This window comes from Urocitellus parryii, chromosome 5 (genome assembly GCF_045843805.1).
Source record: "Urocitellus parryii isolate mUroPar1 chromosome 5, mUroPar1.hap1, whole genome shotgun sequence".
Classification (NCBI taxonomy): Eukaryota; Metazoa; Chordata; class Mammalia; order Rodentia; family Sciuridae; genus Urocitellus; species Urocitellus parryii.
In genome coordinates this window covers 198,170,031-198,227,660 of record NC_135535.1, presented here as the reverse complement: position 1 = coordinate 198,227,660, position 57,630 = coordinate 198,170,031, and the positions used below count along the sequence as shown (strand labels likewise).

General features: G+C 45.7%; 2 protein-coding genes across 4 annotated transcripts; both read right to left on the bottom strand.

The window, feature by feature from the left end:
• Positions 1–12,415: 12,415 nt before the first annotated feature.
• LOC113183005 (pancreatic lipase-related protein 2-like) lies at positions 12,416–28,945 on the bottom strand. 3 transcript variants are annotated; one of them, XM_026389192.2, is made up of 13 exons: positions 28,897–28,945; positions 28,303–28,457; positions 26,937–27,059; positions 25,990–26,124; positions 25,123–25,234; positions 23,388–23,507; positions 22,211–22,330; positions 19,809–19,927; positions 17,768–17,897; positions 16,078–16,189; positions 15,070–15,221; positions 14,691–14,703; position 12,479 (listed from the first exon to the last, which is right to left on the bottom strand). In XM_026389192.2, coding segments are annotated over exons 1-13 (1,341 nt in total). The 3 variants fall into 3 exon arrangements, with proteins under 3 accessions (XP_026244974.2, XP_026244976.2, XP_026244977.2); XM_026389189.2 differs by lacking the exon at positions 14,691–14,703 and having other exon boundaries at positions 12,416–12,479; positions 15,054–15,221; positions 28,297–28,457; XM_026389191.2 differs by lacking the exon at positions 14,691–14,703 and having other exon boundaries at positions 12,416–12,479; positions 15,054–15,221.
• A 10,360-nt stretch (positions 28,946–39,305) lies between these two features.
• Pnliprp1 (pancreatic lipase related protein 1) lies at positions 39,306–53,749 on the bottom strand. The gene is made up of 12 exons (XM_026389181.2): positions 53,701–53,749; positions 53,020–53,174; positions 52,431–52,556; positions 50,477–50,611; positions 49,094–49,202; positions 47,613–47,732; positions 47,394–47,513; positions 45,891–46,009; positions 44,889–45,018; positions 43,000–43,108; positions 42,186–42,353; positions 39,306–39,387 (listed from the first exon to the last, which is right to left on the bottom strand). The coding sequence occupies exons 1-12, from the start codon at positions 53,747–53,749 to the stop codon at positions 39,306–39,308; spliced, it is 1,422 nt and encodes a 473-aa protein (XP_026244966.1).
• Between the last annotated feature and the right edge of the window lie 3,881 nt (positions 53,750–57,630).

Sequence of the window (57,630 nt, the reverse complement as noted above, 5' to 3'; positions counted from 1 at the left end):
GGGAAAATCCTGTTGTGGAAATATCCGATACAGCTCTTGAAAAAGGAAGGTCAAGATGTGCAGTAGCTGTGAACCTACGTCACACACACACACACACACACACACACACAAACACACACACACCCCATGTCTTTTATTTAATAAAGGGGGGAGCTAACCCATAATATTCACAATGGTCATTTAGTAGATGATGCTACTGATTGCTTTTATTTTCTTCTTTGTGTTTTCTCTGATTTTCCACAGCCTCCAGATATTGCATTCATAACTAAGAAATAATATCATCTTTAAAATCCTTATTTGAACTGTTGAAAAAGATACTTAAATACTTTGGAAATTAAATTTTAAAAATCACATTTCAATAGAAGACAGCTAGCACTTTCTTCAAAAGGCTGGGGCAAATCTATGTGAATAGTTGAGATTTTTCCCAGTTTTCCTAAACCCTGAAGGAGAGACCTCAAAGCCCCAGAGAGGACACCAGGAGACAGATCCCTTCCTATGCAGGCTGCATCTCTGCCCACCTCAGAAATGAGCCACATGGGAGGTGTGTCTGTCTGTCTCCTTTTCCCAAATCCAGTTTGCAGATGGCCACTTGGGGCTCAAGTCTGTTGCAGTATTTTCAAGGAAAGTAAGGAGGTGGCAGGACTGATGTGGCTCTTAAACTGTCCCAAGTGTTCTCATCCATGGATCATATTACATACCAATATTTAAGTGACGAATTCATTTGGCACAACTTTTAAAAAAATGGCTTTAGCTGTAAAACCAAAACAGAACCCCAAACGACCCAGTAACAGAGGTAACAGAAGTGAATAAAGGCAATTCAAAAATTCTGCACGTCTCCCTTCCACAAGTTCACGATTCAGATCACCCAGTTCAGTGTGCAGAACTGTGAGCCCTTTTGTTGAAGCAGCTCCCCATCGCAATTCTTTCCCTTAGACTTTCTCCTTTCTGTTCCTCCCTAGCCTATAATTTCTAGAGCATCGACTGTCTGCTGGGGAGATGCACAGAGGTGATTTTAATGCTCAGCAAATTATCATTATTAGCACAAGCTGCATCTGTAATGAGCTCATTCTTGCCACTAAAAACAATTCCATTACCTGGGAAGACGAAACTCCCTGGGCAAACTGGGTCTTTTGTCAGGACAGTTTAACCTCCGTGTCTTCTTTAGGGGGTAGCTTCTTTTTCTTTCTGGGCAAGAATTGACAGGTCCCCCAGAGGCCAGTGGGAGGAGACACCAAGTTTCTCGGTCCTTGCTCCTCATCCCACCATGGTGATCCGCTGGCTCTAATGAACAGGATCTTGATCTGAGCTTCAACGTTGTTGAAAGGTATGGGCAGGTGGTAGACTCTCAATGTTCATATCTCTTCTTGAATTTTTCAGACTATATGACTCTGATAGTTCCCTTAATCTCTCTGAGCATCAAATTCCTATTTTGTAAAATAAGATAACAAAACAGCCTACCCAACAGTTCAGGTTAAAAGGATTAAGAAAATAGGCAGCCACTGGGCTGGGTTTGTAGCTCAGTGGTAGACAACTTGGCTAGCATGCATGAGGCCCTGGGTCCATTCCCGCAGCACTGTCAAAAAAAAAAAAAAAAGCAGATGATGAAAAAAGATGCTCAGGGTCATGGAATCACACAGACCTGGCAGTCTGAGGCCAGGTCTGCACACCTAACCTTCATGCCATACTGCCTCGGCCTGTGGATCCTTGGCTCGTGGTCACAGTAAAATGAGCTATTCCTAAATGAGTCATGCTTCCACACGGAATCAATTCAGAAAGAAAACAGATGAGAGTCTAGGCAAGAAGAAGGTGAAAATGTAATGTGAGGGAGATAGCCCCTCAAGGTTGAGGGTGTTGGAGAACTGAGCTTTAGGGGTCCACATGCCTGTTGGTGCCATATACCTGCTGGGTGATGTGAGGCAGGAAACTTAGCTGCTCTTAGCCTCAGTTTTCTGCTAGAAATTTGGAGAATTAAGTGAAATAACCTGCACAAAGGACTTAGCATGGTATTTTGCAGGTAGAACACTTGCAGGCCTATGTCGGTTAACCACAGCTAAAAGCACTAAGAAGGATAACAACAGCAAGGTCCAGTTCAGCATGAGACTGGACTCCCTCATCTCTCTCCCCTGCTCTTACACCTGTCCCTCAGCCCTTGGCCCATCCAAAGAGTTGCAAGAGTTGAGGTCTTGATTCCTTCCTTCCCAGAAGGCCTCTGGCTTCCATAAACAAATTACCTCTTCTGAAAATGTCCTGAGTTTTCCCAGGTGTCTGACCTAAGGTGAGCACTGGGCAAGTGTGAGCTGTCGTGGGGTGACGACATCTGTCCACCTGTCTGTCCTCTCAGCCTCTTCAGCTGACCTGGCAGGTAGGAGAGAGTCAGGCACAGCAGCCTCCAGCATAGTTCCCAAAGCAGGCCTTCTTGACAGAAAAAAAATAGAGGAGCAGCCTCACCCTCCATGCAAGTGGGCAGCTGTGTTTCCAACAAAGCCAGATGTGCACATTTAGATTCGAATCAGATTTGCCTGATTCTCCAAAGGCTGACAGGGAGTGAGTACCTTGCCTCTCTTGACCAGTGTGGGCACCATCTGGAGGGGGCACCAGGCACTCCATGGCCTGGGGGTCATCCTTCAGCTCTTGTTTCTGATAGGCACAATCCTGAAGGTCACATAAGAAAACTCTCCATGGGTCCCTCAGTGCCCCCTACAGCCATATCCTGGTTTCAGAACCTGGTGTCCCCTGTAGCAGACTCTGTCCAATGTCAGTTGTCCTGAAACCACTTCTACTGGTGAAACTCACCCCAGTTTTTGTGAGCATTTTAAGTACTTGTCAACCTATCTAAGGGTATTTATGGTAATTTTACAATTCTCATGCACATTTGCCACATCTGCAGTTTTGTGAAGATGGGGTTGACTTGTTTCCTTTCATTCTTTTCTCCTCATTTTTTTCCTACTTATTCACACTTTGAGAAATTTTTAGCCAGTGTGTCCAAAAAACGCTTTTATGAGATTGATTTTCACAAATGCCATGTTTTATCTGAATGCTTCCCCCATCTTTCCCTCTTGAAGGTGCCACTCCCTCCCCCACATTAATAGGACATAGGTCACGAAGACCTTTCTTCTAAGGCAGGATTGAAAACGTTTTCTATAAAGCACCAGGTAGTAAATATTTTAGGCTTTATGGGGACACCCGAACTCTGTCACAACTACAAAAAGTCTGCCATTTCAGCAGGAAAACAGCCATAGACAATATGTTAACAAATGAGTGCTGTGTTCCAATAAAATTTTATTCATATACACTGAAATTTTTCATTTATCATATGTCATAAAACATTACTTCTCTTTTGCATTTTTAAGGAACCATTAAATACATCAAGGAAAGAACACTACAGCATCCCTGATTAACATAGATGCCAAAATTCTTAATAAAATATCAGCAAATTATATACAACATAGTAAGATATACATCATGGCCAAGTTGATTGCATTGCAATGTTGCAGGAATGGTTCAACATATGCAAATCAATAAATGTAGTCCACCACATTAATAGAATTAAGGGCAAAAATCACATAGTTATCCCAATAGATACAGAGGAAACCTTTGACAAAATTTAGCACCCATTCATTATAAAAACACTGAAGAAACTAGGCTATGTATGACAACCCAAAGCCAACATCATAGTAAATAGAGAAAAGCTGAAAGTATTTCCTCTAAAATCAAGAAGAAGACAAGGATTTCCACTTTCCATACTCTTATTCAATATAATACTTGAAATTCTAGCCAAAGCAAATAGTCAAGAGAAGAAAATTAAAGGGATTAAATGAGAAAAGTAAGAAGTCAGATTACTACTGTTTGCAGATAATATGATGTTCCATCAGAAGATTTTTAGAACTAATATAAAAATTCAGAAAAGTAACAGGATACAAAATCCACATAAAAAATAAATAGCTTTCCTGTACACCAATAATGAATTCGCTGGAAATAAGCCCATTCACAATATCCTCAAACACACACACACACACACACACACACACACGGAAAAAAAAAAAAAACTATAAAAACTCTAGGACTTCCTAGCTAAGGAAGGCAGATCCTAGCCTGACATGGTGAAGATTTGAGCCTACTTTTTCTTCTAGTAGGTGCAGGGTTTCTGTTCTAGTGCCTAAGTCTTTGATCTACTTTGAGTTTTGTGTAGGGTGAGAGATAGAGGTTTAATTTCATTTTGTTACTTCCTTAACCATACCCCTAAAGCACAAGAAGTAAAATCAAGAATCAATAAATGGATGGATTTAAACTAAAAAGCTTCTTCTCAGCAAAAGAAAAAAATAATGTGAAGACAAAGCCTACAGATTGGGAGAAAAGCTTTACCACATATGCCTTGGATAAATCATTAGTCTCTTAGCTATATAAAGAACTCAAAAAACTTAACACCAAAACAAAACAACAACAAATAACCCAATCAATAAATGGGCTAAGGAACTGAACAGACTCCACAGAAGAAGAAACACAATTGATCAACAAATATATGAAAAAATGTTCAACATCTTTAAGAGAAATGTAAATTAAAACTACTCTAAAATTTCATCTCACTCTAGTCAGAATGGCAATTGTCAAGAATATAGGCGAAAATAAATGTTGGCAAGGATGTGGGGTAAAAGGTACACTCATAAATTGCTGATGGGACTGCAAATTGGTGCAACCACTCTGGAAAGCAGTATGGAGACTCCTTAGAAAACTCAGAAAGGAACCACCATTTGACCTAGATATCCCACTCCTTAGTTTATACCCAAAGATCTTAAAATCAGCATACCACAGTGATGTGGCCATGTCAATATTTATTGCAGCTCAATTCACAATAGCTAAACTATGGAACCAACCTAGGTGTCCTTCAATAGATGAATGGGTAAAGAAAATGTGGTACATATATTCAATAGAATATGATTCAACTTTAAAGAAGAATTAAATAATGGCATTATCAAAGTGCATAAATGCATTCTACTGGCATGCATAACTAATTAAAACAAATTTTAAAAAATTTAAAAAACACTAGGACTAAATTTAACCAAGGAGGTGAAAGATCTCTACAATGAAAATTATAGAACTCTGAAGAAAGAAATGGAAGAAGATACTAGAAGAGGGAAAGATCTCCCATGTTTATGGATAGACAGAATTAACATTGTTAAAATGGCTATATTGCTGAAAATGATCTAAAGATTCAATGAAACCCCCATCAAAATACCAATGGCATTCTTAACAGAACTAGGAAAAACAGTACTAAAATTCATTTGAAAGAATAAAAGACCTCGAATAGCTAAAGCAATTCTGAGCCAAAAGAGCAATGGGGGAGGCATCACAATACCTGACTTCAAACTGTATTGCAGATCTGTAGTAACCCAAACTGCATGGTCCTCGCAGAAAAACGACTAGACTAGTGGAAGAGAACTGAAGTCACAGAGATCAATCTGCACAGACACAGTCATTTGATTCTTGATAAAGTCGCCAAACACAACCATTGGAGAAAAGACAGTCTTTTAAACAATGGTGCTGGGAGACCTGGTTATCCCTATGTAGTAAAATGAAATTAATCCCTATCTGTCACCCTGCACAAAAATCAACTCAAAATGGATCAAAGACCTAGGAATTAGACTTTGCAACTGGTAGAAATGTAGGGTTAATACTCCAACATATAGGCTCAGGCAATGACTTCCTTAATAGAATTCCTAAAGCTCAGAAAATAATACCAAGAATTAATCAATAGGACAACATCAAATTAAAAAGCTTCTGCACAGCAAAGGAAACAAGGGTGTGAAGGGAGAACCTATAGAATCGAAGAAAATATTGCTAGCTACTCCTCTGACAGAAGATTAAGTTCCAAAATATATGAAGAATTCAAAACATACCTCCCCCCCTGCCAAAAAAAAAAAAAAACACAACCTAATCAACAAATGAGCAAATGAGCTAAACAGACACTTCTCCAAAGAAGAAATAAGAAATACAATGGCCAATAGCTATATGAGAAAGTTCAATGTCCTTAGCAATTAGAGAAATGCAAATCAAAAGTCCACTGCAATTACATCTCATTCCAATCAGAAATGGCAACCATAGAGAATACAAATAATACATACCCTGCTGGAAAGGACACGGAGAAAAGGAACATTTTTATACTATGGGTGGAATTGTGGAGTTAGTTCAGCCAATGTGGAAGTCAGTATGGCAGTTCCTCCAAGGACTAGAAACAGAACCACCGCATGACCCAGCTATGCCACTCCTCGGTATTTATCCTGAAGAATGAGTCTAGTCGGCACACTGTAGTGACACAGGCATGCCTGGGTTTACAGCAGCACAATTCACAATAGCCAAGTTATGGAACTCGCCTAGGTGTCCATCAATGGATGAATGGGAAAAGAAAATATGGTATTCAGAGCCATTAGGAATGCAATTATGTCATTTGCAGGAAAATGAATGAAACTTGAGCGATATGTTAAGTGACATAAGTCAAATGTGCAGAAAGTCAATGGTCATCATATGTTTTCTCTCATATGTGGAAGCTAGAGAGAAAACAAGGAAAATAAAGGTGGAGACAGAGTCCTTATGAAAATAGAAGGGAGGCCAGTAAGAAGAGAGGAGAGGGGTCAGGGGAGAGAGAGGAAGGGAAAGGGGAGATCCTGGGGAACCATATTGACCAAATTGTATTGTGGCATGGTGTGTAGGTACAGATATACAACAACAAATCCATATTTTGTATAATGATCATGCACCAACAAAAATATGGGGAAAAAAAGAAACTATTAAAAAATGTGAAATCCATTCTAGCTGGGCTGGGGGTGCATCAAAAGTAGTGGCCACTGGCCTAATTCACCAGCCCCTGCTCTAAACCACAATTTGAGCCGAGAGCATGGTGCTGGCCAGAATCTAGTTGTGATTTATCTGTTTGGCAATCTCAGTGGAGCAGGCCCCCTCCCTGGAGAGGCCCACTTGGAGGGTCCCAGAAACAGAATCTTCTGCAGCCAGAACTCTGAGAAGGCTGCCCAAACCCCCTGCTAAGAGGGAGGGGGACAAAGCAGGATGTGGAGCTATTAGCTGGGAGAAAGCCTGCAAGGGCTGGAGAGAGGAGGCAGAAACAAAGGCCCGAGAGAGGCTTTTCATACCCTGCATTAAAGTTAAAATCTAATTTAGATGAAAATGGATGCATAGAAATTAAACGCGTGTGCGTGCCTTTCGTTGCCAAGCCACATCCCCCGTAACGATAGTTTTACCAAATTTATTCCCTTGGCTTGAAAATAAAGATGCTTTTTGAAATTTGATTTTGTTGTTTCGTAAATTGTGTTAGCTTTGTGAATAGTACAAACTCCATCTCTGATCTGCTTCAAACAAAAATAGAGCATTAAAGTGTTTAAGATTCAATCAAAGGCTTGCTGCGAGCGGCACAATATTAAAATAACAGAAAAATCAATACAATTTTTATTTTGAACATGATTTGTCACAAATAGCATTCTAATAGATAACACTGATTATATGGTAGCGAATGTAATTTATATATCCCGAGCACCATGCCTTTGTCAGAGTTATCATTAAGGAATTTGACACGTATGCAGGAGAACAATAAATGTCAGCTGAAATATATACCAGTTAGATATAAATGGAATGCTAAAATGAGTGATGCCGGCCCACACTATACTTATAAGTAATAATATGCAGTCTAAAGTAGCTTGGGTTTTCAAACAAGAACTCTTTTTATGTTGTCATTTAAAACATCTCATATTTCTGAAGGTCAGGGGGAAAATGGCACGATTAGCATTAAAAGCTAGTAAAAGAGAAAGTAATTTGTTATTCATTTTAACATCACATTTTATGAAATGGCTTTGTAAAGTATTCACTTTCCCTCCCGGACGGAAGCCGAAAAGACGGGATTGGTGACTTTTTATCTCACCTTTGTTCTTGTTCACGTCTTGACTCAGGAAAATCTTATGGAATTATGTAGCTTGGGCCTGGGAAGGTGAGTGCTATGAAATAAAGCTGTCTACACAACTGCGGTCTCGGCTGGTCCAGTGGGGTGCTGTCCAGGTCCTCATCAGGAGCGGCACTTGGCTCAGGGATGACCGTGTGACACCAGGGACAAGCGGCAAGACTGTAGGGAAGTGAAGAGGAGGATTGCTGTGACAGACACGTGTCTTTGAGAGAGGAGAGAGGTGCCTGCCGTGGGTCTTGGAATGGAGGCAGATGAATCAGTACTTGAATCAGCACCGCCCTGGGGCAGCCAGCCAAGCTGTCCCCGTCCCATCACCTTCCTCCTGCCACACGTCCTGAACTCCCCCGTACTGTACTCCTTGTGCTGTGGGCTCCTGGCAGCCCTCCCAGTTTCCCTGGAATCAATCAATTTCTCTCTTCTTCCCTTTTCTCTTAAATTTACATAAAAAAATAAAACTACAATATTGACAATCTAACCACCTAGAATTAGAAAGGATGGATCTTTCATCGTATTGACTTCAAATTCTTTTGTAAAGAAAAAGAAATACGACATGGTGGTCACCTAGAAGGTGTCCCAATGAACTTCTGGACCACATTTTGCTATTTGAACCACCCGTGTGGTGAGTCGTAGATTTTTGGTGAATGAAAACACACAGCATCATCATTTCTGTGTCCTGGGGTACCTTCCTGACACTCCACTTCCTCCTCAGAGGACTTTTGGGGCCCTGCCCATGTTAGCGTGAATGGATCCCACTTTGTTCTTTTTCTCTGCTACAGTTATATTTTGGATGGTCCCATGTCTGTGAATGTTATTTTCTTGGATTTCGTTTGTATTCCTCTGGTGAGGCTGAGTCTCAAACATTTGTAATTTAGCTTTCTCCTGCTATGATTTGGGTGTGGTTTGTGCCCCAAGGTTCTCATGCTACAAGCCTGGCCCCCACTGTGTTGGTACTGAGAGGTGATGGGTCTCTAAGAGGTGGAGCCTCGGGGCTGGGGTTGGGGCTCAGTGTAGAGCGCTTGTCTCACATGTGTGAGGCACTGGGTTCAATTCTCAGCACCACATATAAATAAATGAATAAAATAAAGGTCCATCAACACTAAAAAAATATTTAAAAGAGGTGAGGCCTACTGGAAGGTGAGCAGGCTCTGGGGCACCACCCTTAGAAGAGATTAATGTCATCTCCTGGGAGTGGGTCAGGTGTCCTGGGACCAGATCAGTGTTCATGAGAATGAGTTGTTATAAAGTGAGTTTGGCTTTCTGGTTCTCTCTCTCTCTCTCTTTTGCTCTCACACCTGTGCTTCTTCATGTATTCCCTTACCTGTCATGTTGTGACACAGCCAAGGGGCCATTGCCAGATGTCAGCACAATACCATTTGTACTTTCTGGCCACCATAATGGTGAGCCATGTAAATCTCCATTTTTTTTTTTTTTTTGGACATTACCCAGCATTAGGTATTTTCTTATAGTAACATGAAAGGACTAAGACATCATCTGCGTAGATTACCTGCTCTTGCCCTTTGTCCATTTTTCTACTGGGTCACTCTTTTCTTTATGTATTCTGAGTGCTTGTCTTTCATTGTATTCACCTCAAATACTTCTCTGAGTCCTCACTTATCCTATAATTTTGTCTTTGGTGTCTTTGTTAATAACAACGTATGCCGCCCAGCCCTCCCTGCTTCATTGATTAGTCACTCTTTATGTGCCGGGTGCTGTGGTAAGGCTTTGCATGGCTTATCTATTGAATCCTAACAGTCTCCCTGTGTGCAGGGCTACTGTTACTCTTGAGTAAGTGTTGAGGTCAGAGGAGTTAATTAGCCAGCCCAGGTAGTGTAGGTAGAACGAGACACAGCTGCCACCCAAGGCCAGCTGGGCCCTACTGCAGAGCTGAGTGTTTAAGCCCCATGCACACCCTGGGACTTTGCAGGAATAGGGAAAGAAAGTGCCATTATAAACCCTTAGAAGAAAATGTACCAGTAGTTCTCACTCTTGGCTTTACGTCTCCCAGGAACTTTAAAAACGCTGGTGCTGCACCCCAAACATAATGATTAGCCCAGGATGGAGCCTGCACATGGGGTTTTCTTTTAAAGCTCCACAATGATTCTAATATATAGCCATGGCTGAGAGCTTCTGTCTTGTACTTTGTGGTTGTTTTAAGATCTAGAACTTTTAGCAGTTCTCAGACAAGGGCCTCTTTCACGCATAAGATTTTAAATGCTATATAGGGCTTCAAAAGAAATAAGTTGGAAAATACCAAGAAAAGAAAAAGGAAAGAGAAGAATTAGCTGAAAACCCCAAGATACTGAGCTTCATGAAGCACTTTCATTTCGATTTGGATTGGTGGCCTCCCTGTAAGGGGACTGCAAACTCCTTTTATCCTCATTCTCTGAATCTCAGGGGATTAGTCACCTACAGTTCTCTTCATGTGCCAGCCATTGCTGTTATGATGACATTCTTGGAATCTGCTAAATGAGGCCTTTTCTGGATTCCAAGAATTTAACAGTGACTACTCCAACCTGGGCCCACCAGGAATCCTCCGTACACTATGCCCAAAGGCCCACAGGCCTGAGAATGACACTCTGTAGCTGGTACCAGCTCATTTATCCATCTGGGGTCCCCAAAGGAATGGGAAGTTCTGCTGGAGTCAGGAAGGAAGCAGTGCATGGGCAGGAGGCCAGGCTGGGATGGCTGCACTCTGCCTGGGACCCAGCAGCTCTGCACTGAGGAGGTGACAAGTCTCCAGGAAATGGGCACAGCCTTGGAGAAAGACCAGACAGGCTGGAGGCTGGCATATAGCTCAAGAAAGCAAGCTGGGCACTGGATCTGGCTGTCTTGCTTGACCTGACCAGGTAGTCAGATCCCTGTGGACAGCCACTGGGGTTATAGGTACCTGTAGAACCTTCCAAATACCAGCTAAGGGCTCAGGCCAGCCAGGGATCGACCTTGAAAGTACCAGTCTCAGACCCTTCCATTGTCTTCCCATTTCCTCCCAGGCTGAGGGATACATTGGGGGAAATATCTGCATATGCCAGAGTTTTCCAATTTTCTTAATATGAAAGGGGATCTTTAAAGTAAAAATAATGTTAAAAAAATATGCCGAAGATTGGCAAAGAATTTGGCCAATTCACAGAGAAATAAGTATTTAAGAGTCATAAAACACTAAAAAGATGTTTACCCTTATTCACAATAAATAAAAATTGCAATTTAAGGCAAAGCACTTTACCCATCAAGTTGGCTAAAGATTTGACAACATTCCACATTATTGAGGGCATGAAGCACTCCCAGGTTAGAATGAATCACATGGCATTGTCAATGCTTGATTTATATATATATATATATTTTATTTTTTTTTCCCTCCCCCGCCGCAAAGTTGGCAACTTCACATAGTTCAACCTCCCACATTGTTGGAGTGTCAATTGATAAAACTGTCATAGAGGGCATTTTGGCTAAATTTTTTTAATATATTGTGGTTGGGCACAGTACCTTTATTTATTTATTTTTATGTGGTGCTGAGGATTGAGGGTCTCTGCATGTGCTAGGTGAGCACTCTACAATTGAGCCACAGCCTCAGCCCATTTTGGCAATATTGATCAAAATATGTATATCCTAAATATTTATTGGATAAATAGGATAAAGTAGAAAATATCATAAAAAGTTATTAACTGCATGAATATTTGTAATAAGGAAATTTGGAAAACACTTAGGTGTCCATCAGTGGGTTCCACTGTGTACCCTGTGTGTGTCTCTCAGTGGAATCTACAAAGCTCTGGAAATAAAGGAGGCTGTTTCTGTACTAGGAGGAGGATGCCCAGTTTATTGTTAGTGGAACACTCAAGCAGTGTGACAGCATGTATGGTAGTATGCTGCCACTTGTGCTTGGACAAAAAGGGTGGGTGATGACAAAGACATGTGATGTAGATGGAGAATATTTCTGGAAAAAAAACCCTTTAAGTTGTCTCTGGGAAGAACTGAGATACTTGAAGGGAAGGGTGGTCAAAGATATCTTTCATGAGAATACTCTTCTGCATCGTGAATGATGTGTGGATATTAACTTTTTTTAAGGCCTTCTTCCTTCATGTCACAGGTGGAGTTTAACCTGAATCATTACAGTTTGGAGTTACACAGGCCACAGGGTCTATACCCCACCCTCAGGTTGTTAAACACTAGATGGGTAACTTGGGAACAACAATGTCCTTTCCAAACAGGAACATTTCACAGTTTAAGGGAATAAAATGCATTAGCACAGGCTGCACCCGTGTCCTGGAAGACAGATAACAAGGTGGGTGGGTAGGAAGTTCCAGACCCTTGTTGCCTATGGTGAGCTTGGTTCCAGTCCTAGTAATTGTGTCCAAACTGTGACCCCAGAACGTGGAGAATGTCAAACCAATACTCAGCCATAGACGATGTGCATTAGAGAATTTATTATCACAAAGGGACCCGAGCCATATTGTGCTTTTAGCAAGGGTAAAGAGATTGTAAGACGTCTTCTCCCACAGTGTCGCTGCTGCAGAAATTATACCTGTGGAGGGAAACGGTTACAGCATGAGGCTGTCTGGCTGGTGGAGACGTGACGCTGCACTTAGCTGGCCCCAGATGCAGCTCCCTCTGGCTGGACAGCCTTGCAGCACCAGGCAGGATCCAAGTGATTCTGACAACAAAAACCTGCTCGATGAACATTTTCCTCTCCTGTGGGTTTTTAACACGCCGGAAGTGAACCAGTCATATCAAACCAATGTCTGTCACTGAGCCTGCTGCTTTGGCCTGGCAACAAGTTCCAGGGGCCAGCAGTGACCTGCCACCAGCCTGGAGGAGACTTTCCCTGTCAAGCTCATAGAGCGTCCTCTGTACACTGCTGCTGAGGATGTAAAACATGGCAGTCTGGCCATCCCTTTTGGACCCCCACACAGCACATCTAGGTCTATCCCCAAGAGAACGAAAATACAGCTCCACAAGAACTCCTATGTGAATATTCATGGCAGATTATCCATGATCCTTTCAAAGTAGAAACAATCCAAATGTCTACCAGCTGATAAATGGACAAATAAAATGTTCCATATCCATACACTAGAATATTATTTGGTGCTAAAAAAGAATGAGGTGCTTGATACATGTACCTAGATGAACCCTGAACACAGCATGCTAAGTGACAGAAGTCGATCACAAAGGCATTTAAACATAATGTCCAGAATAGGAAAATCCACAGGGACAGAAAGCAGCTTATTGGAAATCTAGGGCCGGGAAGAAGGATGTTGGCTCAGGGCATGGGTTTCTTTGAGGGGGTGTGGAAATGTCCTAAAATTGATGGTGGTAATGAGTGTATAACTCTGACTATTCTAAAAGTCACTGACTAGTGCACTTCGAATGGATGAATTTTATGGTATGGAAATCATATCTCAGTGATATTGGTTTTAAAAAATATTAGGGAAGGGCTGGGATTGTGGCTCAGCGGTAGAGCGCTTGCCTAGCACGGGCTGGACCTAGGTTCAATTCTCAGCACCACATTAAAAAAAAAAAAAAGGCATTGTGTTGTGTCCATCTACAAAAAAGGATCTCTCTCTCTCAAAAAAAAAAAAAATGTTTGGGCTGGGGATGTGGCTCAAGCGGTAGCGTACTCGAGGCCCGGGTTCGATCCTCAGCACCACATACAAACAAAGATGTTGTGTCCGCCGAGAACTAAAAAATAAATATTAAAAAAATTCTCTCTCTCTCTCTCAAAAAAAAATATTAAGGAAGATTCTCAGGTTTGGAGCAATGGAATATGGTCAGGATGGAGATCACCAAAAGCCACAAAGAGCAGGGCACTTTCAACCTACTCGTTCCCTGGTAGGAGTCTTTGGCTAAAGGAGAATGATGTGGCCGAGCCAGCCCTCCCTCAGGGCTCAGCCTCAGGGTGTCTCTGGGGCGAGGGAGCCTCCTGTGAAGTGAGGGCTGGGGTGTTGGGGAGGCCCAGTGTGTGGTCATACTGTACTTGGTGATGCCACCCCACCTAACACAGTGACCTCTAGGTCTCTTCCCAGTGCATGACAAGGCCAGGCATCAGGAACTCCTCAGCGCCCCTCTGGCTGTGTGAGCCGACGGGCCCAGTGGAAAGAGCACTGATGGCATCAGAAGACCCATGTCCTGGTCCTTGTCATGAATCAAACTTACGTTCTGCACTTAAGGACACGAGGTAGTGACACACCAAAGTAACACACCAACTGCCACGTGTGAGCTTCCCAACAACACACCCAGGGACGGGGACTATTGCCAGTTCTGCAGTCAGCAAAGTTAAGCCACGCTGCTGAGCCAGGTCTTGATGTGTTTGGGGAAATATGTTGAAGTCCAATATTTAGCCTCTAGCTTTTCTGTTGTGACCTTGGATAAGCTACTTCACTCTCCAAATCTCTCTTTCTTCATCTTAAAAGGAAAGCAATTGAGGAGTGACATTGACATGTCCCTCAGACTCAGCAGCCCATTGTTTCTGGATTATCCCCTTTTGAGGTGCCCTTCTTTCTATATTTTCCAAGCAGTTATGCCCTCTCCCAACTCCTGCCAAGTACGATTCTATTCCTTCAGAATGACAGAGCTCGCCTCTGTGAGCCAGATTGCCAGCACAGTTCACATCCCTCCCACGCCATCGTCTCCAAACAAATAAACGTACATTAACAACTGGACCAACTGAAAATAACCAGAGACTCCCTCCAAGTACTTCCAGGATGTTCTCCTTATTGTTTAAGAAGAATCAGTCTACTATTTGCCTATTTCTTGAAACTATGCCCTAACACCAGTGTCTCGCTCCTGCCAAATTGAATATTGCCTAAGCAAAGTGTATTTGATTTTTTGAAGTAAGTCAGATGGAGAGATGGAGAGTTGAGATGAACAGATGGATAGATTAATGGATGGATGGATGGAGAGGTGAAGGGATGGCTGGTTTCTGGGTAGATGGTAGCTGACTAAGTGGATGTACAGAAAAATACAGAGGCATGTATAGACAAATGTAGGTAGATACATACAAAGTTGGGTAGATGGGTGATTGGATAGATGGAGAGATTGCAGAGACAGATTGACACTTAAATAGAAATAAGCAGACTTAGATGGAATAAAAGATACGCACTCAGTGCCATCTTCACCACTTTGCACTGTGATTCGGGAAGCTCCTAGTGTGGGCCGGAAGAGATTTATCACGTTGTTGTTCCAGAGGAACTTAACCTTCTGGATTTCTCCAACATTGAGCTTCACATCAATGTCACGCACGTGGATTGCATCTGGTTTGAGGGATCCCCTGGAAAATACAAAGATAAAATGTTTTATCTATGAATACATAGGACAGATAAATCTATTATTCCTCCAAATAATAGCTGCTGTCATTGGTTTTCTGCAAAAAGATGACTTCATGCATATCCTGGGTTTGCCCCCAAACACACGTTTTTGCAATATGCACTTTTTAAAAAGATTTGACTTTAATTTTCCATTATTTTAATTTGTCCCTGGAGAGAAGTAAAATATTTGGAGACATAATCTATAAGTTTGCTACAGAACAGCTGATGCAGTGTCTTTTGTTTAAAGATGCATGTGGTTCAGTTTAGACAATGTCGACACATCATATGAAGCACATGAAGTTGTCAAAGAAGTTTAACTCACATGCTGAGTTTTAAAAGTTAGTGCAAAAACAGAAGCTGATTTCACCACATAGGTTATGCATGCATTCAACACCTATTTACTAAGGTCCTCATTTATCCAGTATAATCCAAGAGCCAAGGCCACCACAGCAACAAGCAGGTGTCCCCAGGCTTCATGCATACCTGTGTGTGGGGGACAGAGCATGTGTTAGAGAAGGAAGAATTGTCACATAGATGGACCTGACCCCAGGAAAACTTCAAGTCAGGTGATTGACATTCCAACAAAGGTTAGCACATGACTTATTTCAAACAGTGAATCCCCTCTCTCTGGGCATCACTATTCTCATATGGAACATGGCATGATTGAGTTAGATGCAAAGACTTTCTTCCAGCTCTGATGGTCTAGAATCCAATGGTTCTATAGGATAGATACTTGGGTTTATACATCCGTTTATTCCCAAACTTTTATGCACAGCCTATTTTGAAAAGTACGACCATTTCACTTTACTTATAACTTACTTGAACACCTCATATTGTTCTGTGTTTCCGTTACTTCCATACAGAGCAATCCTGATGTGCCCGCTCACTTTCTTTTGTCCAGATAGTGTGACTGATACCTTATATCTCCAACCTGTCCAAAGAAATACAATCAGCTCAATAAACTTATCTTATTGAAATAAACTTATTGAAACAACGATCCAACAGAAGCAAATGAATCCATCAAGCCCTGAATTCCTCAGGAATTAGAGGGAAGGGGCCCTGTGACTATTGATTTCCTTTGGTGGAATTGGGGTCCAGGAATTCAGATTCTGGTTGAGGTGTGGAGACCCAGAAGGCAGAAAGCATTAGAGTTTAGCACAAGAAAGCACATGCCCTCAGGAATGAAGGGCAACCTGTCACTGTACCTGACTCATGAGGCAATGGACTCAATGGTTATGTTCCCCCAAATCCATATGAAACCCTAACACCTGACATGACAGTATTAGGAGAGAAGGCCTTTGGGAGATAATTTGATCAGGATAGTGCGGCCCTCATGAATGTGATTAGTGCCCTTATAAAAAGAATTCCAGAAGGTTCACTCGCCTCCTTTCCACCATGGGGAAGAAGACAAGAAGCTGGCAGTGTGCACCAGAACCTGACCATATGGGCAGGCTCATCTCAGACTTCCAGCCTCCAGGACTGTGAGAAATTAATTTCCATTGTTTCTAAACCATCCAGGCTGTGATATTCTGTGGTAGCAACCTGAACTGACTAAGACTTTGGATTCCATGCTGTTTTGCCACTTGCTTTTTCACTTCACAGACCTTAGAGGCTTACTCTTGTCAGTACGTGGAACTATATCCTTTTTCTCAATAGCTATATGTAGCATTTAATCTATAGCAATTTGTTATTTTTCAATTCGTGGACATTTAGAATTTCCCCTCAATCTTTTTTTTTTAATCAATGCTACAGTAAACACCTTTGAACAATTCTTATGCACTGTGATACATTCTGAGAATCAGGTGTTTGGGCTAAAGGTATAAGCACGTAGGACTTTATAGATACTGCCAAGCTAGTATCTTTTATGGAAAATATAGGATTGCATGAAATACTCCATATAAAAAGTGTTTTATAAAGTGCTATATTATTCCTTTGAATTTAAAACTCCCTTGGAAAATAAGGTTTTTCTCTTCAGGCATAATATAATATTACTTTTACAAAATTAATCTTGATGTTTTTACCATCTTATTCCTTTTTAATGAGAAGCGGAGCAAACAACAACCACCACCACAACAGTGTGTGTGTGTGTGTGTGTGTGTGTGTGTGTGTGTGTGTAGGAGACTAGTTTGACAATTGTCACTGCAGTGACTTCTTGACTTAAAATGACATTGCCTCATGGTGACTGCTTCTTTTGATAATGGATGCAGCCTTCCTAACACATGCATGGGTGGACGAGGTGACTAGCCAGAGTCACTCACCACATTGTGCTCGGCAGCTGTTCGGGATTATTGTTAAAGGGGTGAGCATGAGATGCAAGTCAAGTGCCATTCTCCTGTCTTTACATTATAGCATTCAGCTTTCAGTCTGAAAGGGGGAATGCAAGTCGATCCTTGAGGGAGAAGTCAATGGGAAAGATGGTTTCTTTCAGTTGCTACCATGACTAATATGGCTGGTACACTTTTTAAAATTTTTTTGCAAGAAGTTTTAACTGAGGAAAATGGAAACTTACGGGTAAAGTTACCACTGTCTCCTGTATTCAGAAAAAAGGTTTGTTCCACAGCGCTGGTTTTCCCCTTAAATTGGTCAGCATAGTGCCCCATTTTGGGACATCCTCCAGATGGACAAGGGAAACAGCCATCCTATGGGAAAAACATTGTCTGTTAGTAGTAGGTTTTTGCCTCATTCACTCTCTCCATGAACCCATTTTCTCATCTATTACTATCTCCTCTTATAATTATTGATACTTGTACCTATCCACGTCCTACCCATCCTCTCATTCACCCTTCTATGCTTCCAGGTGGCCATCCACTCTTCTCTCCCACTAATCCATGCAAGCAGGCATCTTCTACCCAGGCTCCCACATTCCCATGCATCCATGCATCCGTCCTCAGGTCTGTGCATAGAACTGAGCTAGGCCTGTACAGCACCCAGCAGGGCACCTTGGAATCCTAGAGCATAGCTTCAAGACGAGCCATACATGAGAAGTAGTGACATTAAAGTCTGAAAGGGGAAATGCAAGTCGATCCTGAGGGAGAAGTCAATGGGAAAGATGGCAAGTTATTTCAGATGAAAAGAGGAAACAAAGACCCATGCCCATTTTCATTTTTTAATATGAGTTATTTCTCTGGATTGATTCATCCCCGTGTGGTGCTTCCCAGGAGCTCATTAACTGGGCCTTCAAATCACGTGAGCGCTTTATGGCGCAGCATCACCAGCCTCTGTTCTTTGCCCTCATATTGCACCCAAAATTCATGGTGTGCAGAGCAATTTCATGATTTGGGAAGCATGAAATAGTTACAGAAGACCCCATGGCCCACCAGAGCTGCTCTCAGAACATTCCCCAAACTTGGGGATAAGACATGAGGTCCTTTTGGTCATAGTGCATCTCAGTATGCCAAGATCAAAATTTGTTTTGAAAGGAAAAAAAGATCTAACTTTAAGCACATTTTATTTTTATCTTTGAGAAGAAAATATTTTAAAGTATCAGAGTTTTGCATCTTGCAATGTAGTAATTGATTCAGGTGCAGATCTTCCATAGGAACCCAAAAGTTCTGCTGGTTTTATTGTTGGGAAACAATATCTCCTATAAATTATTTAAGGGAAATAGTACTTTAATAATACAGAAATCTGGAAGACACTACCTTAACCAGGTAATCAAAATTGACATCATCAAACAAAGTTGGGTTAAGCAGTGCCTTTGATTGTGATTCACTGAGAAGGACCTAATATCGCCTGTTGAATCACAAAGAAATAATCAAACAATTTCAGAGTGTGATATTTAATCAAATACCTGGGTTGGAGTTATCATGATTCCACATCCCAGAAGACCAGGAAAAATGGGAAACTGCTCCCGATTAAAGGAGTCTACAGAGACAAAGCAATAAATCAGAGGCAAAAAGAGGAAGGAAAAGAAAGACTGAGGAAGGAAGAAACGAAGGAAGGGGAGGAAGTGAGAAAGGAGAAAGACAGAGAGGAAGGGAAGCAAAGAAAGAGAGAGGGAGGGAGGGAGGGAAGAAGGCAGGTACAGCTCTGGAGGACATTGTTTAGATAACTGAAGAAGTTTAATATGGGTTATATGGTAGAAATTGTGCATCAAGTTAAATTTCTTGAATGTTGTTTTCTAGGAGGATGATGATGCTCTTAGTAGATGAATGCTGACACTTGTATGAGCAAAGTGTCCGAATATGTTCAATTTATTTACCCATCATTCAGGAACAAAGACACACACACGCACACGCACACAGAGCATTAGCAATTGGTGCGTCTAGGTGATAGGTGTAACAGTCTTCCTGTGCTCTTCTTCAACTCTGTGCAGGTTGGAGACTGTCCTAAATGAAAAGCTGGGGACCCCGGGAGGACCCAGCACGGCCAGCTGTACTTCTGCCCTGCAGCCTGCCCTGCCCCATAGGACAAAGGCTTTGGAAGCTTGGGCATTTCCATTACTCCTGCCCATGAGTGCGGAGTTACATGTATCTCCTTGTTCTGTTCTAAGTCACGGGGGTGGAACCAACGCCAGAGCCACAGCATCTTCCTAGCCCTGGGTGCCCTACCTTCTGGAACTCGTCATAGGAAGCACAGGGGTAGCCCAGGAAGCCGTCGGGGTTGAGGATGCTGCTTCCATAATACTTGTAGCTTCGTAGGTGGTTGCAAGCTGCAAAGTTGCGGGTTCCTGAGAAAGCAGAGGCCAGAGAGCTGGAGGAGGCCTTTCGCTTTTGAAGCGTGGGCCATTCCACGGCACACCTTGTGCCTCCACGTTGCATGGATGGGTGGGGCACGCCTCAGCACTTTGGGACATATTAGGAGGGTTGCTCAGGACCAGGCAAGCGTTGAAGAGTGACAAGTCCTAACAGGCACGTTTGTCCAGTGCTCCAGGGACTAGAATATAACATAAATGAGGAAGCTGGGGCCAGGTGGGGGTGGGCAGGCAGAGACAGAGAGGGCAGAAAAATTCAGAGACAGAGAGAGAAAGAGACATAGAAACAGTATGTATATTTATATATAATGAGAGAAAAAGATAGGGAAGAGAGAGAGAGAGACAGACAGACAGACAGACAGACAAATACAGAAGATAATAGCTTTCAGAGGAGCCACGTAGCCCAGCTGGTTGTTACAAGTTAAAGACCTGATTGCTTGGTCTTCTGATTTTTCACAAGAATCTTGAGTTTTACACAAAAACCTTTCCATGCTTCACTGATGACAGTGCATTCCCATTGTAACCAAGTCCCCATGAAGGCCATCCACACTGCTGTGGCCACACATAAGGACACTGGACCACACCTGACCTTGCCCTTGAGCCCACCTTTTCTGTGTCTAATTGCTCAGGCTAAGCCACCTCTCGTCTTCACTATGCTGAGCACCCTGCCATTCTTTCACGGCCTTTTATTTACCACCTTTAAAAACAAGCAAACAAACTCATCTTGTTTGGAAAATTGATTTTTCATTTCTCCAGCTACTTGGTTTAAAACTTCCCACGGAGCACTCTGCAGTGACCCTGGACACACCTGGGGACCATTCTCGGGGGTCTGGTGGGCTTTATGCGCCACTCCTTGGAAGGCACATCCCCTTTGAGCCAGGGTGGCTTCACTCTTGCAGGTCCCAGCCCTGCTGCACCCACTGCCCAGTGCCCTCCAGCCGAGCCAGCCAGTCCCCAGTGCCCAGTGCCCTCCAGCCGAGCCAGCCAGTCCCCAGTGCCCAGTGCCAAGGCCAGCGCTCCTCAACAGACAACAGAACCTGCTTTAAACTTAATTGTTTCTTTCATCCAAAATTGCTGCCCGGGGACCCGTAATAGAGGAGAAAGTGGATTTAATTGTTCCCAGGGCCCAGCACCTGGGCAACATGAGCTCCACACAATAGAAGCCCACTCTAGCGCTCACGGGCTTGTTCACTCTAAATTGCCTCTTTAATTAAACCTGGGCTCCTTCCTATTATGTGTGCCCTGCTCGTCATTTCTGGGAGGGGGCAGCTATTATTGTGACTCTAGGGTTCCTTCAGGGAGAGTGGAATGGCCGCGTCTTCCTAACAGTTACCTGGTGCGGAGCTGAGAGCTCAAAAGCTCCTCTGGGTTGCCAGGCGAGGCTGGCTGTTGCTTTATTGACTCTGCTCTTTGACATTAAGCACATGGAATATTAAAATGCCAACCCAAGGCCATTTAACAGAGTGTGTACAGTGCCCTCTTTGGCTTGGGCCCTGAACAGGGTACTGGAGTATCTGGGGTGCCTGAGAAATAGTTCTTAGCTATGGGGAACTTCTAGTTCAAAAAAATAAAGCCTCCTCTTTCAGGGAGAAAAGTAAAGCCTGGTCTTTGGAAAGGGGCAAGTGGAATAGCCAAAGGTCAGGACATGGGAGGTCACCTAATGTCAGGGGTAGGGATTCTGCTCTCCTAGATGAACACAGGAGATTGCCAAGATCCACCAGGGGTCCCCCAGACCTCTGGCCTACCCTGCTCTGCTCCAGGGCCTAAACCCACAGAGGACATCCCTCCTCCTTTTATCATCTCATCTGCTTCTACTCTTAGGACCTGATAACAGCAAACAAGAAAGTCAAGACTTCCAGATCTTTGCTTATGATCTGTGGTATTTCCAGAAGCAAGTGCAGAAGATAGGATCAGTGGCCAAAGCCAGAGCGGAGTATTTGCCAGCGTGCCCATCCAGCTATTGTCCCAGCATCCTGACAGCTGGGGGAAGGGCCACAGGCTGGATGAACACAAGGCTTTGCAGTTAGAAAATGGGCTGAAATATAAGGTAGCCTGGGACAAGCTAGGTAACTCTTCTGATTCCTAGTTTGTGCATCTGTAAAATGAAGTTACTCCGATTAAGTTTCTCTTGGCATTATTGTGAAAGCACCTGGCACAGAGCGAGCACTCCACAATGGTGGCAAATTAAGCATCATGGTGGCCAGACCCACATATTCTGCCTTCACCCCAATATAGCAGTTGCTGCTTTCATTTACATACCTTCCCATAGTCCATCTATATCAACGATGGTTGAAAGGATATTTTTCTGACATCCAGGCATTTGCCTTCCTCCATTTGGAAAGAAATCCAGATGGCCCACCTTTTGGCTCATTCCAAAACCTGAAACATTTGAAGCAGAGGTGAACAGGGAGGTTAGTGGTATAAAAGTTAGATCATGGCCAAAGTGAGATGTTCAACTCATTCTAACAAGAGTGAAAGCCTTCTGGTAAATTCTCTCCTCAGCAGAGCTACCACTACCTCCAGCTCTGCAGAAAGATCTGAGAGATGGGAGCTTGGCAGGATGGGGAGGGAGGAGAGAGAACAGGAAGTGAGATGGGAGGGTGGGGGGAGTGTGCACACATACATTTGTATGTGTATCTGTCTGTCTGTCTTGGGGAGGCCCTGGATAATACCAATATTCCCTGATAACATTAAGCACCAATAGGCACATATCAGGTACAAGTTGTATTTCTTTATTTATTTTAAAAATTTGGTTTCTACATTAAAGTGCTTTATTGAGACCACATAATAGTATATTGTTCTCTTGAGAGCCGAGGTACAATGATGAGACGCTGTGCTTCAGAGGCACAAAGACCTGTGATCAAAGCCTACTTCTACTTACATGACTTTTGATCTTGGGCAATTACTTAATCTTATTGATCCTCAGTTCCTCAGTTGTGAAATAGTGATAATATCTACATTTTGGGTATTATAGAATTAATGGGCTAATACTATAAGACATCCAGTGCAGCACATGGTAAATATTAGTTAAGTGATGATATCATCGTCGTCATGATCATCATCATCTTCACCACCATTAAAAACACACCCTATATTGGCAAGTGTCATGAATGGTTATATAAAAATATTGGAAAAAAGATGCTGATTTTAGAAGAATTAAACAAAGACACAGTTAGTCTCCAATAAAACAAGCCATAACCAAACTTTGAGAAAAGAAAAAAATTTCAAAAATTAATTTTGTGTTTTGTAGGTATAGGTCAAGTGTCAATTATAACACAATTTCCATTGTGGATCTTGGTAGATTGGGAAAGGACATGGTTCAAGATTGAGTTAACTATTTTGAAAAGTTTGTGTGTATACTGGGGGTGGGGACTGCTTGGACTCAATGTCTTCAGTCTTAGTGCTGGTCACCAGGAAGTGAGACTGAGGAACTCACCTAGGAAAGGGACTATGGGAGCAATATCCGTGTGAATCACATCCACAAACATGGCGTCCGATGGGTCCAGCCGAACCTCCTCAGGTGTGCCCTGGAAACATGGCTCTGCTGGATCCAGCCCTGAAAAGGAGAAGGTGGACAGGCTGTACTCTGACAAAGACCAGGATCTACACCTTGCACCCACCAACTGGGCGTGAGGAGTCTGGGCAAAAACCCAGTGGCTATCAGTCAGGGGACTGGGTCTATAGCTCCTGGTCTGCTTGGGAAAGAGAGGCTGGAACTGCCTGTTGAAGAACAACTGGAATTCTCCAGTGCCTGGGTCTATGAGGGCTGGGTGGGGCCCTTGTGCTCCTCATTTCTCTCTCTTTTTTAAATTTATTTATTTTTATTAGTTACACATGACATTACAATGATCTTGGCAATTCATACATTTGAATCATTGGGGTATAATTTCTCATTTTTCTAATTGTACAGATTGCAGAATCACACTGGTCATAGTTCATTTCTCTTTTCCTGTTTTCCCACACACATTACCATTTGGCCATTGCTCTGAGACGGTGTGTTCCCTGGCCTCACCCAATTATTTCCAGTCCCTGAAACCCCACACTTATAAGCCTTTGTGCCTTTTCTCATGCTGTCCCCAGTTCTGTGTGCCCATCCCCACATTCTTCCTTCATTTAAACCTTTCTGCTCTGAAACTCAGCACCAACACCACAGTCTCATGGAAAACTCACCCTCTCCTTTCTCAGACCATTCTAGACACTGTATTATTTTGAACTTGTTAATTTTGCTTTGAATTTTATTTGCCTGCTTAGTTTTCTGCTTCCTGAACCGGAATGTGGTTTTCCTGAAGCAGGGGCTGTGCCCAGTTCATATTCAAAGAGAAGCAGAGGGTGGGGGTGGGAGAAGTGTGGCACACGGTGACCTATATTCTTGCCCTGGTTCTTTTAAAGGTCGAATGTCTGTCCTCATCCAGAAGGTGGGAATATGGACATCTCTCTTATAGGGTTATTGTGAAACCCCCGGGAAAAGGTATAAAGGAAAGGATTTTGTAACCTGAAAAATTCTATATAACTATTAACTAATACCCTGCCATAATTCCCTCAATTCCTCACACAGTGCCTTGAGCAATGGGGACACTCATCTAATGTTGAATCAAACTGACAGCCAGAGTTACACACTAATTTGGTTGCCCAAAATAAATAGTTGTCAGTGTCTGTCTTTCTTGGTAGATTTATTCTAGGTAGTGGTTCACTCACTTACTCACTCATTCATTCTTTATTAAGCACTTCCTTTGTGGCAAGTCTCAGCTACCTACTTTCATTTCCTGTCTGTGCCAAACACAGCCAAAATATTCAAGGACTGTTTGTGGAACCAATGAATATTTTTTTTAAAAAAATCATCTCAATTTTTTTTCCCCCAACTTTGTCATACTCTAGCAATAATAACCCCGGAATCATTGGTTTAATGTACTATTTACATTTTTCTTGTTTTACAAATTCATTTTAATCTGCAGTCATCTGTTTTCTAATACACGTTAAGATACACGGACGATCATTTTAAAATTTAAGTCCGTGGCGTCACTTAAAGAGTTGGCTAGTGGGGGACCAGTAAGGGTGACCATCACCAAGAGAAGGGCCTGGGATGGAGGTTTCTGCTGCTCGCTGCCCGCTGCCCGCTGCCCGCTGCCCACACCCTGGGTCTTGGGACCCAGGTCGTTCCACATGACCCCTACCTGTGATCCGGCCCACGTGGCCCCCCAGCCTCCTGCCCGCCTCCGCGGCTATGTGCGCGCCCAGGCTGTGGCCGATGAGATGCACGTCCTCGGGGCTGTAGTCCAGCTGCGTCTGCGGAGGGAGAGCGCGTCAGGGGACCCCAGGACCGCGTGAGGACGCGTGGATCGGGCAGGGGACTCAGGTCCCTGCCAGGGTGGCGGGCGGGACCCAGCTCAGAACTGGGGAAGAATGACCTGCCACTGGAGGTCGCAGCCTGGGGCAGCGCGACGGGGGGGGGGGGGGGGGGGCGCAGCCTGAGAGCCTGAGTCCCGCAGGCGACGGTGCGCGCGGCAACAGTGCTGACCAGCGGCCGCCGCGCCAACTGCAGCCGCCGCCCCTGGACTGCCGGCTACCACCAGCGCCCACCGCAGACCCTGGTCCCTGGCCGGGTGGCGGGCGCCTGGGGGTGGGAACCGGCTCTCCATTCCTGCAGAAGCGGCCTAGGGCAGGTGTAAAGGGCCTTGCCCGCGGGCTGCAGGAGCAGGAAGACTCATCTTCCCCGAGGCTGGAACTGCTGGGCAGCCCAGGCTGCTCTCCAATTCCCAGAATAGCCTTTCAGGAAGGGGGTATTTCGAAAGGGGAAACTGAGGTTGGAAGAGATTAGTCTCCCCAGACTCCGCAGCTAGGAAATGATGGGTGCTGCGACTTTAGGACAATCAGCAAGGGAGGAAGGGGGCGGCCAGATTTCAGGAAGAGACTGAGAACCTGGGCCACTTGTCTTGCAGCCCCTATCTGCGGCCCCTATCTGCTGCCTTGGGTACAGTGGAGTGCTTCCCGACCCCCTCGCTCTGTCCCACCCCCGGGACCGGGCCCAGACAGGGTTTTACCGAAAGCACTTGGACTAGGTAAGCGATCTCCGCCCCCACGACCCGAGTGTTGTGGACCGCTTGTGTGTATGTGGTGCGCGACCCTCTCCTCCAATCCACACAGATGCAGTTCACCTCCTCCACTTGAAACATTTTCTGGAGAAGATGAGAGGAGAGAGAAAGAGAGAGAGACTCTGACCAATTTATCAACAGTTCCAAGTTGCACACCCCAGAGATATGAATCCAGGTCCATCAAGTACCAGGTTGATGTCAGATGTTAACATTCCTCCTATCGGTTGGTTGTGTCCTAAGTTGACTCACAGGGCAGCACTATGAACTGGACACACTCACCCTGCTTAACATATGTGGACACTGAGGCCTGAAATGGGCAAGTGTCTGGTTTAATATTTTTCAGATGGTTATTGACACAGCCAGATCCAGAAGGTCACTTCCTAGATCAAGTACAAGTAAGCTACTACCCAATAAAATTTACAACTCAGTTCCTTGTTGGCCTTGCCACATATGGAGTGCTCAATACCACAAGTAGGAAGTGGCTCTTGATGTGGACCTCACAACTATAGAACATGTCTGTCGTCACAGAACATTCTGTGGGATAGCAGTGTTTTAGAGGTCAAATTTTAATCATTTTTTAAAATGTTATGTTGGGTTTTATATCAACCATCAAAGACACAGCGTGGGCTACTTGACTTGTGGGTGGTTGTGTAGCCTTCACTCTGAGACTTTTTGACTGGACTCTGGGTTTCTTCAGCCGCAGAAGTTGATGGATAATGAGAAGTTGGCAATGAATACCCAGATAACCATGTTTCCCTGGGTGTTTTTAGAAAGATCCCCCTCTCTGGAGTATTTCCTTTCCTCGTTTCAGGGGCATCAGGGGTACAGAGTTTGAATGTGTGTGCGGGGTACTGGACTCACCAGGAGGTGGCCAGGTGAGGAAGGTGGGCCCTTACCCTGCACGTGTCCGGCAGCCAGTTCTCCTCCCCCTTGTCTATGAAGCCGTGGATAATGAAGCGTGTCTTGCGGTCCAGTCGGAAATTTGAAGCATCAATGGTGTCTGGGTCAGCAGTGATCAGCTGGAAAAGTAGAAAAGATGAATTCAATCTTTAAGTCCTCCCAAGCTGTGGGACTGCTACAGCCAGTCCTGGAGAGTCCAAGATCACAGACACAACTCCCATGACACCCAGATGGGACTAGAAAGAGTTCCTGACCTGGGATTATGGCTAGAATTCCTCGAGTTCTTACTTTTTTTTTTTTTCTATTTTCATGAACCTTGAACCCAAATCTAACATTTCTATGACTCATGAGGCCAAGCAACAAACCACAGTGGAATTAGCAGCACCTGTGACTCTGTCCCCAACTGAAGTCACAGACATTTTTATATCACAGGAAAGTTGTTTCATATATCCTCAAGTGTCATTTGGACTCACTATTATAATAGTTAATAAATCAACCCGTAGATCTCCTTATTTAGTGAAATAAAAAAGCAGCATATACAATATATACTACCCATATTTATATATTTTTTAATGTTTTGATAAGTCCTTTTCAACATACCAGGCCCACTTCCACCAATCACCAGGACCAGACACCAGAAGGATCGCATAATCAAAGTGACACAACAACCATGTCTAAACAGATTCCAGGCCGAGGGCACCCCGTGGGGAATTTGTGGTGTAGAATCCCACAATAATGACCTCAGGGACCTAAAGACAGACACCTGTTCTCTAGAGCAGTGAGCTGCATGAATTCTTAGCAATGTCTTCCTTGAAACTGTCGCCTGGTCCCTTCTGACCACCTGGAACAAGCCTGTCCTGCTTCCACCTGGCAGACCTTCTGGCACTACAGTTTGCTTCAGGGATGTCACTTTTTCTCTTTTGTGGTTAATCGTCCCTTTTCTGATTGTCTTCTTGCTCCTCAGGAAGGATTTATACCCTCTTACATCCAAACCTAAGGGGCTTCTATCCCTCCACTGCCCATTTTTCTGGGATACACGTGGCTTCTCTGCAGATGCTGCTCACATCCTCTTCCTCCCAGGGAACAGGGTGCTGGTGCTGGATGGCCCCTGAAGGTCTATGCAGAGGTGTATGTGGGAAGGAGTATGTTTCTAGGTTAGGCTTCATGATTTCACATGATTTCATCACATACTCTGGGATTTATGATCTCTACAGTCAAGATGGCTCTAGGTCTAACATTAGGGGTGCAGTAGCTTCTGGAAAGTTCCAGGACAGTGAATTGAATTGTGCTCTAGAAATCCATGTGACCATGTGGAGCCCCAACCTCCCTCCCCCATGATGTCATTCCACCCCCCACTCTTACTTGGTAGTTGTCCGGATTTTCATTTGTGTGCAGAAGAAAACGGGTGCCAATGTCTTCTGGAGACCAGGGAAATATCTTTAAAGGCCGCTGAAGGGTCCCTGCCCAAGGTTTATCATTGGAAAAGCAGCCAAAGGGTTCATAGCAGACCTCTTTCCCTGGGGTAGGAAGAGCCACAAACAGGACACTCATGAGGTTCTGGGAAGGAGCGATGTCATGTCCACCCGGGGAGACTCCAGGATGAGTCCCAGGGCTGGCTAAGGTTGATCTTCATTTGAGCAGTGTCTCCAGGCGCTCTGGATGAATATGTATGTCATGTGGTGTACACATCCCTGGGCCCTCCTTCGGAGATTCTTATTCAGAGGGTTCTGGAGTGGGACCCTCATCATCAGACAGGCCGGGGAATCACAACCAGTGGCCTTCAAACTGTCTGGTGCAGGAAGAGCCCAGCTGGCCTTTTGCACATTGGGTATTGTCTAACATCAAGTATTTATCAAGTGCCTGTGAGCTCTGTAGCCCAGAGGTGCTCATCTCAGCATGTGACACCTAGCACAGGCCACCACTTGCTCCTCAGAGGGATGGTGACAGCATCCTCACCTCTGACAGTGGCCAGCAGGAGAAGGCCGAGGGTCCAGGAGGGCAGCATCTGCATGGGAGAACACAGACACACTCACGCCCATGGGCACGGGTGGAAGGCTGGCAGGGAAGAGCCCAGACAGGACAGGAACCCTAGATGCACCCACGATGGTGAATGAGTGGAAAGAAACTCCGTGGCTGGGGCTGCACAGGCTCTTCCTTTAGCGTGGGGAAACTGAGGCCGAGGCCTCCCCAGGCAGAGGGAGTCAGGTGGTGCTGCCCTGGGACTCCAGACTCAGGGTCCTCCCCTGCAGCAGCTTCACCCTCTGGGGCCCATCCCCTGGCAGCCCATGCTACTCATTCCCACTTGCCACCTGCCCATGTGGCACTGTGACTTACCCTGCTTCACGGTGACTTCTCCTCACGCCCAGCAGGTTGGCCCTGGCTTTTTATAACCAGGCTTTATCCTTTGGACTCCTCTGGGGGAAGGCCAGGGCAGGGTAGATAGGGCTCACGTGGGCGCGTTGAACCTTAGTTATCAGAAACACATAGAGCCAGCTCAACCCGGGAGAGGGGCTGGGCATGAAGTAGGATTGGAGGAGAGCAAAACTGACTTTGGGGATGGGAAAGGACCCTATTGATCTGATTTTACAAGTTCAGTTACCAAAAGATTGTTCCAAAATGATAACAGGGGAACATCAGGCTGTGGGGACTTCTTGACCAAATCTCTTCAGACAACAGAGACCCCAGACTCCTCTCGCTTCCTCGTTGCTGTTGACAGACTGTGAAAGGGTGAAGTCTGAGGGCTCACTGTGGAGCGGGAGTGTGTGTCTGTGAAGACAGGCACCTTGGCTACTTGACAGGGTGGGTGACGAGCAGCCCCCTGGCCCCGGAGTCTGTAAAATGAGGACAGCCCTGAAAACCAAGATTGTTCTCAGGAACAAAAAGAATGCTGTTCACACACAGCCTTGTCTAGGAACTTTTAAAAGTGTTGTGAGTTGTCCCGGTTGTACTTTGACTTTTGAGATTAGAAGTGGAGGTGTTTTCTTTCCCTCACTGTTAAGAGGAAATCCTGGGTGAATAGCCAGGTGCTGCATTGCCACAATTTAAACTGGCATCTATCGCAGATACAGGGAAGTGCATAGATCTTAAAGTTTCAAACTGAGTACAGTTCAATGCACATTGACAATACATGCACCTGGCCCAGATCAAGATTTCCATAGCCAGAAGTTCCTGTCATGACTCTTCTACCACCAGCTCTGTCACCATATGTAATCTGTTTCCTATCCCTAGTTTTGCATGTTCTCAAATTTTATGTAAATGGAGATACCACATGTGCTCTTGAAAGCTTTGCTTTTGTTCACACAAAACATTTTTGAGATTCATCCATGTTGTTACACATATCAGTAGCTTGTTCATTCTTTATTGCTATGCAGAACCAATATATGTCTGTAAAATACTTGGAGAAATTCTTGGAGAAAGAGATTGCAATGTGTGTATCTATTCTACTGTTTGTGGACACGTGGTTTCTTTCCAGTTTGGAGCTCCTATGAATGATACCACTAGGCTCATTTTAATCTAGGACAGGTTTTTAGTAACCCATGCTCTCATGACTCTTGGGCTTATACCCGGGGAAATTATAAGGGCCATGGGGTGCACATGCACTCACTGGCTTTAGCAGATACTGCTGAATAGTTTTCCAGGGCGCTTACACAGTGCCGTCTCCACAAGCAGCTGTTGGCTCGGTGCTCCACATTCCCTAGCTGCCCTCTAATCAGTCCCAGAAGTACAGAGATTGCCAGCAATTTCCTGAGGGTTTCAAGTATAGAACATATGTGTGAGTGGGCGAGTACAGGCCTGTCTGCATGCATATGTGAGAAACCTCCTTCTCAGAATGATGAGGCTGCACCCAACGATGGGGAGCTGGTGGAAGCTAAGGAATAAACCTCCCTCTCTCCAATGGGCTTAAGGAAACCAAGGCTCCAAGAACTGATAGAGTGATGAGGAAACCTGCACGGGGTCACCTGAGCCTCAGTGAATGCCACCTGCTTCCCTGGAGGTATTCAGCAGCAGGGGAGGAGGTCAGGCCTAAGGCTTGACATTAGGGACCCTATGGAGGGAACTGGCATGGCCAACTGGGAAGAATGAACTTAGGCCCTTTTCATGGTACCTGGGACTGCCTGTAGCTTTGGGAAAACATCCTACTTCCTCACTATGGCCTTCAGGGTGCAGTGTTATCAGGATCGGCCTCCTTCCCAGCCACACCTGTGTGTCCTTCCCTTGCTCAAGAAACTCAGGTAGTCCCTTGAAAGTGCCTGTCTCTTTGTATATTGTTTCTTCTTCCAAAAAATATCAAATAATAATTTTATGTCCATGATTATTTATTTAGATCTTGCCTGGTGGCAGGGTCAAGGCCTGAATAGTCATTGCCATGTTGCCAGAGCCCACAGCACTGGCATATTGTAGGTGATCACTAAATATTTGCTGGCTGTAAGAGTGGAGAGATGAGACTCCATGGATCGGTGAGCTGGTATCTCCCATTTGCCTGAGCTGCCTCTGTCACTGCCTCCCTGGGTGACTTGGCTTTGTCCTTATGGGAGGGTTCAGCCAATGGGAGACGCTGGCCACTCATCAGGTAGGAGCAGGAAGAAGGTGGAGTTCTTACCCATGCTTCCGCCCTCTGTGCTATTTGGGCTGCTTCTCTATTCTCTCCCGGGGCTGCAGCCCTCTCAAGTGCTTCAGTCCTTAGCTCCAGATCTCAGATCCATCACTGCACCCTCCCTTCATGCTTCAGGCCCAAGGAAGAAGGAGCTGCCTCCTGATGCAGCATCACCTTACTGATCGGGTTCTTAGCTCTGTCTACCCCTCTGTAAGCAGCCCTTTTGATGACCCCCTGAGTGACATGACATGAGAGCAGGTGATCCTGTGGTCTGTTTGGGGGGATTAGCTAGGGCTTGGGCACCTCACTTTCCTGATTCTGTACCCTATTTCTACTGAGGACTTCGTCTTTATTAGGATTATTTGTATTATTGGTATTTATTGGATTCGTTGTTTGATGTTTGGTTTGCTCACCCGTCCTCACAGCAGTCAGTCCATTCCGGGACTTGATTGTGGCTTTTGCAAAGGTTTAGTTAAGTGCTTTCAGAAAATCTGCAAGTTCTCTGTCATGCATGCTCGCCTGTTCTTGCCATAGATTCATCAAGAAATCCAGAGAAAGTTTCACCCCTGGGACTAGAGATGCTTTATCTGGTCGACACCACTCAGAGGGCAGAATTAGACAGAAGGAGAAGATTACAGTTCGTTCCTTTAGGTAGAAGTGTTTCTTTTTATTTCTGGGTCACCACCTCTGTTCTGAATGCTAATGGCAGGTCATCATCACCCTGCTCCTGAAGGACTCACGCGGCAGATCTATTCCACTAAGAAAGCACTTTCCAAGGCTGGACTCACTGAAAAATAGAATAGAGCTTTGCTGATGCAGAGTGAGGTTCCTGCCTTACTTGAGTGACATTTTGTCTTGGTAAAAATCAAGCCTCAAGCAGGTGTCCACTTGGGTAATATACTTCCAAGGTCATTTTCAAATCTGGGATCCAGCAGGAAATATTGGAAGCTGCAGGATGCCACCCTTTGATTCAAGAAAATCATCCCAAGGAGCACATCCTTTAAAAATCACTTTTAAAGAGGAAAAGAAATCACCCAAGAGGCCATGGTGCTCAAGGTAATGTGAAGTGGGCTGAACCAATACATCTGGAGAGCATCGTCTCAAGAACAGGTGTGGGGGCCCATGGAGAGAGCTGAGCATGGGAAAGGAACTAGGTGTTGGTGATGTAAAACTTGACCTCAGAAAGATGGAGACCTGGCTTATTCCCATCTTACAGCTGGAAACCCAGAGGCCCAGAAAAGTGAAGAGGCTTAGTGCAAGGGGCCGTGGAAGAGCCTGGCCTTGATCTCAGGGCTCCATGACCTCCCAGTGGGCTACTGCTCTCCTCTCACTTCTCAGTCTGCTGACTTGTGCAATGGATGGACTCTAAGCTGATTTAGGAACATGGTCCCTGCACCCAGCTGCCTCCAGAGTGGGCTGGGAACCCCTGCCACAGTCACCAGTGGTTGGTGGAAGACATACTGGGTGCTCTGGAACAGTCCAGAGGCTGCCTGGCTTCTTCCACAGGGTGGCTTAAGGCAGGCCAGCTAGTCCCAGGGACACTCATTTGCCCCCTCTTGTGTGCCCTTGGCAGGGTCAGCTCAGCCACAGTGGGAAGGAAGTGAAGGCCAGCACCTGTGGGAAAACTCACTTGCCAACCACATGGCCGACAGGCAGCAGGGCCAGCTGGTGAGCCCTGCCAGTTGGCACAGCAGCTGCCCAGGGCTGGGGTGACTTGGGGCCTCCTTCTCTTGCACCTGAGGCCCGTTTAAACACACTTGTCCTGCATTTGTCCCACATCTGTCCCCTCCCTTCATTCCTGCTGCCCTTGCCCTTGTTTGGCTGGCAGCACCTGGCTCTAGGCCCTGCGTGTCCTGCTCCTGGGCCACTGCATTTCCTGACCTCCTAAGTTCCTCCTCAGTTTTAATGCCGTCGGTGGCTCCCCGCTGTCTTTGGATGCGTGATTCTCACGGGGGCTGCGCAGGCCTGTCCATTCTCCCGTGGCTGCAGTGTGTTGGTGTCCTTCTGTGCTCTATATAATGTGGCTCTTAAATGTCCTCCAGAGGTCCATGTGTTGAAGGTTTGGTGTCCAGCTTGTGGCACTGTTAGGAGGATGAGGAGCCTTTAGGAACTGGGGCCCAGTGGGAGGAAGTTAGGTCACTGGGATGTGCCCTTGAAGGGGACGTTGGGACCTGGCCCCTTTCTGTTTCTCTTTTTCACTTCCAGGTCTCTATGAGTTGAACAGGCCTCCTCTGCCACGTGCTCCTGCCATGATGTGCTGGGCCACCACAGGCCCAAGCAACCATGCACTGCACCCTGTGGAACAGAGGGCCCTGTGGAACCTGGGTTTTATGTTAATACACTGAAGAGTAATCTGTGCTACGCAAGGTGGACAGAAAGAGATGATCAAAGCATGATTTCACGAACCCCACAGCTTACTGACATACGAAGAGAACGTCTCTCCGATTCACAAAGGTTAAAGAGGGAGAGAGTAGCAAGAACAAGCCACCCAGAGAAGACACTAGGCAGACCAGGGACAGTGAGCACACAGCGAGTGAGTTCCAAAATGATTAAAGTCCAATTACTTGATCAGGATGAAAGTCTCCGCAGGAAGTAGGCTCTAATTAAAGTGTGAGGAGGGGCTTCTTGGGAGTGGTTCTTGGGAGACTCTACCACATTTGTCCAGGGCCACAGCAACATGGCAGGTCTACTCCAGAGTGACCACAGAGAGTCCCAGCCTTCCCACCTCCCTAGGTCAGCGTGTTGGAGCATGGATCTATGGGGCTGAGTTGGGTCTTCCCAGTGGTACCGGGAAGTGGTGCTCGATCACCATGCTGACTAGTGGTCCAGGCCCATGTGGCCATCTTGGAACCTGCTGTTCTTGCCTCCTTGGGGTTTTCTCCAGGTGTATGTGTGGTACAAGGACACATGTTCCAGGAAAGGAAGGGGAGGAGAGGGCAGAGGCCTGGCTCTGTTCCAGCTTGAGGTCCCTTTGGCTGTTTCTTCTACCCCTGGAGTGCATGGCAACCTCCGAACCTGTGGTTGGAACCCAGATCACCTGGGGTCACCCTGAGGCTCAGGGCAATGTCTAGGCTGCATGGCATGGCCCACATCTTGGGGAACCTTCTCAACTGGCTTCGTCCCTTTATAGTTGCCCACTCTTCTCCGCTTCCTCCCTATTTTAAAGCATTGTACCCACATCATCATCCTTACCTGTTAGTCTGGTGAGCAAGCTGAGACAGTCCTTGACCAGGGAGCAGGGCTGTCACCTGGGGGCAGCAGGCCACAACCCCTCCATTCTTTCTGGGTACCATTTGCCCACCTCAGATGGTCCTTATGCCCTCCTGCATGAATATCTATAGGGGCTGCCTCTTCCTGGCTGTCTTCCTGAGGTACAAATTAGGGGATACAGAAAAGGAAAGGCATACTGAGGCTCAAAGAGAAGTGTCCAGGAGCCTTTGGAATTCAGGAAACTCCCATGAACCTTTGAAATGCAAAACAAGCATTGGTGAACGGTGTAGCCTATGTCCTTAGCCCTTGCCCTTGGCCTGTACCCCTGACCCTTGACCTGAAAGAAGAAACATGAAGGCAATGCCCAAGTTTTAGAACAACTGGAGTGAAATTGCATTGCTCTGCCCTGGTTCCACCTCTTGTCCAGTTCCTAACTACTGTTCCTCTATAAATACTAGCACCCTATGCCAAGGGGTAGTTGTCGCTCCCCTTGGAGGTAGCCTGCATGCTCCCTTGAATGTGTATTTCTTACTTTACCCCAAAAGATGTCTTTCCCTTGATGTAGCCCACATTCTTCCTAAACCCATCAGTGGCTCTGTCCCCAGTGCCTGGCAAGTGGCAGGAGCAGACCTGGTGTGCAAGTGTTTCTAGAATCTACATTGCATTGGTTGACTTCTTTTGCCAATATGGTACCCCTTGCCCAGGTGTAGGTTCAGGGCCGATGCTGGCTTACACTGGCAAAGGGCTGTGTGCATTCAGCAGCTCTGACTTCACCCTGGGACTCTGCTCTCTCTTGCTTAGTGCGCTTGGTTCCAAGGTGCTGAGTGCTGAGTGACTCTACCACCACTGTCATCTTTATCACCTTCCGTACCATGGCTTATTAAGCCCTCACCTTGCCCTGTGACATTGTTACTGAACCCAAGTCAGTTTACTCACCATTTGAAAAGTGAATGGGGAAGTCATTGTGGCAAGGAAAAAGATTTGGAATGACAGCACAGTGGTAAAATGGTGGACTGATGTCTGAAAATGACCACCTTCACTCAATCCAGATGTCAAGCTCCTTCTATCCTCAAGCAAGCGGGTAGGCAGGGGGCCAGGAGCAGAAAGGACTGGTGACTGGACACTTCCAGGTCCTTCTATAGTAGTCAGGAATGGGATGTTACAAAACCTGGTGGTTGGTAATCTGTTAATCATGATGCCCCTGTAAATCCTGAAAAAAATCTTTTTTACTCTTTTCTTAGTGTCTTCAGCCTTGAAGGAGAAAGAGAGAGACTCGGGAAGTTTGGGATAAGGAAGCCTTGTCCTACCAGGTCCAGACAAACATTTCTTAAATGACTAAAGTGTCTGTGCAGCGTTGAGCAGAAATAGTCTGACCCAAAGGTTAAGATGGCGAAGGAGACAGGTATCACATAGATGCAGAGACACCAGAATTTTCACTCCATGTTAGTCACCCTCAGACAGGCGTGGGCCCAGCGAAGAGCTGGTGCTTTCCACCATAGCAGCCTCAGTAGCTTCCAGTAACCTAGGTGACCATCATCCTCAGGACCCACACCCCAGGTGGGAATCTAATAACATATTATTGGGTGGTGTGACCTCCAGCATTAGTGATTTTTACAAGCAAGTAACTGAACACCAGGGAAGCTAGGGGTTTGTTTAGGTTTTCCCTTGGTTACGCTGTGGGGCTCTCTGATTCGGTCACTCCTTCCATTTTCACCACAGCACTGCCATCCAGAGACAATTCAGAGCCTATCCACCTTCAAATCTGAAGCTCAATGATAGCTTGACATGACCACTGGGAGAAACAGAAGCTGGGTCACTCTAACCGCTGTGGGGGAATGTGGAGCCTGGAGGCCAAGAGCGGGTACAGCTGGGGAGGCCGTGACCTGCCCAGACAATCTTGGCCCATGCGGGGCCACCTTGAAAACCCACTCTCCTTCCAGGCTGGCTGTGTGTGGGGCCTGTGGTGAGGCTGACTGACTGAGGGCTCTGGTCAATCGCATGACAGAGGAGTCCTGCCCCAGCAGAGGCCCGCACTGTGCCTTCCTCAGACTCGCTCCAGGACCCTCCTGAGTGTCCCAGCCCTGCCCTGGGACAACCTCTACATGGAAGACAGGAAGAGGGCCCTGGGGCCTGGAAGTCTGGGTGTGCTGTGCACCTGTGCTCACGATCCCTTTCCATGATCCTTCTAAGTCAGGAAGGAGCATGGAAAGTGCAGGCAGGGCCTGGCCCTCATCCTGATAGGGACACTAATGTACTCTGGGAGTCTATACCACCAACTCCCCACTCTGTGCCTCAGCTTCTCCCTGCAAGATGAGGTGGTGAAGGCGATCCCCCACTCACTGTCTTGACAGGGTCACAGTGAGAAAAAGTGTTGGCAAAGCCGCTCTCCCACTGTCTTGACAGGGTCACAGTGAGGATGAATGCTGGCAAAGCCACGCTGGTTGGTGGGTAACCGAAACCATGAGACCCTTTTTTATGTAATTGGGACTTTGCATTTTCATGCTTATGTTTCTCACAGGAGGCATGAGTATGTTAAATGGCAAACAAATTAAATTTCAGATGGCTAGAACAGAACAGGTAGTTCATGCCTTGGAAGCTGTTCTGCTACCCACCCCTCAGCATATCAAGGACAAAATAAAAGGCTATTCTTCTATCTTAGTACATTGTGGACAAACCTAATAACAGACAACAATCATTCTCTGAAAAACAAACTCTTTGAGAACTAGTGCACCTTGACTGAGAAACAAACTCTTTGAGAACTAGTGTACCTTGACTGAGAAACAAAAGAAACTCTCTGAGAAAGCAGCTCAACCAGTTTTATGAGAATAAATTTAGGAATTAATTAAAATAGCTTTATAAGACACAGTTTTAGAATAATGTTAAAAATATTATTTTATTTAGATTCTTAAGTTTAGAAATTATTAAGTCTTTAGTTATATAGGTTTCTGATATGCTTTAAGGATGATTCATAAACTTTAGGACATTTTAAATGTTAAGATTTAAAGGGACTTTTTTAGATGGGAATTTTAGATTAAAAATAAAGTGCAGGTGTACTTTAGGTTAATGATTGGCTAAGAAACTTAGAGTCTGGTTACGTAGTTAGGCATTGGTTAATAAGGAAATAACATATCTTGGGAAAAATAGTAAATCTTGGGAAAATCTGAAGGATGTAAATTGGTGACATGTTTTATTGATGATTCTGTACTTTGATGATTGTATGGCTGGGGGTCATATCCTGGAAGAATGTAGATCGGTGTGCTCTCAATCATGGTTAAGGAAATGTCATGTCTTGGCAAAGTTATATAATCAATGACGTATTGTGAATCTATAATGATGAGAAAAATTGTAATAAAAAGGGGACCCAGAGAAAGCAGCTTTAGCTCTCTCTCTGAAGATTGCTCAAAGGGAACGACTCCTGTCTCATCATTTCGCCGACGCCACTCCTCCTTCGGGACTCCCTGGACCCCGCCGGGCTGGCCCCCGGCAATGAGGGGTGGGGACAGTGGGCCTGCAGAGAGCCCTTGTGTCATTCTTAAAGGAAAGGGGGACAGAAAAGTACCATGCCCCTGAGAGCCTTTTTTTTTTTTTTTTTTTTTTTTGGTGGGGTTGGGGCAGTATACTGGAAATTGGGCTCAGGGGCACTCACCCTTCGCCACATCCCCAGCCCTGTTTTGTATTTTATCTAGAAACAGGGTCTCACTGAGTTGCTTGGCTTTTGCTGAGGCTGGCTTTGAACTTGTGATCCTCCTGACTCAGCCTCCTCAGCCTCTGGGATTACAGGCAAGCGCCACTGCACCCAGCTCTTCCCCCAAACCTAGCCAGGTTAAGGGAACAATGAGAGCAAGCCTGGGTCGGAAGGTCCAGGTCCAGATCATCTTGAAGGACGCTGGCTTCTCTCGTGCACACAGTTGGTGTTATCTGTAGAAGGCTGTGCTCTTGCATGCACTGCCAGGACCGCTGCTCCTTGGATGCTGCTCAGACAGCTAACTAAGCAAGCTAATGCTGATGATGTCACTGCTTCTGCAGCCCAACATATAAATCCCCTTTCTCCATGGGACAGGTGTGGAACTGAGGGCACTGTGGAAAGGGTACATGTCACTTGTCCAGCCAGCCACCACTACAAAATGTCATGAGGGAGGGGAAGCACTGCTTGGAGAAGCATGTCCAGGATGGGGAGAGGGATGCGATCTGTTCAGCCTGTCACCACTGTCTTGGAACAGTCACTGATCTCTCGTAAACTTTCCCCAATAAGTCATACGTCTTGCACGCTGTCTCTGGGCATATCCTTCGGCCTGTCTACAATCTACCTGTTGGCCTGGCCCAGCTGGGCTTGGACAGGACACCCCCATCACTGTCTGTGTGTGCTGCTAATCTCCATCCCCTCAGGGAAAGGAAGACAGTGAGCATGGGGACCGAGAAGGTGGGGGAAATGGTGGTGTGGGATCCAAGTCAATGGCAAGAGACCCAAGTGCGCAGAAGGGCTCATGAGATTTTTGATGTCTGAGACAGGCGCTGTGCACTGACAGAGGCAGCAGAGGGTTTTATTGGTGTTAACACGGGGTTACAGTGTGTCTGGAGTTTCACAAGGTGTGAGAGTGAGCAGAACATCTTCTTTCACAGTTTCTTTGCTACAGAAGTTGTACCTGTGGAGAAAAATGAATGCTTGTTGAATGTTGAGGTGTCCTTGGGGAAGCCATGAGGACCTCAGTTGTTCATCAAAGGTTGCTGCTGGTTTACAGTTCAGATGCCAGGAGCCAGGCACGCGGGCTTCCAGTCTGAGAGGCCCACCAGGACCAGGACCAGGCCTGCTGTCACCCTGGAATGTCCCTGAGGCTGGTCCTTCAGGTGTCAGGACTGTGGCTCCTGGAGGCAGCACCCCTCCCTTCTCTAAATCTCACAGGTCCGTCCTGGGCCTCTGTGAATGCAGTGGCCTGGTTTCAAGGGGACACTTCACTCTAGGGACCATCTGGGGGTGAGGGTGGATACCATACACTGCCTTATTCTCATAGCTGTAACAACACTGAACAATCCCCATGTGTGAACTCCACCCTCACCACACATTGAGGAGGTCTAGTCATGAGTTCTGCTTTAGGGAGAGGAAACTGAGGCACAGAGAGCTCTTAGTAAGAGGAAGAACCAAGAGACAAATACAGCCCACCTGATGCCAGTCCTGACTTGCTACAGCAGGTCCCGTGTCAAGCCTCCCTTGACCTTGGCCTGCTTTCTCCTGTTTCCCACGCCCCTTCCATCTCCTATCACAGATGCAGCTTGTTACTTGAAGCTATCCTCCTTACAAAAGAGGCTCCCTCATGCAATTGTCGAGAATCCCCCGACAATATCCCCTGACAATGAATGTGAAAGGCGTTCTGAGAACACCCACACAAGGCAGATATAAGTCACGGTTATTCAAGGACTGAGGGCCTCGCTGTGGCCTCACCACCTCTGAGCTCTGAAGCTTTGTCCCACTTCCTCTCCTGTCCTCCTGACACTCTGCCGTGTTCTCTTCTGGATTTGTTTTTCCTAGAAGCCTTAACCTGGCGTCCTGCACCTTGAGCCCTGTCATCAGGGCCTGGCTGCCTCCTGCCCTGTGCACACCTGTTCCTGCTCCTGGAACTTCCTCTCCTTGCCCTTCCTCTCCCTCCCCCTACATCTCCCCAGCCTTGTGGGCCCCTCCTCCCATCACTTCCTCCTTGGGGGGCCACTTCCACATGGGCCCCTCATGGTGAGTCACATAAACTTTCACGTGGGCCTTAAGTCTGGTTTTTCTCCACAGCTGAACTGTGAACTCCTTGAGAGCAGGCTCAGGCCATCCGCCCCGAGGCCCATTGACATGGATAAGGGGGCTGGAGAAGCGAAGAAGGGGAGAACTACTTTTCTCTTTTGGTCTCCTGCCCCTGGAGGGAATTCTAGTCTTCAGGGTAGCCCTGCAAACCCCCTCCAGGTGACTAAAGCATCTGAGGGGGAGCCAAATCTTGATTTTCTCTAACTTTGCAATTATTAGTGCTACTTAAGAAAACATTGGTGGTTCTTTTCATACCGCCAAATAATCGGAATAACTTGATTAATTGAGAGTCTTTTATTCCCTAAGGTAGTTGGTGAGGTTTGAAGCTGTTGCTGAACTTTCTATATTTTAAAAGCCTGGTATCGGACACCCGGCTTCTCCAAAGATTCTCTCTAGGTCCACTGCAGAGGATGGGCTCAGCTATGGGAGGGCTCAGGGGCAGCCCATGGGTGCAGGGTCTCAGGGGTAAACTCAGCTACATCTGTTTCATCTATAGATAGTTCATAAGCCTTGATATTTCCTTATCAGCCTGGAAGCTGCTGGGCCCTGCTGCTTATCAACCTGGAAGCTTCCGGGCCCTGGTCTCATATTTCTTACCTGTGGGAAATTTCCTGAAAGTACCTCTCATTTTCAATATTCCAATTATGCCACCTTCTTCCGATACTTTTAGCCACACTGTCACAGGATGCAGGCCATGGGACACACCCAAAATGACCCTGGAACTGACTTTAGAGCTGTGTCCTCCAGTGGGACTGACAGGGGAGCCCTGGGCTGGGTCTGCTACCTGAGCTAGGGTCCCCAAGAGCCAGGCCTGGCCACCTCCTTGCTGTGCTCCAGCTGAGAGGACTTCTGGTTCTGCTGGCTCTCCTGCTGGGCCAGCCTCTCTGTCCTCCCACCTCGTGGAGACAGGAAGGACCTCAGAGGTCATCCATCTCGATGACACATGTGTCTACCCCAGGGCCAATCTGCCAATTCTCCCTTCCCACCTGGGGGAGTGACATTCCTAGGGCCCTGTCTTTGGTGGCCCCATCTAACTCCCCAGCTTCAAGGTCACAATTGAGAATTCAGGTTCCCTTCCCACAAAGCCATACCAGGAATGTCCTGCTGGTCAGACTTGGGGTCAGCTTTTCTGTGGACACCAACTGCCTTCTCTTTCTAGTCTAGACCCTATGCCCATCAGGCACACAGCAAGGGGGCTCAGGTTAGATGCCACTCCTCAAGTCCTGCCATCTCAGTGCTCTCCTGTTGGAGCTCAAAACTTTCTATTATCTTTCCTTAAAACTGGTTTCTTTTTCCTTCGTCTATCCTGAAAGGTCACTTGTCCTCTCCTCTTCAAAATGTAGCTGCTTGTCCATTCACACTTAGGACCTTTTACCCCTTAGAAAAATTTCCTTGTTTAACTTTCTTATTTTTCCATGAAGGCTGGATGCTGTCTGCCATATTGCCACAGGCAACCCAGTGCCAAGAATCCCTGTGCAGTTCGTCCAACAGAAATGCCTCCTGCTCTTGGCAGCTGTTGTTTGCTGGGGAGAAAGTGCTGCAGATGGGCAGATTTCCTTGGCCTTTCTGGCCAGACCACACCTGACCTTCTGGGGGTGAGTTTCCATCACAGACATGACCCTTGGCACACCCTGAGACACAGCCAGCAAAGGTACATACACTGTCTTCTCCTCTCCCTTTTGCACAGTGATCTTGGCTGCACCCACTCTGGGGAAGGTCGGGTTCACCACGTGGTTATTCCAAAGAAACTTGACTTTCTCAATCGTTCCGACATCGAGCTCTGCATCGAACTCCTTGGAGTGGGTAGAGCCTGGCATGATGATACCCCTTGAGACGAGAAGTAGAAGCTATTCATGGAAGTGCACTGTAATGGCCAGGGACAGTCATGCTAAAGTCTTTTCTTTACCTCAGATTAATAACAGCCTTTGGGAATGAGATTGATCAAATTATGTTACCTGCATGTACGAATATAGCATAATGCATCCCACAGTTATGTATAATCATAACGCACCAGTAAAAATAAAAGTCTCCTTCCAAATTAGCTTACAAATAAAGGATGGAGAAATGCAAAACCTGACTATATGCCAGAAGCCCCAAACCGCTACTTAAAGATTGTTTTTCAAACTCAGGTTAATTTCTCTTCAAAAGTTTCCTATAGAAAATGATTTAATTTCTTCATATTATTTTTTTTCTAGAAGAATTATTTATATTGTAATAAATTAGCCACTTAATTTAACATTGTGTTATTATGTTAATCAGAGAACAGGATCTCTGGGGTAATTTAAATTTATTATTATTTTTTAAATTTGTCCCTATCGAGAGAGAACTAAATGCTGGGTTTAGAGAAAATAAAAATCATTAGCAGAAGTCTGAGATTAACTTCAGTATATAAAGTAAAACCCATCGATATAGAATGGGTGTTTGTGAAGGCCGTGTGTAGCACAGAATGAGATGAGGCATTAAGCAGGGTTACCTGAAGACGTCATACTGGCGAGTGTTTCCCTTATCTCCAAACAAAGCCACCTTGACCTCACCAGTGATTGTTCTTCCAGATAGTGTTACAGAAACCCCGTATCTCCAGCCTGCACAGAGCATGGGAGGGTTTGATTTTTTTCACCCAAAACTGGTGACCCAAATCCTAGATCCTGCCCTAATCCTTACACAGAGGCATGAAAGCATGAGCAATTCTACTTATTAGTGCACACTTCAAACTAGGCCTTAAAAGGAGTATGCATTCAGTAGTGGCCCCCTCCAGACCTGCTCCACCCAGGAAGGTGGTCACTAGACACAGGTAGCTGCTTCATGAAAACTAAAATTAAAATTAAATTAAAATTTTAGTTCTCAGGCTCACTGGCTGCATCCTCAGGTGCTAAGTTGCCAGGTGGGTGAATGGCTTCTGGATCCCACAGGGCAGAACATGCTCATCATTGTAGAAAGCTCTGCGGGACAGCTCCACGCTAGAGTTGCAGGGCTGTGGGTCAAGGTGGGAAAGGAACTAGGGTCCAAGCCGCATGTGGGAAGGTTGCTCAGGAGTGCAGACTGCAGAGCCCTTGAGGCCAGGCCTGTGTCTCATCTATGTATTCTCCAGGCCCCAGGAAGCCTCCAGCACCGAGTAGGTGCACAGAGTACCATCCAAGGGCACATACACCTGCACACACACACACAAACACACACTACAAATATAAACATACACACACTCCATAATACACACAGTGATACACTATAAACACACCCCGACACGAACACACATATGTATATAAATACACAGATACATACCTTTGTCTAACTCCTCTGCATCTTTTATGTCCTCAGAGACATTGCCCCTGTCCTCCCCTCTGGTTAGGGCCAGCTCCCCTGCCCATAAGGCTATAGCAGCAACCCTCCAAGCCCAACACCACTGTAGGTGCTCAGTTTTCATCTTCTCTGATGAATTATAAATTTCATGAGTGGAGTGTCCTGCTCATCCCCATATCCCCAGGGGTCTAGTGGCCCATATCTGTGGTCCATAAATAACTGTTGGTTAAGGAATAAGTGCAAGGTTCTCGAATGCTTACTTTGTTGTTAAAATATGAGCAAGTATTTTGTGCATCACTACACTGGTAGAAGGCTTGATTAGTCAGTGTCTTCTTACAAAATGATGAACATGGGCGTCTTGATACTTGAAGTAGTTACACATCTACTCATTTGTCAAAATGCATAGAACCTTGCACTAAAAGGATGAATTTTGCCTTAATATTATAAATACTATATTTACATAAAACACAATCTTTTTTTTTTTTTTTTGGCAACACCTTATGGAGCTGTCAAAGGGGAGGTTGTCAAAAAGTGGCACAAACACACTTGACCTCTACCCTACATTCTAGTCCATTCAGCATGTTTTGGAAAGAAATCATCCTGGATCCCCAACCCCATTCCACTGGAGAAGCAGCCTCTGGGCATCAGGGCTGCATAGACAGACGGGGGAAGTCAGGAGATTGCAGGTAGACTTCTTAAGGGGCCCATTCAATCTCGCAAAGAGTACTACCAAATGAGTTTGCTGTTTAGGTGTGTTTGACATGATCTTAAAAAGGAAAAGGAGGGTACACTGTGGGTGGAGTGGTGAAAATTCAGGGAGTTGGTCGCAAAATCAGGCCAACTGCCTTAATCCCATCAATCATACTGTTGGCTACCACCCATTTCATGCCATAGTTGAGTCTCATATGGGATAGTTTGAATGGATGCATCTTTTTGAAGATGTTTAAGATGAGCCACACATATTTTAGGAGGTCTCTGCCTCCCGAGGAGTCTTCCTCTCCCATATGACTCCATTTGTAACAGAAACGACACTTTCTTTACCTGGGCAAGTAGTCAAGGGCAACTTACGTGCAAAATTCTTGGCATCGCCTGTGTTCAGAAAGAATTTCTGCTGCTCTGCACTCGTCTTGCCAGCAAATTTATCAGCATAGTGACCCATCTGCGGGCACCCTTGATCTGGGCAGGGGAAGCACTTGTTCTATTGTGAGGAGACATAATTCATCTTCTTAGGACCAGACCAGCTGGGAGAGTGATGCTCAATTTCCCTACAGCCCCCTGGTCCTCATTTGTAACAGGAAAGAGGATGGAAGAGATGAGCTCTGAACTGCCTCCATCTCTGACTGGATTCCCAGCCCTGAGGCCCAGCACACTAGATTGATTTGGGGAGCTTTAAAAAGCACGGAGGCCTTGGGCCCAGGCTCAATCAGCCACTTTCTGTAGAGGAACAGGCTGGTGAATGATTAGCAGCTGGTTTCCAGGACAAAAAGTCCTGATTGTAGCATTTACCAGTTTTGATGGTGTAAAAACTCTGGTCCTGGTCAATTTCAGCCTGCAGCCATGATGACACGGAGCTGGGGGGGGATGCCCACAGTGGCCCTGGGGAGCCAGAATAGGCAGGCTCCAGGGGGTGCTTTCTTCCGTCTCTCCCTGTGGCCTCCTGGCACATGGCCCCCAGCACCGCCTTCCCTTCCTGTGGGTGGGTGGCTGGCTCCTCTCCCAAGGTCCTCTATGCTTTCTCTGCCCTCCCTAGAAATGTGGCCCCTCTTCCTTCTAATCCTGTCATCTCGCAAGTCAGAGCCAAAGTGGCCTCCTGCTGGAGCCTTTCTAGACTATGTGGACCAGGTCTGCTCTTCTCTGACCTCCCGAGGGGTCTTCCTCTCCCGTATGACTCATCTGCTCTAAGTCTTTGCCACTTCCTGCCTAAAGTCTTCTTCCCCCTCCTTCAGCCCCCAGGACCATGAACTCGAGGGGAAATGCAAACATGCCATGAGAAGCACTGCAAACCCTCAACAAAGCAGGCCGCAGGCCCACCGTGGGCCAGTGCCCAGGTCACAGAGAACAGGAGCTTACAGACTCAAAGGCCTTGTAGGACATGCAAGGGTACGCAGTGAACCCATCAGGGCTGAGGATGCTGTCCAAGTAATACTTGTAGCTTCTTAGGTGATTGCAAGCCACAAAGTCCCGGGTTCCTGGGGAGGAAAAGGAGTGAGTCTGTACAGGTGGATGGGGGTGGGCTGTGACAGATTCTATGGTGCTCTTGACAAGTGGAATGGTTCCATAGTAGGGCCACAGTTTCAGAACTTCAGTTCAAATCCAGTTACACAATGGCAGTGAACATGTAGAGGGAACTTGGGTGACTGGGCAATGCTCTGATCATTTTAAAGGCATTGTCCATGGAACCTCACCTTTCCTAGGAATGACACCAATTGTCCCTGTTACAGAAATAGCTACAGGTGACAGCCTCTGATTCACAAGCTGCCAGGGTAAGTGAGAGAACTGTAATGAAACCCAAGCCCATCGGGTGCTTGAGCCGTCCCTCTAACCTCTGGTGCCATTCTGGGTCCCAGGATCAGGTTGGAAGTCTGCAAAGACACATCCAGATGTGATGTGACTTCCCAGAAGTGACAGAACCAGCACTTACACGAATAAAAGGGATGGTTGGGTGGCTTTATCTACGCATCGTCTCCACACCATCTTACTCCCTGTGACTCATGCCAAGGGACACATGTCACAGCACACTTTCAAGACCTGGCCTGGACTTGCTTGGCTATTACTGATAAAAAGAGTCTGGGCCACTCTTTTCCATGGAAACCCTCATATGTCCCATCTTAATATACGCTTTGAAGTCATCCAAACCATTTTGAGCAAATTCAATAAAAATCTATACTCAATAGATTTGGTCAGACCATTAAAAGTTTTAACCGGTATAGTGACACTGGATGATGAGTTTGGATGAAAAGTGCACCTGGCCATTGTCCTTTGAACTCATTAGATAGAGGGTCAGAGCAGTATCTGAAAGATGCCCTTCATGCCAGGTGCTTAGTCAATGAGGAGAGATGGGTCTCCTGCAGCCTCCTTGCTGTGACTGCTTCAGTGACCTTCATGGTGCTAATGGCTTCATCGGGAAGCCACTGGGAAGATTCTCCCATGGCTACTGTATTGAGGTGAGATAAGTTTGAACCATATCACTAACTCCCAAGACAGAGCATGCAAGAAAATTCTCTTAGGTGTACAAAGGATGTTTACTGATATAACATTTCCTTTTCATGCTTGGCAGCTCCAGCAGATTCTTGAAGCTACAACTTTAATCAATAGTTTTGTAGTTCTTTGTTGCTTGTGCATTCAAGGACATCTATGACAACATTTTAAGGAAATAGAAAACAGTAGAGCTGAACTCTAACGAAGATATGCTCTATTCTTCAGAAATCAGGTCCAGAAGCAGGGGTTGTATATTCTTAAAGGAAGACGTGTTTTCATTGGTTATATTTTCAATGGCAGGTGCTGCTCACCCCAGGGAAGGAAGGGATGTCCTCCCTGACACTACCCCTACCTATGTCCCCTCCATGATGTTACCTGACCAGATGCCGTCGAGGTCCACGATCTGTGACAGGGCATTCTTCTTGCACCCCGGCATGTTCTCTCCTCCATTGGGGAAGAAGTCAAGGTGACCCATCATTTGGTTTGTTCCAAAACCTGTGATGTTTGGAACAGCAACATGCCTTTGGTAAAGCAGGGCTCTTGTGGTTCAGACACAGTCGCACAGGATTGCAGCAGGAGCACTGCGGGACTCACCCAGGAATGGGATCAAGGGTGCCGCGTCTGTGTGAATCACATCCACAAAGACAGCATCCGAAGGGTCAAGTCGAACCTCCTCAGGAGTGCCCTCGAAACTTGCTTCCACGGGATCCAGTCCTGAAAGAGATGGCAGCAGTGTAGAACAACAGTCCTGACTGTTGGCACCAGAAGGACAGAAGTATCCAGTTGCCTAGGCTATATGCTGCCCAACTCAAAGGGCGGCACATTCTGAGGTGGTGCACTGTTGTGGCTCTGAGTACTGAATATGGAGACATAAAGTTCCAATGTCGCTCATTATAAGAGAATTCTGGTGGCTAGTACAGAGGAAAGGGGAAAGGGGTGATAATGTGTTCCCTTTAAAATCATATGAGTAAATAAATTTAGATTTTGTTTGAACAAGGATTCTAGAGCTAGGTTGCCTGGCTCCAAATTCCTATTTTGGGGGCAAGTTATATGACCTTGAGCAGAATACCCAACCTTTTGTTGTGTAAGTTTGTCCATTTGATACAATGAAGGTAACAAGGCATCTATTTGATATAGTTGTTATAGATTAAGTAAATTAGTACTTAGCATTTAGCACTGAGCCTGTTTGTAGTCATGGGTGTTTAATATTAGTTAATATTAATTTAATATTTATTTAGTATTAATTTAGTTTAATAATTTAATATTAGTTAATATTAATATTAATTAATACTAGCTGATATTAACATTAGTTATTATTATTTCCTTTTGACTGTATTTCCTTCTTGGCAGGGATCCTGGATTTCTTAGTAGTTTTTTTAAATTTTGGTCAGAGCAGCTGAAAAGGTATGTACATGAACATGGCCATCTACTGATAGAAAAGGGCTTCCTGGGCCCATTGCTTTAGTTCTGAGAATTAAATAAGAAATGTCAAGCACAGTGTGCAGGATTGGGGAGAATCAGGCACTGAATTTGTGCTTTCCAAAATCATTATAATAGCACTAATATTATTATATTGTATGAACATATTTTGTTGTGGCTATAATTCAAGGATTTTCCTAGGGTTTAAAGGATGCTTTGACAATGATGGTGACTGAGAATTTTTTATCAGCAGAGAAAGTGGAAAACAATTTTCAGGTTCTACTCTGTCCTGGGCTTCCAAGAAAAGGGGAAAGGGGTGATAATGTGTTCCCTTTAAAATCATATTTTGCAAATACTCATACTAGCCTTATTATGTATTTTCCTGGGTGTCCAGGGCTGAACTTGGACGTACAGAGGAGGGGCCAGGATGGAGGTAGAAGAAGCAAAGGAGAACAGGACCGTGACCACCATCCTTGCCTCCAAGATGGCCGGTGAGCTTCTTGGGGACTTCCTAAAATGATCTGTGCAGGCTCCACCCAGCCCTGCCATGCTGTAGGGGACACCCTCCTGCTGGGTGGCTCTAAGATGGGTTGCAGATTGTGACCACATTCTGGGGCTACCAAGGACAAACCCTGGGGCCTCAATAGGGACCTTACCAGTAATCCTGCCCAGGCCTGGGGTCCTGCTCCCAGCCTCTCCCGCCACGTGGGCTCCCAGGCTGTGGCCGATGAGGTGGACTTGAGAAGGTGAGTAGCTGTAGTTCGTCTGGAGAGGGGCGGGGTTTATTTTCAGGGCGTTTTTGTGCTCTGGTTTTGCTAACATGCCCACCTGATGGTGATACTACTCTGCTGGAATCCTGCCATGCCTTCCCCTGCCCTTGGGATTGAGCCCCGTCTTATCATGAAGAGCCTCTGAGCTTTCCTGACTCATCAGCTATTTTTCTAGCCTCTTCTCTAACCAAACCCTTTGATGAGTTTTCAGGCCCTCAAGTACATCCTACCCCCCACCTCTGGGCCTGGTTAGTCCCATTTTTTCCCATCCCCCTGCTCAGCCGCCCCAGCCAACATCAAATAGCCTTCAGCTCCCCACTTAGGAGTCTCAACACCCCCACACCACTCTGGCTTCCCTGTCTCATGGACTCCCAGAAGGCCCACGCTGTCCCCATCTCCAATAGCTCACACGACTGTCACTGTAAATCTTCCCTGCAAGCTCCTTGAGGGCCTGGGACCTCATCTGTCTCGATTACCTCCTTTCACGCTCCTGACACCATCCTCCAAAAATCATGAGTGCAACAAACAAAGCCAATAAATCTCTAAGGTGTTTGCACAGGCTGGCCTCGAGGATATTCACCCGATGCCTCTCACTGATTGGTCTGCAATGCCTCTTGTACAAACACCACGGTTTTTGATTTCTGCAGGGGTGCAGAAATAGCTAGAACCAACTGGTTCTTGTGTAGACTTGTTAGCTATAAGACAGAAATGACGGGAATCTTGGCCGTGTGTAGAAAATATCAAGAAGAATTACTGGATTAATTTAAAGAATGAAAGGCATAAAAAATTAGCTACAATGAAAGACCAGGGTAGGAAGAAACAACTGGAATGATTATGGCAGAAGAAATTTCCCAGAATCAATAGGATCCACATTCGCAGGCTGACATGTTTGGAGCTTGCCAACTGCACACTTGGCGTTTGGCTATGTTTTCCCCCAAAGAGAGCCTAACTGTGTCAAGGGTGGCCCCTGGTGCTGTTAGTCTGAACCCCAACGGAAACTCTTCTATTTATCTGCTCTATAAGTTTTGGGGGGCAAACTAGTTAACCTTTCTAGGCCTCAGTTTCCTTACCTGCAAACTGAAGATGATAATCAAAGCCCCCCACCTACTAAGTGTTAGCTGTTATTTTTTCTTTCCCTGGTGTGTCATTGAGGCAATAGTCAGAGTTCCAAAAACAAGACCCTGAGACAAACACCACTTCTTTGTAGCTCCCAGCTGCTCCTTGGCTCAACAGAGACCAGCAGCCCTGCTTCCCCCGCTGCTGACTCACCGAGAGGATGCTGAGCATCTGGGCCACCTGGGCGCCCACCACGCGCGCATTGTTGGCAGCCTGTGTGTAGGTGGTTTGGGAGCCCTTCTTCCAGTCCACACAGATGCAGTTCACCTCCTCCACCTTGAACATGTTCTGGTGTTGGGGAGAGGCCAGGTGTTATCACGGGGCCCAGGAAATCCCTTCCACTGGGGCTCAGAAAGGGCCACTCTCTCTTCTCCTGCATGGGGCACTGCCATGAACTAGACTTTGTTAGAGATCCTACAGTCCAGCAGGGGCTGACCCCAGGGTGCATCTTAGGAGAAGGGCAAGTGGTTCCCTCTCTAGCTTGCAGGTTAATTAAAAGTTGGGCACTTCCTTGTTTCTTCAATCAAATTCAGGCAACATCTATCAGGTGGGATAAAACAATTGCATCCTTCAAAGAGTTCTGTTTTTTGAGGGATTGGGGTTATTGGAGATGTAACCCAGGGGCACTCAGCACGTGAGCCACATCTCCAGCCCTTTTTACTTTTTTATTTTGAGACTGAGTCTCCCTACGTTGCTTAGGGCTTCACTGAGTTGCTAAAGTTGGTCTCAAACTTGCAATCCTCCTGCCTCAGCCTCCAAAATCACTGAGATTATAGGTGTGCACCACTGCACCGGCCGAAGTGTCCTGTTTTTTAAAAAAAAGAAAGTCTCAAGGACAGTCTCCAGTGGCTGGTGTCTAAATGACCTTATGGATTTGAGGGGTCCTCTCGCCTCTTGGTGACACCTCAGCCTACTGGACATCTCTTGAACGTTAAAGTGGGAGGGAGGGTTCCCTCTTGACAGTCAAGATGGCACAGCATTTCCTGGGGGAAAATACCTCAGACTTTAACATAAAAAAATAAAGAAATTTACTGATTAAAAGAGATCAAAAAATTCTGAAAGAAAAGCTCCCTGGATGTCAAAGGAACTGATAGATCCTCAAGAGTTCTGCCAGGCAGTCACATGATCAACTCAGAAATATAAATTTAAAATTCACATGGAACTGTTTCACACATATGTTACAAACATGTGTGATCACATATGCAGAGACATGCCAAGATTTCTTTTCCTTTTTCCTTTTTCTCGGGACTTTTACTTGTAAAGTGACCCTGAGGAATCTTTTAAAAACCTGGAAAATTGGGGGCATAAACCACGTTGAGAAGATGCTGATTAATGACAGGAAAGTTGCCAAGAGTTAAAAGCTCGGTAAACCAAGGCCAAATGCACAGTGAGTAATGTGGGGGTTTGTGATTTTCCTGTTGACACTATCAGTTGATGTTGTTATTAATGTACGTGTGGAAGGCAGACTCCTGAGATAAATTCTTAGGTGACAGAAAACTAGATTGAATCTCAAAGTACACGTGAAAAGAAAGAAGGGTGATATATATATATATATATATATAGTATGTGTGTGTGCGTGCCTATGTCCAGGTGTGCACAGATGTCCAGGTGTGCGTTTGTGTCTGATTCTCCTGGTGCTGTCCTTCTGACAAGCAGATGCTATCTCACATGTAATTGTGGCTGTCTCTGTTCTGCCTTTTTGGTAGATCTTAGGTCTCCGTATCTCAAGTAGATAGTTCCAGCAACACATCTCTGACACCAGGAGATGTGGGCAAGATTTGAAAGGAAAGAACCTAATCCCCTCACTTGCAGAAATACATAAATACACTCACTAAACATGAAAACAGAAAACACTGAGCCTTGCTTAACCAGAAACGAGAAAGTGGGTCTATTTGTTCACATGGCAAATGCTACTGCTTCCAGCTGCAGAAATAGTCTGGAAACATTGGAATTTGAAGTTTGTAAAGAGAAGCATTTTGAGTGCACAAAGAGAACAGATACGTGTGGGTTTCCTGTTATCAGAATCATCTATTGCGATTGGGTAAAATGAGTAGGAGAGTCGGTGAGTGGAAAGCGGCAGCCGCCGGGGGCCAGAGCCAGCTCCTACCTTGCACATGTCTCCCACCCAGCTCTCATCGCCCTTGTCTATGAAGCCGTGGATGATGAACCGGGTCTTCCTGTCCGTTTGAAAATTAGATGCCTCGATGGTCGATGGATCAGAGAGCTGCAGCATCTGTGACAGATGCAGGGTGCTTCATGGCTCTGCCATCCGGCCCTCAGCCCATCCCCCACCTTCCCACCTCCGCAAGTTTTGATGCCCCTGCCTTTCACAGCTAGAACAGAGCCACCTCTTCCCATGAACCTCTTTTCCCCAAGTCCTTCTCCCCAGCCTCCATGGGATCTGGGTTGTGGCTGCAGGCTTACTTTCCCATGGGTCAGGCTGGATGACAGTAAGCCCTTTGCTTAGCCCGGAACCACATAACCAGCTAGAGAATCTGCACTTATGAACCAGTCTCTCACTCAAGCCACCATCTACTGCTGGCTTGCTCTGAGTCACCAGGTCCAGGAGGGAGAAACTTGAGGGCTGGGAGGGGGTAGAGTGGAGGGAACAGACCCAGAGATCAGGAACTCCTGATCTATGGGGTGGGACAGCCCCTCACTCAGTCCTAGGGATGCCAAGTGGACCAAGGTCTCACCTGAAAGGTGTCTGGGTTCTCATTGGTGTAGAGCAGGAAACGGGTGTTGATCTTCTCAGGGCTCCAGGGGAGAATTTTCAGGGGTCTGATTGCAGTTCCAGCCCAAGGCTCAGAATCAGAAAAGCACCCAACATCCTTATAGCAAACTTCTTTTCCTAAAGAGAAAAGGCCAGGGTCCAGGTGTCCCTCTTCTGCTCAGGGCAGACTGCAGACAATAATGCACCATCTCTACCTCTCTTCTTGCCCCTCGTGCTCACCAACTGGCCTGGCCCAGTCCCCATGAATTCTACAGGGACACCAATGGAGCCTTCATTTACAATTGCCATCTCAAACTTGGGATTTCTAAGTCTCCTCCCAAACTCTTCTGATATATTATTCAACTAATGTGATAATGGGCACTGATAAGTCAGTAGGTTAACCCAGGCAGGTGTTTAATGCTTTTCCTAGAAAATTCCAGCCACGGTACCTTGGGCATGAAGGCAGGGCAGAGGGCATGCTCTGAAGCAGGTCCCCTCTCACACTGCCCAGTCCACCCTACTGGGCAGTGTCGCCCCACTTGCCTCTTCCTGGAACCTGCAGCAACCTACAGTCTCTGAAGCCCAGCAGGGCTAGAGCTTCCTTGGCCAGTGCTGAGAGCTCAGGCTTGTGCCTCTCCCACAGGGGAGGGGAGGTATTTCTTACCTCTGGCTGCTCCCAGCAGGAAAAGTGTGACTGTCCAGAAGATCATCATCTGCAATAAATTCAACCACACTCAGGATCAGGGCAGTGAACAAAGACTCTCCACTCCTCAGCTGATGAGGGACCCCAAAGCAGAGGTGGCTTACCTTGTCTGAGAATCCAGGCACTCCCTTCCCCTGGGTTCCCTGGGATGTCTTTTATACTCCAGCCTTATCATTTGGACAAGAAACAGGAGTGATGATAGCACATGCCGTGTGTACTTAATATTTATATCTGTTCAAATACACAAAACGAGATTAGTAATGGCGGCCAGTCTTCCCACAAGTCTGAGAAGATGGAAGAATACTTGATGAAAGGGGGAGGAAAGTCACCAACTTTGTGCCTCTGCAGCTCTGCATGGACCTGTGCATCCCGTAGGTCCTGTTTTTCTATTTTCTATTTCATCACCAAGTCGTTTACAAGCAGCAAACCCTAAAAACCCAGGGTGGTCGGTCTCCACCAGAATGGAAGGAAATGCCCCCACATAGCTGAAAGCAAAGAAAAGTGTCTAAGAAAATCCACCCCCCCCCCCGCTCTGCCCCACCTGCCTTCTTTCTCTCTCTCTCTCTGGCAGACTGGCAACACCTGGGCACATGCTCTGGAGACAGATTTGTCAGCCCTCACAATGGCCCCACAGTCTCCCCACTACTACCGGTTAACTATCACTAGGCAAGGAAACAACCTGAATCATAATGGTTAAAAACAACAGCAATCATGCTACGGTCTCATTATAATTTGAATAGTTGGGTTCAGGAGCCCCCCAAAGGCGACACCAGCAGTCCAATGTCACATCTGTTGCATTTTCCCAGGTCCTGTAGACTGAACACCTGAAGTCTCAGCCCCTGTGAGGCCATCATGCTTCACCCACAGATAGATCTGCCCATCTGTGTGCAGCCTGGTCAGTTCACACACAAGAAAGATAAGCCTCCACAGGGCAAACACTGCGGGTACCCTCCTCACCCCCAAGTTAAATATGCCTCAACGTCAAATGTCGCACTTCTGAATAACTTGAACACTGGGGCGGGGGGGGGGCAGGCCTAAGGGCCCTCCTGTTAAGAAAATGAGAAGAACTTTCCCCAGAGTAATGAAGAGCAGAGCAGCCACAGTCCCTAAGGCTCACCAAATACAGCCAGAGTTCCACACCCTTTAGTTGCATTGCCTAATTTAAGTGCCAAAGCAGCTACACGGGGTGAGTACTGGTCTCCCTTTACAGATGTGGAAATGGAGACCCCCCAAAAGAGAGAAATAAATTGCCTACAAAGTCATACAGGCAATGGGCGAAGAGGTGGGATTTGGATCCAGGCTGCACAGAGTGAAATAAAGAGCTCTTGAATATTGAACAACTTGTTATGCTGAGCAAGTCATCAACAAGATCTGTTGAGCCTCAATCACATAGAGGAAGGGAGGTGCTTACGTAGAATAAGTCACAGTAGAAAATAGACTTCCCAGAAGGCTCACTCATATGTTGCTGGTGGGGCTGCAAATTGGTGCAGCCAATACGGAAAGCAGTATGGATATTTCTTGGAAAATTGGGAACAGAAATACAATTTGACCCAGCTATCCCATTCATTGGTCTATTCCCAAAGGACTTAAAAACAGCATACTACAGGGACACAGCCACATGAATGTTTATAACAGCTCAATTCACAATAGCTAAACTGTGGAACCAACATAGATGCCCTTCAATAGATGAATGGATTTAAAAAATGTGGCATATATACACAATGGAATATTACTCGGCCATAAAAGAGAATAAAATCATGGCATTTGCAGGTAAATGTATGGAGTTAGGGAAGATAATGCTAAGTGAAGTTAGCCAATCCCAAAAAAACAAATGCCAGATGTTTTCTCTGATATAAGGAGGCTGATTCATAGTGGGGTAGGGAGGGGGAGCATGGGAGGAATTGATGAGCTCTAGATAGAGCAGAGGGGTGGGAAGGGGAAGGAGGAGCTTGGGGTTAGAAATGATGGTGGAATGTGATGATCATTATTATCCAAAGTACAAGTATGAAAACACAAATTGGTGTGAATATACTTTGTATACAACCAGAGATATGACAAATTGTGCTTTGTATGTGTAATAAAAATTGTAATGCTGAAAAAAATTATAACAACCATGAAAAAAAAAAAGAATATAGACTTCTCCTAAACTCATCCAGGACTGAGCCATCTGGTTGACCAGTCTAGTGATGTGTTGAAGCTTTGGAAGTCAGCTCCTGCAGTCTGGGAATGTGCTAGAGAATTGTAGATTGTGGTGAAGTCAAAGGCATTTAGGTTTTCCTTTGGCATAGCCTGCTTGACACTAGAAGAGACTTGTGGGAGCCTAGTGGTGGATCAACAAGGAGGTTGGTTGGCCGGAGATGTCTGAGGTCCATCTGATTCTTGGATATCTTTTCTACTGTTTTTCTTTTCACTCTTTATAAGTGGCCATGCTGATGTCCAACCAAGGGACCAAGTCCTTCCCACCTTGGGGCTTCTGCATTTACAGCCTAAAACTCTAAACTCTAGACCTTCACTGGGTTGGCTCTTTTCTGTCATTCAAAAATTAATTGACAAGTCATCTCATCAATGAGGTCTTTACTTTCATTGCTAAGGCCCTTCCACTCTAGCCACTGGCTGGTCCCAGACCCCTGTCCACAGTACCTTGTTTCCTTCAGATCAATTGACCCAAATTATCATGATCTTCCTTATTTTTCAGCCTAGTTATTGGCAGTTGTGTTTTTCCCATTTAGAATGTACTGCCAAGAGGACAGAGACTTCACCTATTTGGGCCACTGCTCTACTCCCAACTTTTAGAACCCAACATTAAAATGGTTGTGAATTAATGAAAAGGGTAATTTACAAATGAGCATTCTATAGGCTTTATTTCCCTTTATCCTCAGAGTAGATTTGAGGGCTGGGAAATGTGAGGAGGCACCGTTCTCCCTGCTGTATTTTTATTGGTGCTTTATAATGGTAGGACTCATTGTTATTTATTTACCCTCTCCTTTCTCTCCTCCTTTTCGGTCTCTTTCCTCTACTGGCTTCCCTTCAATTTTTATGAGATCCACCCCCTAACCTTCCCTTTCCCCTTTCCTCCCTAGTTCCCACATATGAGAGAAAACATACAACTTGGAACATGGAACCAACTATATTTTGGTTTTGCTTTGAATTTTTTATTTTTATTTTTAACTTTAAAATTTTTTACTTTCTATATTTTTTCTCTCACTTATCTGTTTCCCTTTTTCTCTTTTCTTCTGTTAATGGCCAATCCCTATTATTCTCTCTTTCACTCTTCCTTTAATTTTTTACTGCTATTTTTTCTCCCCTTCCTCCATAATCATCACACTCTACAATACTTCTGTTCTCTCCCTGCTCACCATTCAAAACTACAAACCCTTTTGCAAACTTACTATTATGACTGTGGATGATAACTAATCACATCATTTCTGTTTATTGTGACAACTAATATTGTAGATGTCATAGCAGGAACTATTTGGTTTAATGCTGTATATTGTTTGCATTGGTTGCTGTTATTCTTTGTCTCCTCCTAAATGGTGAGGTTCTGGAAACCTTAAGGGACACTATACTTACACAGGGTAGAAACTCTACTGCCTCAGATCCACACAAACAACATGAAAAAGCAAGGGAACATATCACCCACCCAGAACTAAGGTACTTCAATAACAGTATCCTCCAACACCACAGTGAAAGAAATGTTTGAGAAGGAGTTTACAATGTTCATAGTTAAACTGATCTGTGAGGTAAAGGATGATGTAAGGAGTGAAATCAGAGAGAAAACAAAGAAAATGTAAGATCATTTCAATAAAGAGATAGATATTCTGAAAAGAAAATCAAACATAAAACCTTGAAATGAAAGAATCAATAAACCTAATTAAAAATTCAATGGAAAAA

What these genes read in the sequence shown, in the direction of transcription:
- LOC113183005 (XM_026389189.2), bottom strand. Translation starts at nt 28,945, where the DNA reads ATGCTGCCCTCCTGGACCCTCGGCCTTCTCCTGCTGGCCACTGTCAGA. An exon ending in CCTGCTGGCCACTGTCAGAG is followed by an intron (nt 28,458 to 28,896) that starts GTGAGGATGCTG and finishes TTCCTACCCCAG; the next exon opens with GGAAAGAGGTCTGCTATGAA. An exon ending in TATAGATGGACTATGGGAAG is followed by an intron (nt 19,928 to 22,210) that starts GTATGTAAATGA and finishes CTGCTTTCTCAG; the next exon opens with GAACCCGCAACTTTGCAGCT.
- Pnliprp1 (XM_026389181.2), bottom strand. Translation starts at nt 53,749, where the DNA reads ATGATGATCTTCTGGACAGTCACACTTTTCCTGCTGGGAGCAGCCAGA. An exon ending in AGAACCCAGACACCTTTCAG is followed by an intron (nt 52,557 to 53,019) that starts GTGAGACCTTGG and finishes CATCTGTCACAG; the next exon opens with ATGCTGCAGCTCTCTGATCC. An exon ending in AGATGCTCAGCATCCTCTCG is followed by an intron (nt 49,203 to 50,476) that starts GTGAGTCAGCAG and finishes GCCCCTCTCCAG; the next exon opens with ACGAACTACAGCTACTCACC.